The 72,089-nt window shown below is 40.6% G+C and overlaps 5 protein-coding genes across 5 annotated transcripts in view; 2 read left to right on the top strand and 3 right to left on the bottom strand.

The window, feature by feature from the left end:
• rapgefl1 (Rap guanine nucleotide exchange factor (GEF)-like 1) overlaps positions 1-1,695 on the bottom strand; it is a gene marked incomplete at its 5' end in the record, with an annotated part of 30,013 nt that extends 28,318 nt beyond the window's left edge. Inside the window, one exon of the mRNA XM_080043979.1 lies at positions 1,499-1,695. Within this exon, the coding sequence (XP_079900105.1) occupies positions 1,499-1,695 (197 nt within the window). The remainder of the gene's footprint in view (positions 1-1,498) is intronic.
• Positions 1,696-12,350: 10,655 nt separating this feature from the next.
• Positions 12,351-36,749, bottom strand: casc3 (casc3 exon junction complex subunit; the record flags this gene model as incomplete). The annotated part of the gene is made up of 16 exons (XM_080043978.1): positions 12,351-15,011; positions 15,373-15,585; positions 15,921-16,090; positions 17,087-17,185; positions 21,289-21,468; positions 23,860-24,010; positions 24,353-24,590; positions 25,282-25,607; positions 26,156-26,309; positions 28,273-28,449; positions 30,063-30,211; positions 31,812-31,934; positions 31,989-32,195; positions 33,840-33,895; positions 34,708-34,735; positions 36,543-36,749. 15 exons carry the CDS (start codon positions 36,747-36,749, stop codon positions 15,442-15,444), a joined length of 2,409 nt encoding a protein of 802 aa, XP_079900104.1. The 3' UTR covers positions 12,351-15,011; positions 15,373-15,441.
• Positions 36,750-39,251: 2,502 nt separating this feature from the next.
• On the bottom strand, positions 39,252-41,819 carry LOC307262869 (uncharacterized protein). Its single transcript, XM_080043875.1, has 3 exons — positions 41,694-41,819; positions 40,527-41,031; positions 39,252-40,094 (listed from the first exon to the last, which is right to left on the bottom strand). The coding sequence occupies exons 1-3, from the start codon at positions 41,801-41,803 to the stop codon at positions 40,050-40,052; spliced, it is 660 nt and encodes a 219-aa protein (XP_079900001.1). The 5' UTR covers positions 41,804-41,819; the 3' UTR covers positions 39,252-40,049.
• Positions 41,820-56,813: 14,994 nt separating this feature from the next.
• On the top strand, positions 56,814-60,903 carry LOC307263218 (keratin, type I cytoskeletal 19-like). The gene is made up of 7 exons (XM_080044324.1): positions 56,814-57,276; positions 57,972-58,054; positions 58,273-58,429; positions 59,094-59,255; positions 59,587-59,712; positions 59,797-60,017; positions 60,487-60,903. The coding sequence occupies exons 1-7, from the start codon at positions 56,893-56,895 to the stop codon at positions 60,809-60,811; spliced, it is 1,458 nt and encodes a 485-aa protein (XP_079900450.1). The 5' UTR covers positions 56,814-56,892; the 3' UTR covers positions 60,812-60,903.
• A 3,703-nt stretch (positions 60,904-64,606) lies between these two features.
• On the top strand, positions 64,607-68,268 carry LOC307263219 (keratin, type I cytoskeletal 13-like). Its single transcript, XM_080044325.1, has 7 exons — positions 64,607-65,038; positions 65,486-65,568; positions 65,787-65,943; positions 66,603-66,764; positions 67,108-67,233; positions 67,318-67,577; positions 67,982-68,268. The coding sequence occupies exons 1-7, from the start codon at positions 64,688-64,690 to the stop codon at positions 68,172-68,174; spliced, it is 1,332 nt and encodes a 443-aa protein (XP_079900451.1). The 5' UTR covers positions 64,607-64,687; the 3' UTR covers positions 68,175-68,268.
• The last annotated feature ends 3,821 nt before the right edge of the window (positions 68,269-72,089 follow it).

The following is a 72,089-nucleotide window of genomic DNA, read 5'->3' as shown; positions in this document are numbered from 1 at the left end:
TTCCGCACCGATGTTGTGGCCGTGCCATGTAGGTTAAACGCATATTTTACCGACTATCTGGGTGAGTCGAGAAAATGGAAGAAACCGCTGATTCCGAGGAGCAATAGCCACACCCGTGGCCTCAAATACACACTCACACAATCACAGTGACACAGACTCCCACACACTCGCAATTACAGAGAAACTGTTCTTCTTTGACACATGTCCTGTTCTCCCTGTAGCCTACTCACTTCGCATGCCCCAGTCTGGCTGTGTGAGAGTCTGAGAGTGGTCTCTTTGTTCAGCCACTCTGTAGTTTCATACGTTAAGTGAGTGTGCTAGCAGGTTTTGATGTGTAACGAAGTTTAATTTTGTGTTTTATATTTTTGGGGCTAAACACAACCTAGATAATTTTCTCAGGGCCAGTGACATATAGGAATTTGTTTTAAAATGTGTATGTGCAAAACAATTGCAACAGTGTTATAAGGGTTTTAATTAATATAATTTTGGACAAGCCTAATTTATTATCATTTTATTTGAAGGCTGATGTATTTAATTTGGCAGATAATTAATTTATTATTGTTTGAGTTCAAGGGTTATTCATTTGATTTTTAAATACCTTATTTATTGTTTTATTTAAAATTATGTTATTTAACACATCTTTATTTGAACATTGCTGTTTTATATTATGTTCGTGTCTATTCTGTACCATTTGTGTTGCTCTGTATATTTCAAAAATAAATCCGGAGTAATGCAGTAGGCCTACTTGTACTCTTGAGTACTTGAGTAGTCTTTTCACTGCATACTTTTTTACTCTTACTCGAGTAATAATTTTTATGAGTACTTTTACTTCTACTTGAGTAATTATAATCTTAAAGTAACTTACTTTTACTTGAGTAAATTTTTTGGCTACTCTGCCCACCTCTGCCTGAGACACAGTCGCCCCAAATACAGAGGAAATCATTTAAAACAATGATATAGGTCACGAGTCACTCGGAGGAAAGAGGGTTTGTTGGTTGTTTGGTTATAAAGCAGAAATATTAAAGGTCACATTTTATGCAAAAGTCACTTCTTAATGTTTCTTATGTATATTAAAGGTGGAGATAAAATCTGGTGCTTATAAACAGCCTAGGCTCTGTAAAACTGGTATATAAGCAAAGGGGCCACCATAGCTAGCAACATGCGCATTTACAGAGCCTAGGCTGTGTATTAACACTTTTTTTTTTCACACAAAAATGCTCAATTTTGTTTTTCTTTCCCTCCTCAACTGAAAGCCTATGTCTGGCCTGCCTGTATGTGTGTGTGTGTGTGTGTGTGGCTGTGTGTGTGTGTGTGTGTGTGTGTGTGTGTGCGCGTGTGTGTGTCTGTCTGTCTGTCTGTCCGTCCGTCCATCTATCCGTCTGTCTGTCTGTCTGTCTGTCTGTCTGTCTGTCTGTCTGTCCGTCTGTCTGTCTGTCTGTCTGTCTGTCCGTCTGTCTGTCCGTCTGTCTGTCTGTGTACATCATCTTCCCCTCCTCACCTGAACACCTCTCTAGCCTGCCCGCTCTCCGGTGACGTCTCCCTGAAGAAAGGAACGACGCGGGACAGACTGGCTCTGCGTCGGGACCCCCCTCCAGCCTTGTCCCCTCCCCCGCCCACGAACCCCCCCGCCCGGACACTGAGGGCGGTGCTCTGCTTCTTAAGGAACTTCTCCAGCGGCTTCATCCCCGCCGGCATGGTCCCTCACTGGGGTCAACGGGGATGGGTGTGAGAGGTGGTTATTATGGAGCTGGTACGGAGGTGTAGTTATTTGGGCCCCTACATCATACAAGCCCCTCCCCTCCTCCTCCTCTCAAATGGGCAGGTGGGCAGCCTCCAAGGAACGGCAAGGGACCCGCTGTGAAGACAAGAAGTTAAAATACTTTGTTAGTCAATTGTGACGTTGAAATTGGTCTTTTCTCATCTCCACTCTCAAGTTCCCACACTCCAGAGGGGGTCCTCACACAGGGTCAGCCATAGTACAGACAGACAGACAGACAGACAGACAGACAGACAGACACTCCAGAGGGGGTCCTCACACAGGGTCAGCCATAGTACAGCGCCCCTGGAGCAGTTTGGGGGTTAAGTGTCTTGCTCGAGGACACAATGGTAGAGATGGTGGGCACTGTAGATGTAACCACCACTAGTTTTACTACTAACACCCTTTGAGAACAGGGGCGGATTGCATTCTATTAATATTATATTTTGGTAATTGACAGGCATTCAGCCTCCTGGGGATGGATACTGTTAAGATGTTATGAAGTACATATTATCTATTTCATAAACATAACCTTAAAGGTGGAGTCAGTGATTCTGGAGAACGCTTGTTGTCAAAATCAGTGAATATCTCCTCATGATCCACTACCTGTCTGTACTGTGTGAATATCTCCTCATGATCCACTACCTGTCTGTACTGTGTGAATATCTCCTCATGATCCACTACCTGTCTGTACTGTGTGAATATCTCCTCATGATCCACTACCTGTCTGTACTGTGTGAATATCTCCTCATGATCCACTACCTGTCTGTACTGTGTGAATATCTCCTCATGATCCACTACCTGTCTGTACTGTGTGAATATCTCCTCATGATCCGCTACCTGTCTGTACTGTGTGCATGCTCCGGTGTTAATACCCAGCCTAGGCTCTGTAAACTGGTATGTTGCTAGCCACGGTGTGCAGTGCCTTTTGTTTACATGCTGGTTTACAGAGTCTAGGCTGTGTATTTCAGCTCACACACAGTACAGACAGGTAGCGGATCATGAGGAGATATTCACTGATTTTGACAACAAGCGTTCTCCAGAATCACTGACTGCACCTTTGAGCATTACACATTCCAAACAGCTAAAGAATCTTCATACTTAAATATTTTTAAAACCAAATACTTAAGTACGTTAACTCAAATGGTATTGTAATAGGTGACTTGTAACTTGTAGTGGAGTGATTTTTATATAGGCCTAGCTGCACCTACAACACACACACAGGCACGCACTCACACACATACATACTCTCTCTCACACACACACACACACACAGGCACGCACTCACACGCACACACATACTCTCTCTCACACACACACACACACACACACTACACCAGGGAAACAACATCATGCCTTGCACTACCAGTATCTCTACTCTTAACTCTAGTATCGTTGTCACCACTATGCAGATTGGACCAACTGAAAGCTTGGGGCCCAAAACATTTGCCTATTTATTTTTACCTTCTGCTTAATGTTGAGTAGTATTTCCTCCTCAGCCGATATTAACCCATCTGTGTGGGATGGATGGATGGATGTGTAGGTGGCACGGTCCTTCTATCCTTCTATCGACTTCCCTTTAGAAATATCAAGATTTTCTACCGCATAAAATAGCCTAATATATCTCCCTGAAAAAGACGCTGCTCCTGCGGTTCTCCTGGCTTCGTCCGTGGGCGTAAAACACGGCAGTATGCACCCGCAAAAGGCGCTCTCCCAGTCGGCCTATGCACCTCCGCAGTAGTCCGCTGATTCGGATTTCTTCGCGATTCCTTCGAGATTCGTAAAAAAAAAAAAAATAGTCTGACTCGATTCGACGTTGCTTGATAATTCTGTCTTCCTTAAACACACAGAGTCACACACACACACAGAGTCACACACACACACACACACACACACACACCTGGATAGGAAAAGGCTGTCCAAGGCAAAGCGTGGTGCGTTTGCGTGTAGTAGTTTTTCTCTGAGCAGGCTTTTAATGGTGGGATACTGCAGCGCTGGTAACGTCCGCCTGTAACGAGCGTATTCACGGTGCCACCGGCTCACGCTCTCTCTCTCTACCTCCCTCGCTCTCTCTCTCTCCCTCCCTCGCTCTCTCTCTCCCTCTATCTGTCTCTCTCCCTCCCTCTCGATATTTCTCTCTCCCTCCCTCTCTCTCTCTCTCATACACGCTCTCTCTCTTTCCCTCCCTCCCTCTCTCTTTTTCTCTCTCTCCCACACACACTCTCTCTCTTCCGTGATGAATAATTATAAATGAGAAGTGACTCGTAACATTCACACAGTTCACACCCCTCCCTCCTTACTGCTCTCCCTAACACACACACACACACACACACACACACACACACACACACACACACACACACACACACACACACACACACACACGCACGCACACACACCCTCCCTCCGCCGTTGCCTCCATACCGCTCTCATCTGCTGCAGTTGCGCGGTCCCGCCGGCTCGTGCACGGCTCGGTTCATTCTCTCAGCTGTAAAATTAATGGAAATGAAAATATCCCCCCAACGACAGACAGCGGGAATATTCACACACACACACACACACACACACACACACACACACACACACACACACACACACACACACACACACACACACACACTGCGAGAGGAAGACATGCTTTATTATATGATACAATAATAATTATATAAAATGTTCCATTATACAGTATATAGTAGGATTTCATATGCAAATACATATCACTGTGTGTGTGTGTGTGTGTGTGTGTGTGTGTGTGTGTGTGTGTGCGTGTGTGTGTGTGTGTGTGTGTGTGTGTGTGTGCGTCTGGGGCACTTTATCCGTGAGCCACCATCTTTAATAATTATAAGTTGAGTGTGCTCACTCTGTTGCATAATAATACTGTAAATTTCAGGTGCTCCGAGGAACTTTTAAATATTTATGAAACAGTCTCATTTTTCCTCTGATGATCATAAATTACATGTAACAGCAAAACGAGACCATCAGTGCAAAGAATGCTATTTTTATGTAGTTTTTCTTAATGCCTTTGTCATGGGTATACTATACGCTCACCCAGGAACAACAGCTGGCGTAGTAAAAACACTACCGCTTCTGTCCAAAGGGGGCGCTAGAATTAACATACACTGAAAGTTCCTCGGAGCAGCTTTAAGTATCTCAATACTAATGCCTCTCCTTGAATCAGTGAAGGGTCCAGGTTTTTTTCTTAGCAGTAGAATCAACAACTGAAACATTTCTTGGGCTCTTCTTGGGATTTTTCTGAGCTCCTGCACCAGTGTCAGGGAGGGAGGGGTTGGGGGGGGGACACCAGTTTGTAAACGCTGCCATACTGAGAAATACAGAGAGAGTTTTGTGGAGCTGATAATAGGCTTAATCAACTTTGTGTCAACTCTTTTGGAGATGGCTTGAATGTAAGCGACACTCATTCATATCAAAAAGTTACTCACTGTAGCTTTAAAATGTGCCCTGATGTTGATTCATGGTCTGCAAATGAAATCCAGTCTTCTGTTTATTCTTTCCTTTATGTCAACACAATCCCTGCGTTCCAATCCCCATACTTCCCTACTATTTAGTATGCCAGAAAAAGATTTAGGATTTACCAATACATGCAGGTCAATTTTAGTATGCTGAAAATACATAAATGCCCCACTAACTCCAATAGCATTTTGGAGTGTTCTTTTTTATTCTTGACATAATGATAAAAAAAAATCTTCCTTATCTGATTTTATTTTCTCTCCTGTCTGTGGCCCTAAAAGTCTTCTGTACTTTAGTATGTAGTGTAGTAAAAAGACTAAAACACTTCTGTACTTTAGTATGTAGTGTAGTAAAAAGAATAAAACTCTTCTGTACTTTAGTATGTAGTGTAGGAAAAAGACTAAAACTCTTCTGTACTTTAGTATGTAGTGTAGGAAAAAGACTAAAACTCTTCTGTACTTTAGTATGTAGTGTAGTCAAGAGAAAAAGTATTGGAACGCGGGGACTCTCTGTCATCAACATGTTATTTTAAAGGTGTAAGGCAAGGCAATTTTATTTATAAAGCACATTTCAGGCACAGGGCCACTCAAGGTGCTTCACAGGGTTAAAATCAAATAAAGAATACAAATACAAAAAAGGAACAAATTTAAAACATGGATAAAAATACAACATTTAAATAAAAGAATTAAAACATTTTACCAAAAAATAAATAAATAAATAAATTACAGGTTAAAAGGGAAACAAGAACGTTTTGAGACCCGATTTAAAAGAGCTGAGAGTCTCAGCGGACCTCAGACTCTAGTCAGTGATTCTGGAGAACGCTTGTTGTCAAAATCACTTTTTATCAAAATCAGTGAATATCTCCTCATGATCCACTACCTGTCTGTACTGTGTGTGAGCTGAAAATAAAATCCAGTGTTAATACACAGCCTAGGCTCTGTAAACGGGCATGTTGCTAGCTACGGTGGGAAATATAAGCTTTTGAATGATAACAACACACTGTATGTTATGAACAAGTTAAATAACCAGTGAAGGCTTTAATGCAAAACCGTTTTTGGTAGAAAGTCAGTCTACAAATGGAACATTGACACACACACACACACACACACACACACAGACACACACACACGCACACACACACACACACACACTGTCCTGAATTTAAAGAAGGCATGGTGTTTCTAGAAAGTCAGGATGAACATTTTTTCATATTTTAAGGAGTGGAGAATATGAACAAACGTGGGAATATTTTTAGAAAAATTAATAATATTTTTAAAGCAGGTATTACTTGTGTGTGTGTGAGTGAGTGTGTGTATGTGAGTGTGTGTGTGTATGTGTGTGTGTGTTAAAGTGTCGAATTACAGTGTGCTGTCCATCTGATTGTTGTGGTTATGATACTGTGACAAGACATGATCACATTACAACACACACACGCACCCACACCCCTCTCTCTCAGACACACACCCTCTCTCTCTCTCTCTCAGACACACACACACATCCTCTCTCTCTCAGACACACACACACACTCCATGTAAACAGATCAATAAAGCCTTGTGATATTCTATCTAGGATCAATAACAAGTCAATCTTTACATGATGTTGATATCTAAACACACACACAGACACACACACCCTCTCTCTCACACACACACACACACACACACAGACACCCTCTCTCTCTCACACACACACACACACACAGACACACACCCTCTCTCTCACACACACACACACACACAGACACCCTCTCTCTCACACTCTCACACACACACACACACACACACACACACAGAAAATACCCTTACTTCACTAACTAAACCATCCTTGATTTATGCATGGTTGACTTCTCCAGTTTGCAATATGTTCCTGTAACCCGACTCCAGAAGCAGCCGCCATCGGAGACAGGCTTCAAATTCCAACTATTTATTCGTCGACTCATGTCCGTGTGACGTCTCAAATTTAGTATATCGTTAGCCTCTTAGCATAATTACCTAAATCATATTTACTCTACTCTACTTCTACTCTAAATCTACTCTATTCTACATCTACTCTACTCTACATCTACTTCACCCTACTCTATAACCCTTAAAATATGACTTAGGCAATTATGCTGTTAGGCTAACGATAATTAAAGTTGAGACACTTAAAGGTGAAGTAAGCGGTTTATTTATGTTAATATAAGTGTTAAATCGCTCTTTATTCATACAGTGATCACTTTACATAATGTGCGCGTTTCATAAAGCCGATCTCTGTCAGCTGCTTTGCATGTAATCGGCAAATAAACTTATTGGGGATCCCGAAATTAATATCCAAATCACAAGAGAGAACGCTACAAACCGACACCCGTCTCACTCATGGTCTCACTGCCGGTGCACGCCAGAGCGACAGATGGGTGAATGTTTATGCGCCTACAATGGCGGAGCAGGTAAAAATCCTTCCCATTGTCTGTTTTGATGGTTTTTATCATGTTTTATCACACTTATGGATCTGAGATGATGCTAGATAACTTGCTGCTTGAACACCGCAGTGCATTAATGTGGTGACGTAGGGACGAGCGAGGGGACTGCTAACTGCAGTAACTGACAGGAAGTTAGCTAAAAGAACCATTCCGCTTACAGCTCCTTTAAGGTGAATTTGGTAAAATGTTTAACTTATAGATATCATCATGAAACTTTGCCAGTTGATTGCTGATATATTTTATATGCAAATTTGGCAATGTCTAATTATGTGTACAGTTGCATCTCTTTAAAAAACAAAAATCTAAATGTTTGATAAAGCCAGAGTTTAAAATCTTTAATTAATTTTAACATCATATTAGAGTCCGAAGTTGGTGTTGTCGCCACATTGGCAGGAATGTTAGCGATCGAACTGAAAAATGTAACTATTGAAACATTACAAATATTTATCCATCTCTTTCCCCACAAAACTATGTAAAGTTGCAGTGTGTAATATGACATCATCAAGAAAGTTCTACAAAGTTCTAGAATGCAACGCTCCCTGGGTAACCCCAACCCTTTAGAATAATAACAGAAGCTACAGTGGCCTTCAAGGACAAGAACAATTCTAAATTTTAAACAATGCACCTGATGACATTCCAACTATGACACTTTCAAGATGGCGGCACTAGGCCTTGGTCCAAAATATGCAGAAATATGGACATATATGAGACCCTTGTGAAAGCACACACCAAGCTAGAAATCTTGGAGTAGTGATAGATTCCGACTTGAATTTCAAGAAACACATTAAATCAATTACTAAGTCAGCCTACTACCACCTTAAAACATATCGAGAATTAAAGGGCTAATATCTCAGCAGGACTTAGAGAAACTTGTCCATGCATTTATCTTTAGTAGACTTGACTACTGTAACAGTGTCCTTGCTGGCCTTCCAAATAAATCAATCAGACAGCTTCAGCTAATTCAGAACGCTGCTGCTCGAGTCCTCACTAGGACCAAAAAAGCGGATCACATTACCCCAGTTCTGAGGTCTTTACACTGGCTTCCTGTCACTCAAAGAATTGATTTTAAAATATTGATGATGGTCTACAAAGCCCTAAATGGTTTAGGGCCAAAATACATTACTGATCTGCTGATACGTTATGAGCCGCCCTGAGCCCTTAGGTCGTCTGGGACAGGTCTTCTAAAAGTCCCCAGAGCTAGGACTAAACAAGGAGACAGACAGACAGACAGACAGACAGACAGACAGACAGACAGACAGACAGACAGACAGACAGGTCTTTTAAAAGTCCCCAGAGCTAGGACTAAACAGGGAGAGGCGGCATTCAGCGTTTATGCGCCCAATGTCTGGAACGGACTGCCAGAGAGTCTGAGGTCCGCTGAGACTCTCAGCTCTTCTAAATCGGGTCTCAAAACGTTCTCGTTTCCCTTTTAACCTGTATTTTTTATTTTTGGTAAAATGTTTTAATTCTTTTATTTAAATGTTGTATTTTTATCCATGTTTTAAATTAGTTCCTTTTTTGTATGTGTGTTCTTTATTTGATTTTAACCCTGTGAAGCACCTTGAGTGGCCCTGTGCCTGAAATGTGCTTTATAAATAAAATTGCCTTGCCTTGCCTTTCTAAGGGAAAAAATAATAATTCAAAAAATGTTTCAGCTATTATGCACTAAATTAAATGTACTTATGGATATTATAATTACTTTCTACAAAATCTGCTAGGAAATAAAACCCAAAATTCTACAAACTTTTTTTTGGGTCAAAAAGATGACCACATGTTTTTTTTAGTTTTTTTAAGCATAACAAAATCATTAGCAATGAACATCTTTCTCTGCATTTTAAATGGAGATTTTGACTCTTAAGGTTCGCAGCCTTTTCAACGAATCGTATCGAAGGCATAATGTTGGTTTTGAGACACGAGCAGTTGCTTTGTTTCATCAGTGAGCAACCAGACACTGTTATATAATACTGTGTTTACACAGCCAACGCATCACTGAACGCGTGTGTGTGTGTGTTGCTGTGTGTGTGTTTCTGTTTTTATGTGTGTGTGTGTGTGTCAGCTTCTGTATCTATGTGTGTGTTGATGTTTGTATGTGTTTTTCGGTGTGTGTGTGTGTGTTATTGTTTGTGTGTGACTGGGTATGTTACTTAGTGTGTGTGTGTGTGTGTGTGTGTGTAAAATGAGCATGCTGAAAGAATGGGAGCTCAGTACTTCTGCACAAGCTCAGTGGCTCAAATGACAAACACACACACACCCCCACACAGTAACAAAGAGACAGACATACATACACGCACACAAACACAGACAGACAGACAGTAACAAGCACACAAGCACACACACACAGTAACACACACACAGACAGACAAACACACTGACAGTAACAAAGACATACACAAACACACACACTGGATGCATGTCAACAGTCTCAACTCAGTCCTATTGGTTACTTTTTCTCGTAGCCATGGTAATGAATGAGCTCGTAAAGCGTGTTGAAAAGCAGCAAAGCGTATTGACGATGATGTAATAGTTTTATCAGAGCAGGAAGTGAAGCCTTGCGTCCCGGCTTCTGATTGGATCGTTAGCTATGATGTCACAGCTGCTCAAAACCAGGTGAACACATTTCTGCCTTTAAAGAGGACCTATTATACTACTTTTCTGGTCTTAATTTCTTGTTTTACACTGCTATAGAGCAATCTGACACGAATCACATCACAAAAAACTATGTAGATTTTCGGGAAGCTCTTTCTCTTATTTTGGCGATCCAGCACGTCCTGTCAACACTTGAGTGTGTGTGCTTCGGCAATCTCCACTCCCTCCGCCTGTGCTTCGGCCATCTCCGCTCCCCTCCCCCCCCTCCTGCAAACCCCACTCCGTTGTGATTGGTTACCTTCCTTCCGGAACACTTTCAGTGGCGGGAAGCGCGAGCATGGACCTATAAGGGCGCGAGGCAGACGCGAACAGGGAAGTGACAGCATTACCATACATGGAAACATCCGCGTGGTGACTTCACAAAGTTACATGCGACGTCACAAAGTTACAAAGCGTCAAGCCGCTTTGAAGACGTGACTTCTCGACTGGCTAGAATAGTGTCTAGTGCTCTGCACAGACACCCCAGACGGTCAGCAGGGAATACGTCGAAATGCATTTAAGACATTATTTGATAATTTAGTATGGTTAAGCATGACTATGAATCATCATAACAACGTTTATAGGTCATAAAAGTCAAAAAGCATCATAGGTCCTCTTTAAAAGATACTACGAGGAACTTTTAAATATTTCTGAAGTCTCCCCATTTCAACATTTGCTGTTTCATATAATTTATAATCAGAGGAAAATTAGTTATGAATTTAGAAAAATTTAAAAGTTCCTCGTAGCTTCTTTAAAGTAGCTACGAGGAACTTTTAAATATTTCTGAAACAGTCTCATTTTTCCTCTGATGATCATAAATTACATTGTAACAGCAAACGAGACCATCAGTGCAAAGAATGTTATTTTTATATAGTTTTTCTTAATGTCTTTGTCATGGGTATACGCTCACCCAGGAACAACAGCTGGCGTGGTAAAAACACAACCGCTTTTGTCCAAAGGGGGGCGCTAGAACTAACACAAACTCAAAGTTCCTCAGAGCACCTTTAAGTTTATTATGACTTTATAAAATAACACAAGGAGACGTAACTTTTGACTATTATTCTTTTATTTTAATGTAAAATAGACAACTGAGAGAGAAACAGGAATAAACGGAATAAACAAACTTTTTCTCGTTAACGTCAAAAAACTTCTGAAAACGGATTTTTGAATGAATTCTGCTGCAGGAAAGAAAAAAGAAAAGTTAAGTTACTACTAATAAAAGTGGTTTTCCTCCGTGCTTTTGAACATGTGAAAACAAAAGAAATCGTCCTTTTTTAAAACACCTGCTTTTTAAACTAAACAGAAATAAAAATACAGAAAAAATAAACAGTATTGAAAGTATAAACAGTGAAATTTAAAATAAAAATAAAAAGGAAATTAAATTCGAGAGCAAAGCTAAAGCTATACAGCTCCTTTCGTAAGTTATTTTTCTAAATAATTTTAAATTTTCCACCGATAACATTCGAGGTCCCTGACTTAGCTTTTTCCAACCAGAAGCCAAACTAGTATAGTAGTTTTTTATTAATTATTAGAATATGTTTTTTTTTTTTTAACTTGCTCTATTTCATCTGTTCTTAAGGTTCTATATACAAAAACATTTAGATCTTTTCTATGTACAGCAACAGTCCCGTCCCACGCTCAGTACAGTTTGTGACACCTTTTAGGGCCACAGGAAGAGGAAAAACTTTGCACTCTTTAGGAAAAAAAGAAAGAAAAAAAAAAGGCAAAATTTCAAAAATAAATTCGACATGGTGAGAAAAAAAATGCATTGTTTGGGTTTTGATAATGTTTTGAGTTATACGTCTAGTTTTCACAGAGTAGCAGAGTAAGTTTTGGTTACAGTTTGAGTAAGACCGGTATCCCTAGTAACCCTAGCTTGCTTTTTAACACTGTCGGAAGCACCATTACTTAGTAGGCGAGGGTTATGCCTTATAGGAGCTACTTAACTATGGTGACAACATCTTAGCGGTAGGACACAGTGTAGCCCACAAATAAACCTAATATATATATATAAACAATTGTGCCACAATTTTTTTTCTCTTAAACACAAGACTCTTTACGAGATTACACACACACACACAACGGTTTATCTCTCACATTAAATGTATGATTCTTTCGGCCAATCAACGGACTGCAGTGTGTAGCTCCACCCCCTTTTGGGATGACACGAAACACTACAAGAGTGTGAGGAAAAATAGGTATGGAGGTGTTCGCTTATTTTTGGACCATTTTCAACTTTTAGACACGTGGAAATACAAATTAACGCGTACCGTACCGTACCTAACCGAACCGCTCACTGAAAACAAGACTGTATAGATCTTGTGAGTTCACATCTGTCAATGTCTTTCCAACTTAACCACAGTCTGGAAATGTCGACTTTTTTTTTTTTAATATAAATGCATTATGAAAAACTTATTCTCTCTCTCTCTCGTGACCCGAAAAGGCTCCCGTACTTTCCAACTCAACGAAACAAATAAGGAAACAAAAAAAAGCGGCTATTGCAGAGTGAATTATGAACTTCTTCTTGAACAGATTTTTACTTGTTGAAGTCCGTTTGAATGTGGCGCTCTGGTGGGTAGAGCGTGTGCCATGTAAGCACCCTCAAAATATCTTCTCAAAAAAAAAAGGGAATATATATATATATATATATATATATATATATATTTTAACATGACACATCTTTTGCCCGTTAACAAAAACAGTCACTTTGTTTACGTCCAAAAATGTAGATTCCTTTTCGTGTCAAATCAACAAACATAAAATAAGAAAAGTAGAGATTTTCGGACGTTTAATATCCAGTTATTTTGATAAGTTAGATTTATTTTTATTTATTTTTTTGCTGCCTGCCTGTTCGGTCCAAACTGTGACACAGATGTTTCTTTCAATCAAAAAAAAAAATAAATCAAAAAAAAAAAATACTATATTTTTTTTAAACTGAGAAAAAAAACATTTAAATCACAAGAATGACCTCTTTCTCTGAATGTAGTTTGGTGGAAAATGATCTCCAGACTATCAGGACTAATGTCTAACCAAGATTAACTAGAGTGTTGATTTACATTTTTTAATAAAATAAAATAAATGTTCAGCTTAAAAGAAAAAGAAAAAACATGTTGCAGCCTGTGGTCCATGTAGGCAGCAAGTGAAGCTTATAGTTTAAACAAAGTCTCATATTCTTCTCTTCTTCTCTATAGCCCTAATACTTTTCCGTGTGTGTGTGTGTGTGTGTAAAGGAGAAATAATTTGTAACATGACGGTAAAACAGTTTTTTTTTCAGGAAGCACCAAGTGAAAAAAAAAAAAAAACATGGACGCCCAATTCTCCTTCAAAATACTGCAGCTAAATATCTATTCTTCTTCTTCTTCCTCTTTTAAACTCTGTAGAATCTACCACAGACGCTGGAACATGACACACTTTCCTATCGTTATAACGTGTCTGTGTAAGTGTGTGTGTGTGTGTGTGTGTGTGTGTGTGTGTGTGTACGTGTTTCCTATCGCAAACAGCTGATTTACAGTATGAAGTTGACAAATGCCCCGTTTACACTGGGTGATATAGGGCCGGTTTCGCAGACATGGATTAAGCCTAGTTCTGGACTAAATTGTACTTTCAATGGACAATCTCCATTCAAAATTCCATTTAGTCCAGGACTAGGCTTAATCCATGTCTGTGAAACTGGCCCATAGTTCGGTTCGGTAAGCCTAGATTTTCCTTTCCACTGTAGATAGCACCCTTACTTAGTAGGCGGGGTTTATGCCATAATAGCAGCTACTTAAAAAGGTGCTCCGAGGAACTTTCAGTTTGTTTTAATTCTAGCGCCCCCTTTGGACAAAAGCGGAAGTGTTTTTACCACGCCAGCTGTTGTTCCTGGGTGAGCGTATACCCCATGACAAAGGCATTAAGAAAAACTATATAAAAATAGCATTCTTTGCACTGATGGTCTCGTTTTGCTGTTAAAATGAGACTGTTTCAGAAATATTTTAAAAGTTCCTCGGAGCACCTTTAACTGTGGTGACATCATAGCAGTGGGACAGGATGTAGCCCGCTGGTCAACTCAATGGGAAAGGACACCACACAATAAACAAAATATATTTTCCTCTAAACACAAGACTCTTCACGAGATTTTACACACACACACACACACACACACACACACACACAGGTTTATCTCTCACAGAAATTATGATTCTGTCGACCAATCATCGGACTGCAGTGTGTAGCTCCACCCCACAAAAGGGAAAGGGTGACAATAATAATAGGTACGGCACTGTTTCGCTTATTTTGGTACCCCTTCATAACTTACGACAGTGGAAATACATGCGTGCTATACCAAACCAAACTCTACCGCTCAGTGTTAACGAGGATTAATAGACAAACCGTTTTCTACATAGTGTCTGTTTTTTTATAGGATTCAGTCTTCAACAAAAAACCGTCACAAACGAAAAGAAAAAATTTGACAACGACTTCTTTCTGCCGTTTTAAAAGCTTGTTAAAGTGTCTCTAAAGGGTTTCTGAACTCAACTGGATTCTAAAGACACGTTGGTGGGATCTGAACCCGCGACGGTCGGGACGTTACCCCGGGGTTTAAACAAAGAGAGGGGGGGGGGGGGGGGGGGGGGGGAGAAAATAAGAATAATACGAAAAAGTCCTTTTGTGTTGAGCCGTGTGTCTTCACCTCTGTAGCTCCTCACTGACCCTCCCATCCCGCTCCTACGAACACAGAGGAAATACACATTTTAAATGATTTTTCCTTCTTTTTATACATAGATCCTTTTTATTTATTTATTGACGAACTCATTTATATTATTTTAAAAATACACCAGAATGTGTCTGAATGAGAAATTTTTTTTTAAATAAAAAATATATTTTGGAATAAATTTAATCTTTTTTCTCCTTACGCACAAAATGTGTAACGTATTTTCTTATGCTTAAAAAAAAAGAAAGAAAATTAATTAAAGAAAATAGCTAAATATAGTGGTATCTTTTTTTGTATAATAGAATGTTGTACATCAGAAAAAAAATAATAATAATAATATATATTTTTAGGGTTTATGTTGAACTTAGAACTTACCTGTGGTTGTGTGTTGAGACAGTTTGTGTCCCTGTTAGTGGATGGGAGGGGGGAGTGAGAGGGGGGGGGTCACTCCGAGGCGAAGTGCAGCTCTGGCGGGGGCTTCACACTAACGGGCTGAGAGGTGCGTCGGGGGGGAGACGGTTTGGGCTGAGCCTGCTGCTGCATCGTGTCATAATACGTCACTCCGCCATACGTCACCTGCGCCTGGGCCTGAAAACACAGACATTTAAATAACATTCATTTCAAGGATCTGCATGTTCAATTTAAGACTTTTTAAATACCGTTAACCTGGGACTAAAACACACACACACTAAAATAACATTCACCTAATAGCCTAATTTTTTTTGTTTGTTTTTGCTTTTATGGCAGAGAGGGGAGTGATGGCCTAAAACAGAGACACTCAAATAACATTCATTTAAAGACCCACCCCCCCCCCCCCCAAGTATCCATATGTTCAATTTAAGACTTCACCTGGGCCTAAAACACACATTCAAATCATATCTCTGTCTGTCTGTGTGTGTGTGCAGTCTTACCGGAGCGTGTACCTGTGGCGTGGGGTACATGGTCGGGTAGGGGAAGGTCATGACCCCGGGCGGAGGGTAGAACGGCGGCGGCAGCAGCTGCTGTGGCGGTTGCCCCGGTGACAGACTGACAGGCGGGCCGCCGTAGAGGGCGGGGTTAGCGATCGGGCCGCCTGATTGGTGGGGATGGAGACCTGGACAGGAAGGGGAGAGAGAGATAAGGACATTCAAAATAAAATAATTTAAAAGGTGCTGTAAGCGGAATGGTTCTTTTCTCTAACTTCCTGTCAGTTACTGCAGTTAGCAGTCCCCTCGCTCGTCCCTACGTCACCACATTAATGCACTGCGGTGTTCAAGCAGCAAGTTATCTAGCATCATCTCAGATCAATAAGTGTGATAAAACATGATAAAAACCATCAAAACAGACATTGGGAAGGATTTTTACCTGCTCCGCCATTGTAGGCGCATAAACATTCACCCATGTGTCGCTCTGGCGTGCACCGGCAGTGAGACCATGAGTGTATATACTATAGTATGTATGAGTGAGACGAGTGTCGGTTTGTAGCGTTCTCTCTTGTGATTGGATACAATCTCGGGATCCTCCAATAAGTTTATTTGCCGATTACATGCAGAGCAGCTGACTGAGAGATCGGCTTTATGAAACGCACACATTATGTAAGTGATCACTGTATGAATAAAGAGCGATTTAACACTTGTATTAACATAAATAAATCACTTACTTCACCTTTAAACAAGGTAGAGTCAGTGATTCTGGAGTACACTTGTCAATTTTATTTTGGTGAATATTTACGCGATCCACTACCTGTCTGTACTGTGTACCCAGGCTTTGTAAACTGGTACACAAAGGGGCTCACCGTAGCTGGCAACTGTATTAACACTGGATTTTTTTTTCTAGCTCACTCACAGTACAGACATGTAGCGGATAGTGAGGAGATATTCACTGATTTTGACAACAAGCGTTCTCCAGAATCACTGACTACACTTTTAACTCTAACTCTGCATTGCCCCCTAAATCTTCAAATTCCCCTGTGCTCTGCAGACATCACGCCTGGTTTGTGAACAGTCGAACTAGGCACATGAGGGACTTTCAAACAATCATAAAAGTCTTCAAAACATTAGATTTTATTTTATGTTCATGCCGAAACAATTTTTATGAAAATGATGCATACCGGGGTGAGGGATGTGCATCTCAGGCTGGACCATCATGCCCTGTGGGGGGATGGGGGCCGGACCTTCTCCATGGCCGTAGATTGGTCCTGGATACGACACTAAAGAGAGACAGACAGACAGACGGACAGACAGACAAGACAGACAGACAGACAGACAGACAGACACAGAAACACATAGACACACACACAGACAGACAGACAGAAACACATAGACACACACACAGAGAAACACGCACACACACAGACAGAGAGAGAGAAACACATAGACACACACACACACACACACACACACACACACACAGAGAAACACACACACACACACACACACACACACACACACACACACACACACACAGACAGAGAGAGAGAGAGAGACACACACACACACACAGGTTAGTCACTGTCAATATGGACATAAACTGACTTATTCACTAGTTATGAGCTTAAACTAAAACCCTTTTAATGAACCTTTAACAAAACTCAAAAGTCTTTAATCCCAAACATCCTGAACCATCTAGGCTGTCACTGCCCTCTAGTGGTGACAATATATAATATCCTAGAATGCATTTTTAAAAAGCTCTACATAGTATTTCTTGATTCATAAAATAAAATGTATCCAAAATATGTTCTGTAAATGATTCAAATTCTGTCTGTCTGTCTGTAAAGTTCTTGCTCTTACTGGGTTCGTAGTAGTGTGTGAGTGAGTCCGTGTGTGTGTGTGTGTGTGTGTGTGTGTGTGTGTGTGTGTGTGTCCATGTCCGTGTGTGCGTCCATCTGTTATGTGTGTTAATGCCTGTAATGTTCTTGTCCTTACTGGGTTCGTAGTAGTGTGTGAGTGAGTGAGTGAGTGAGTGAGTGAGTGAGTGAGTGAGTGAGTGAGTGAGTGAGTGAGTGAGTGAGTCCACGTCCGTGTGTGTGTGTGTGTCTCTGTCTGTCTGTCATGTTGTTGCTCTTACTGGGTTCGTAGTAGTGTGTGTGTGTGTGTGTGTGTGTGTGTGTGTGTGTCTGTCTGTAATGTTCTTGTCCTTACTGGGTTCGTAGTAGTGTGTGTGTGTGTGTGTGTGTGTGTGTGTGTGTGTGTGTGTGTCTGTCTGTCTGTCTGTCCGTGTGTCTCTCTGTCTGTAATAGGGGTGTGAACGGTTACAAAAAATTGTAAACGGTTACACGACCCCTTTTTTTTCGTGTACACGGTTAACCGTTTTTTTATTATTAATTAATTAATTACTTTTTTAAAGTGGACCGCAGTCGCGCTTCCTCCGCATCATTGCCGCCACTCAAATGCCTGACAGATACGATTATGCTTTATAAAGTAGGCTAGCCTAAATAAGTAACACAGAAAACTTTTTTTTTTAAACAAAGGATTTTTCAATACCAGTTTATTATGCAATGATAATATCAACATGTCTAACGGAAACATTTGTTCGTGTCATAAACTAGGCTACAACAGCAACAACAAAAACGGCAGCCTTGAAAAAAAGCAAGTCCACAGTTTTAAACAAAATTATAATAATCAATAATAATAACTAGGTTCACCTTAACAGAGGATACAAATAAGCCGACTCATAAGCCATGCCTGCGGTATTTTAAACACACGCAGAAGACAACAATAACAGCGGCGCCACAAACTGCAGCCTTGGAAAAATATTATTCCCGAAATTTAAACATTTTTAACATGACAATAATTAACTACAGGGCTGCATTAGACTGAATTGTTGTGTTAAACTAAACAAACACACACACACAGAAACACACTAAAAAGTGTCTGCCAGTAGTTGAATGATGCTGATTCTCTCAGCGTGTCCTCTTTTCTTTTTCGTTGCATGGTCTGGAAAGAAAATAATAAAAGTCTATAAGCTTGTATAAATGGCAATAAACAATGATAATAATTCTCATAATGGGAATAGCTTGAATAATAGTTATATTAATTACCTGGGCAGATTCTTGTTGAGGAAAATCAACATGTTGACGTTGTCGGGAAGAAGCCGAGAGCGTTGCTTTGACACCAGTAGGCCTGCAGCGGAGAAAACTCTCTCTGACGGCACGGAAGTAGCTGGAATGCTGAGAAATCTTTTGGCAAGCCTGGCCATGACAGGATACTGCTGCTGATTGGTTTTCCACCATGCAAGGGGATCTGTGTCCAGGTGACATGCAGGGAGAGAGAGATACCTATCCAACTCGGGATTCTCCTCTTCCTCATATGGCGCACCTAATAGGAAGGCCATGGCACTGCTTTTCTTTTGTCGTTTTGGAGCTGTCACATCGTCCCCGCTCTCCTCATCCAACTGTTCTCCTCGACTTGCCCTTTCCTTGTCCTTTTCAACTTCAAAAATCGCCTCCATGTGTGTCTTTGCCGCAGCTTGCATGTCAGGTGACATGAACCTGAGCTTCTTATGTCGGGGGTCGAGGGCTGCAGCCACAACAGCAGGCTTTGATGCAGTAATAGTGTCCCATGGGAGGAATCTTTTGACCAGTGATTCTCTGACAGTGTTCACAAAAGTCGCAACTCTGTCACTTCCACCTGATGGCTGCAAATGTTCATTCATCAGGCCGCACACCATCGGGTACACCACTGAAAGGGAGACCGCCTCCTCTCCGCAGGCCGCTGTTGTGGCCATCGCCAATGCCTTCAGGACAGGATCCATCTCCTCCATGAGTCTCCAGTACTCATCTTTTAATTCGAGGTTGCGCGCATCCGCGGGCTTGGTGACAGAGCGGTCTGACAGCACAGCGCAGACAGCCCACCGTTGCTCTGTCAGCCGCTCAAACATTCCATATATGGAATTCCATCGTGTCTTGCAGCACTGTATAAGTGCATGTTCTTTGACGGACATTTGTTTTTGTTTCACAGCGAGTGCTTGTGTAGCAGTTGTGCTGTGGTGGAAATGCGCAACCAGTTTGCTGCACGCCCCGATCATGCGCTCCAGGATCTGGACAGCCTTGAACCCGTCATTGATAGCCAGTTGGAGCGTGTGAGCAAAGCAACAGACCGACTCCCAGTCACAGGCTTGGTTGGCCTTTACAATATTTGCAGCGTTATCGTGCACGCACGCGCTCACCCGTCCACTGACGTTCCACTCCGCCACCACCGTTTCCAACTCTATTTGCAGATTTTCTGCTGTGTGCCTCTCCTCCATATTTTGTGTGGCTAATACATGGGCCTGCATTTGCCACTCTTCGTCTATATAGTGACAGGTTACTGTCATATAAGATGTCGTGGTCAGGGATGTCCAGCAGTCCGTTGTTAGTGCGACATACATGGTTTGGTCAAGCAGGTGTTTAATTTTGGCCGAGCAATCTAGGTAAAGCTTTAAAACCCTAGAAGTAACTGTTTTCCTGCTGGGCATTGTGTAATCTGGCTCCAGAAAACTGATGAGCTTTTTAAATCCTTCATCCTCCACCACCGACATCGGTTGCATGTCAAGGGCCACCATTTCACCAATTAAGTTTGTGATTGACTCGCTTCGTCCTTTCTCACACTTCTTGGCTGCAAATTGCCGCATGGTCGTCTGTCGCGCCCCAGAACTGCTAGCACCGACGTAAGCCCCATCACCGGCGGTCCCCGTTTCCGACCACCTTGACGGATGTCTCCAGCGCAGGTGATTGTTCATCGACCCCGTGCTGTTTTTAAAAACCAAATGTACACTACACAGTGTACATTTCACTTGGTCTCCTTTCTCGTTTTTTTCAAAAAACCTCCACACCGCACTTCGCTGTGTATTAGCTGCCATCGCAAGTCAAAAGTGAAATTTACACGACGTTACATGACGTAATGTCCGGTGGTCAGTTGTCCAACATTTATCACGTGCATTTCTTAGCGCATTCACGTTGTCAAAGTGGAACATTTGTAGCTTTATTAATCTCTAAATAAATAGTATGTATTATTTTTAAAACTTAGGAAAAAAAAAAAAAAAAAAAAGGTTTTCGTTTACTGATTTTTTCTAAACGGTTAGGATTTACTAACCGGTTACACGTGTACACGTGTACACGTGCACACCCCTAGTCTGTAATGTTGTTGTCCTTTCTGGGTTCGTAGTGTGTGTGTGTGTGTGTGTGTGTGTGTGTGTGTGTCTGTCTGTAAGTAATGTTCTTGCTCTTACTGGGTTCGTAGTAGTAGTAGGTGTGTGTGTGTGTGTGTGTGTGTGTGTGTGTGTGTGTGTGTGTGTGTGTGTGTGTGTGTGTCTCTGTAATGTTCTTGCTCTTACTGGGTTCGTAGTAGTGTCCGTGGCCCTCCATCACTCCCATGTGTATGGGTGGAGCCGGCTCAGGGACCGGCCTCTGTCTCTGGGAGGAGTAACGTTTGGCCCGGTTTGACCCCACGCCCATCTCATCCATCCCAGAGAAGGGTTGGGGGGCGGAGGGAAGGTGCATAGGGGCGGGCAGGCCTGGGGGGGGGCAGAAATATAGTTTAGACATTAGTTTGAGAGTAATTCATTTCATAGGGAAAAGGTTATATAGACAAAAGTGTTTATTTAGGCCACTCAAATTATTTAGAGGAACCTGGAACCAAACGTAAGACTAGAATATGTTTGTAAACCAAACTGTGGGCCCTGCTGCTGTAAACCAAACTGTGGGCCCTGCTGCTGTAAACCAAACTGTGGGCCCTGCTGCTGTAAACAACAACAGTGAAACAGTAACTTTTCAGGAATACGTTATAGACAAAAGTGGTTAATTAGGCCATTCAAAGTGCTTAACAGGGGCACAACATAAACATTGGTTTGTGTGTCATATTTCATCGGGACAATAAGGAAAAATGCTACATTTAAGATACATACAACTGTGTTTATTTGAATTGCATGTTTCGACAGCTTTAGCAAATTTAACTTGTTATTTCCTGAATCTTTTCATAAATTGTTTGCCATAAAATCCTACGATCTCCTTTCCTAGTCATCATTAAAGGGTCACTGTGTAGTTTCCGAGGAGGGGCCTTTGTTTACATTCGCAGAGCCTGCAGTTGTTTGTTTATTCAGTTATGAGAATAAACCTAAGAAAATGTTTCACTTCTCTGACACACACAAAGTTACATAGTGCGGCTTTTAATCAGTTTCCTGAGACCCACTGTTGTAAATTTGCAACATCTATTGAAAGCTGTTTTGTAGTCATTTTCCAGGACTAAATGTACACAAATACTACATATTCCAGCACTCCAGACTATACAATGTATCAAATCACCAATTTCAGCGGGAAAATATTAATATTGTAAGAACAGCAACATTTCAAATTCAAACAACATGGATGACTCCCACTGAGCTCCCAGCTCTCTCTGTTGGATCAATTTTAACAATTTTCCAAGTAAGTACTTGACCTTTAATATTTTTTTCCTGTATTGTAAAGTAGTTCTGTAACATATTACTTCAATAACCAAACTAAAAAAGTTAAATTTACATGATTTTCAGTGATTTCTTTTAATGTTGCAAAAACGCAACACTGGGCTTCAATGGGAGTAATTTTTCCAAACAAAAGGCCCAATCACTTATCATGAGTAAATTGTGTATTATTTGTGTTTTAAGCTAAAGTTCACTAAAGTTTAAGGTTTAAAGTCATTTAGTTTTATATAAAACTATATAACCTTAAACTTTAGCCTAAAACTATAACACAAATACAAAACTTTTGTTTTGAAAAATTACTCCCATTGAATCCCAGTGTTGCTTTATAGTATAATAATTTACAGTATATACATGTGTGAGATCTGCAAAAGATAAAAAGCCTAACCCTAACCCTAACCCCAACCCTAACCCTAACCCTAACCCTACCCCTAACCCTAACCCTAAACCCAACCCTACCCCTACCCCTACCCCTCTAACCCTAACCCACATTCCAACAAAGGAACCTTTTAACCCAAACCCTAACCCCACCCTAACCCTAACCCTAACCCCTCTAACCCTAACCCTAACCCCAACCCTAACCCCAACCCTAACCCAACCCAACCCTAACCCTAACCCTAACCCATAAGGACCCACGGTGACATCCAGGTCACACACACTTTGAATGTCCCAAAATTACGTATATGTCACATCGGGCCGTGAGCCTCAAAATAGTCAAAAAAAATTGGAGTGACGTATTTGTCACAATAACAAAAATGGTAATAAGCTAATCAATTAATTTTAGTGTTTCATTTATTTTGAATTAATATATGTTCTTTTGCTAAATTCAAAGTACATTTGAACAAATCTAAACAAAAATTAATGACAACTCATTGTAATATTAGGGTTAAAAAAAATTTTTTTTGATAATATTTTGGATAAAAAAAAATTAAAATTTCCAAAAAAAATTAAAATGAATGAGAAAACATCAGAAATGTGTTCTATGTGGTCTACTTAGTCTGTGTTCCATCCCTCATATTTTTCCTATAAGTAGAACTGGGTGCGGGTTCTTATGGGCTAAATTTGTAACCACTAAGACCCGTTGTTGCAATTTTGCAACGTTTTCACAAAATCCTCAGGAATTATAATTTTTTTTTTTTAAATATATTTTCCTGATCAGAGGCTTGCTAAAACAATTTTAAAAAGGAGAAAAAAATCCTACATCAACAAAATCAATGCTTGGGTTTCACAGGGAGGCTTCAGACACACACTCTCTCACACACACACACACACACACACACACACACACACACACACACACACACACACACACACACACACACACACACACACACACACACACACACACACACACACACACACACACACACACACACACACACACACACACACACACACACACACACACACACACACACACACACACACACACACACACACACACACACACACCTCTCATCTCAGAGCGGATGTAGGATGTTGGGCTCTGGCTCCAGTTCTGTCCGGCCAGACTGAGTCGAGCCACGTCTTGGTCCAGATCGTTTAGAGACGAGTTGTTCCCCGGACCGTCTCCTGTCGCCCAAACCTTTCCCCCCACGCTGCCCTGTGGAGGAGGGGGGGGGGGCAGGAGACATGTTAAAATCACATGCTTGCGAGTGTGTGTGTGTGTGTGGTGAAAAACATCATGTTAAAATGGCAATTCCTATTTTCTGAGATTCTAAAATCGATTCAAAATTCGACTTAAAATAAATAAATTCAAATATATGCATTTCACTTCTGCCAGTAATGTAGACTTGCCTAAAAATCACATGCATTTAAAGCTGTGTGTGTGTGTGTGTGTGTGTGGGGTGGGGGTATGTGTGTTTGTGTGTCTGTGTGAAAGAGTGAGTGAGTGAGTGAGTGAGCGTGTGTGTCTATGAATGTGTGTGAATGAGTGAGTGTTTACCTGTGACGATGTTTGGCTGGCGCTAACGTTAGCCACGGATGCTACAGCCACAGTCTCGTCCACAGACGGCTGCTTGCTGCCCAGATCGGAGGGCCGAGAGCGGGTACGTCGAGCTGCGGAGTAGGACTTCCGTTCTGTTGGTCGCTCGGTCGGAGGAGAAGCCTCACGATGGGACGATACGGCCACGGGGGCCGGCTCAGATCTGTCTGTGTTTCTCTCCCGTTGCTCTTGCTGATACCTGGATGGATAGATGGATGGATGGATGGATGGATAAATGGATAGATAGATAGATGGATGGATAGATAGATAGATGGATGGATAGATGGATGGAGGGATAGATAGATAGATAGATGGATGGATGGATAGATGAATGGATGGATGGATAGATGGATGGATGGATGTATAGATAGATGAATGGATGGATGGATAGATGGATGAATGGATGGATGATAGATAGATAGATAGACAGATAGATAGACAGATAGATGGATGGATAGATGGACAAATAGACAGATTAGAATTAAATTATAAATATGCATTACAATGTGCTTAAAAATACTCTTCCGTCGACATAGAAAAGACAGACAGCCAGACAGACAGATAAAGAGACAGACAGCCAGACAGACAGATAAAGAGACAGACAGACAGACAGACAGACAGGCAGGCAGGCAGACAGACAGACAGACAGATAAAGAGACAGACAGCCAGACAGACAGACAGGCAGACAGACAGACAGACAGATAAAGAGACAGACAGCCAGACAGACAGACAGGCAGACAGACAGACAGACAGATAAAGAGACAGACAGACAGATAAAGAGACAGACAGAGAGACAGCCAGACAGACAGATAAAGAGACAGACAGAGAGACAGACAGATAAAGAGACAGACAGAGAGACAGCCAGCCAGACAGACAGACAGACAGATTACCTTCTTGGCGATGCATTATGTGACGAAACATTCATCGATCCAACATTGTGTTCCTGATCCCTGTTGCCTCCGTGGCTGATGGAAATATCCTCAATAACCACACCCTGCCCCCCGCCACTCCGCCTGGGACCCCCCCTCTCTCCCATGGGGTCTGACTGAGCCTTAGGCCTTTCCCTGTGGTGCATGGGGGGTGCAGCGTTGGACTCGTTGTTACTGTTGGTCCTGTATTGGGAGTGGGTGTATGTTTGGTTGTAGTTGGGGTTGGAGGGGCGGCTGTTGTTACTGTTACGGTTAGGAGCCGGTCGGGGAGGGGGGTTGGTGCCGCGCTGAAAAGACACAAATACACAAAGGTTAGTTAGTCGTTTGTTTTTGTGTGGAAAATAAATAAAAACAATTGTAAGATCATTTAAAATAACTTTAATCTTTTTTTTTAAATTGATTAAAAAAAACTCATCTATCGTTTATTGTTGTATTTGTGTGAAAACTGAAAAATTTAAATAAATAAATAAAATAAAATATATAAATAAGGAAATTTAGTTTTTTGTGCATAGAGTAAAATTATCCAAAACATATCATAAATCAAAACTAAATTATTTTTGAGGAACTTGGAACCAAACGTTAAGACTAGAATATGTTTATAAACCAAACTGTGGGCCCTGCTGCTGTAAACAACAACAGTGAAACAGTAACTTTTCAGGAAGCTTTCTGACTGTCTAAGTTTACTTGTCTATGTATGTAAAAAAAGAAAAGAAAAAAGAAAAGAAAACTTAATTTAATTAAATTTTTTGTTAATAGATAAACAAAACTAAGTTAACAAATCCCAAAAATATACTTAAAAACATAATGAGCGCGGTGTTCTAAATGCATGTGCTACCTTGTCCAGCTCAGAATGTGAGTGTGGGGAGACGGGCGCAGGTAAAGGGGGAGCAGCTCTCTCTCTCTCTCTGTTCTGCCACGATCGCACCGGTCTCTCTCTCTCTCCTCCTCCGTCTCTCCATCGCTTATCTCTGACGGGGGACGTGCTCTGTCTGTGAGGGACGAACACAGCAAACCGTTAACACTATTACCGACTTTACATGATATTTCCCCCTCTGTTCCTAATGTCTATTCTCCAAAATATTCAATAAAATAGCCGATTATATTATTATATTAATAACGGCTATATCTATAGAAAATTATTGTAGGTTGAGCTACTTTTGCAATTAGTTTTGTTGCAAAAAATAAATAAATACATCTAATCTAATTAAATCCCCATTTCTACATAATTGGTGCATACATTACTGCTGTACATTATGATAAAATACATTGGCCTGCGTTGCTGTCTATTTAATAACGGCTATATCAAAATAATAATAATAATTTGCTAAAAAAGCATTGAAGGTTAAGCTACTTTTGTGAATAGTTTTGTTGCAAAAAAAAAAAAAAAAAAAAATATATAGGGGAAGGTGGGGTGATTTGTGCAACTTTTTACTCAAAGTGATTTTAAAGTGAGGCCTTGACAGTTATGTCTCCAACTCAAATATGTACATATTGATTTGTGCGTCATTGTGTCACAATGACAAAGTCACCATCATCATCTTTCTGGCCATCTGAACTCTCATCAGTGGTGTCGTTAAGTGGAATTGAGATGTCACTCTCTTCTGAGCTACTGTAGACAATCACTTTCTTTTGGTGACCAGCGTATACAGCCATGCCACTGGCACAACTCTCAGAAATGTGCTTTGCACTAGTTGCTCCGTGCTTGTGGAACCAACTGCCACCTGACAAATGTGATTCCCCCTACATTTCTGCCTTTAAATCAAGGCTCAAAACCCATATGTACACCCTGGTGTTTCCTCCCCATTAACCTCTGCACTACTTACTTACCTCTGCACTACTATCTGTGTTTATGTGGATGTATGGGCTTTACGTCTTTTATTTTGGTTATTGTTATTTTACCTTCATTGTTTACCTACTGAATGCACTATGTACAGCACTTTGGACAGTGCAAACTGTCATAAATGTGCTTTTATAAATACATTTTACTTACTTACTTACTTATAACTCACCCAGGCCCTTGCGCACAAATCACCCCATCCCCAGAATTTTGGATAATAGGCATGATGCAGCAATTTAGGGTTGACATTGTGCTAACTATATAGACTCAAAGTGTAGCATACCAAAGCACTAAAACATGTGTCAAATGTTTTCAAACGTGTCTATAATTGTTCAGACACAATAATCAAAAAACCTTGATCATGGAAATTTTACTTTGAAAGGCAAAACACAGTTTTTTGAGCTTAAATGTGCTTATATCTTATTCCTTGTGTCTCCCTTCTTTACAGGATGAGTCAAATGGATGGCTCTTCTTAAATATGTGGTCACATTTCCAATTTCTTCCACGGTTTTCTAGAAACAAGGGGTTTTGCAACTTCCAAAATGCACAAATCACCCCACCTTCCCCTATATATAAAAAAATAATTCAACATTCTTCCTCCCTACCTTGGCCTGCGTTGCTGCCTGTACCCCCTCTCCCCCTGCCCTCCTCCGTTGCGTATGTCATATTCGATTCCTATTATAATTGGTTAGTACCTTGGCCTACATTGCCGATAGTTGTTGCTACTAAATTAATGAAATCCCCATTTCTATATACCTGCGTTGCTGTCTATATTAATAACTGCTATATAAAAAATATTTAAAAAAAAAATATTAATTTGCTAAAAAGGTGAATTGTAGGTTAAGCTACCTTTGTTGCAAAAAAAAAAAAAAAAAAAAAAATCTAATTCAATCCCCATTTCTACATAATTAGTGCATACATTACTGCTGTACATTATGATAGAATACCTTGGCCTGCGTGTCTGCCTGTAGCCTCTCTCCCCCTGCCCTCCTCCGTTCCTGATGTCATATCCTATTATAATTGGTTAATACCTTGGCCTGCGTTGCTGCCGGTAGCCCCTGTCCCCCTGCCCTCCTCCGTTCCTGATGTCATATCCTATTATAATTGGTTAATACCTTGGCCTGCGTTGCTGCCGGTAGCCCCTGTCCCCCTGCCCTCCTCCGTTCCTGATGTCATATCCGTAGATGGCGACCAGCTCGTCTCGGCTCTTTGGCGCCTGCTCCTCCTCTCTGAACCGGTCGTGCTCCCACCGGCCCTCGTCCTTCCACAGCTTCCTGTTTCTACCTTTAGGTCTGCAGAGAAGAAGAAGGAGAAGGAGAAGAAGAAGAAGAAGAAGAAGAAGGAGTGTTAAGACTTTATATCAGAAATATACATGCAGACATAAAAATACAAAACTTAACATTAATTTTTCTGCCGATACGTACCGATAATATTGTGCATCCCGAGAAGTTACGCACTATAGCTTTAATGAAATAAACCTGTGTGTTTGTTTAACTGTGTGTGTGTGTGTGTGTGTGTCTTTCTGTACCTCTCCTCCTCCTGTGTGTGTGTGTGTGTCTTTCTGTACCTCTCCTCCTCCTGTGTGTGTGTGTGTGTGTGTGTGTGTGTGAGTGTGTGTGTCTTTCTGTACCTCTCCTCCTACTGTGTGTGTGTGTGTGTGTGTGTGTGTGTGTGTGTTTTAAGGTGCGAACACACTAGGCATTTTACACGCGTAAGATTTACGTGCGTAACGCGGCTAAAATGTTGCTTGATCATTTTGTGTCAAAAAAGGTTATACGCGCGTAATGTGACGAGTCTCCCTCCCGATATTGTATTTCCCTTATCAACCATGGCTGATCAGAACCGACCCGACACAACAGCGTGCATGTCCACACAAAAACAACAACAATACGGCCAACAACTGTGCCAAAAGACAAACTGAACAGCACAAATAGCCTAGCATTAAAACAGCATTGCATATTCACGGCAGCTACATAACAAACACAGTTACAGCAGCATCGGTGCACGGCGGCACAACATAAAGGCAAGTAGCCAAAATCACCCTACCTGGCTGTGACAGGGGACCGTGGCTGGCGTAGATCAACACCGGTGCTTCGTGTACTTGTCGTGAAAGTCCCGCGGACAGTCGTCATGTTTGGGTTCATAATATGAGGCGCTAGCCGCCCGCACACAACAGGGTGAGTTAACTAATGCTATACGGCGCTAACTTTGTTTATCGGCTAAAGCACAGCTACACATATTCACTGAATTAACCAGGAAGTCCATTCTCCTGGTTTACTTTCCCCACGTGTTCTAACCCCGAGCGGCTTCATACAGCACCGGCCGCCGCAATACATTTACTCCTCGGTGTCTCTCATCAGCCTCTGTGTACAGTACACTGTTCTCCGACCCTGCCAATGTATGTGACGTAGGGTCAAGCTCAACGCTGATTGGCCAACGCGGCTAATCGTCTCGCGTAGGAGCAACAAAAGTTCAATTTTTTGAACTCCTCGCGTAGCTATACGCGCGTAATATATACGCACGTAAAGCTACGCGCGTAAAAATGTTGCTTTAGTGCGAGTGAAAATGTTGCTTTAGCACGAGTGACGCATTTACGCGCCATGTACGCGCGTAAACCAATGGTTCCCTATGGAAAAGGGGCGGGTTTCATACGCGTCTGTACGCGTGTAAAATGCCTAGTGTGTTCGCACCTTTAGAGTGTGTGTGTGTGTGAGTGTGTGTCTTTCTGTACCTCTCCTCCTCCTGTGTGTGTGTGTGTGTGTGTGTGTCTTTCTGTACCTCTCCTCCTCCTCCTGTGTGTGTGTGTGTGTGTGTGTGTGTGTGTGTGTGTGTGTGTGTTTTAGAGTGTGTGTGTGAGTGTGTGTCTTTCTGTACCTCTCCTCCTCCTGTGTGTGTGTGTGTGTACCTCTCCTCCTCCTGTGTTTGTCCTCTGACGTCGTGCTCAAAGAACAGTCCTTTCCTCGGGATGTACGCCGGGTTCTTCCTGTCCTCATCATCGTCCAGCTTCTGACCCGGCGTCACTGCTGCCTTCGTCTCTGGGTCGTCTGTGGACTCCTGCGTGTGTGTGTGTGTGTGTGTGTGTGTGTGTGTGTGAGAGTGAGAGTGAGTGAGTGAGTGAGTGAGTGAGTGAGTGAGTGAGTGAGTGAGTGAGTGAGTGAGTGAGTGAGTGAGTGAGTGAGTGAGTGAGTGAGTGAGTGAGTGAGTGAGTGAGTGAGTGAGTGAGTGTTTTAGTAAGAGTGTGTGTGAATAAATCGGAACAAAAAAAAATGGTTAGATTTATCAAAAAATTATCGATAGTTTAAAGATTAAATCAATTTTTTTTTAAATTCAGAACGTTATAGAGCACAAAAAACAAACAAGTCAAAATAAAATTCATACTAATCTACTAAAAATAAAACAAAATGTAAGACTAAAACCAGATGAAATATATGATAAATTTACCCTTTAAAAGGTGCAGTGTGTAATATGACATCATCAAGAAAGTTCTACAAAGTTCTAGAATGCAACGCTCCCTGGGTAACCCCAACCCTTTTCGAATAATAACAGAAGCTACAGTGGCCTTCAAGGACAAGAACAATTCTAAATTTTAAACAATGCACCTGATGACATTTCAACTATGACACTTTCAAGATGGCGGCACTAGGCCTTGGTCCAAAATATGCAGAAATATGGACATATACGAGACCCTTTCTAAGGGGAAAAAAATAATTCAAAACATTTTTTTCAGCTATTATGCACTAAATTAAATGTACTTATGGATATTATAATTACTTTCTACAAAATCTGCTAGGAAATAAAACCCAAAATTCTACACACTGTAGGTTTAAAGGTGCAGTGTGTAATATGACATCATCAAGAAAGTTCTAGAAAGTTCTAGAATGCAACGCTCCCTGGGTAACCCCAACCCTTTAGAATAATAACAGAAGCTACAGTGGCCTTCAAGGACAAGAACAATTCTAAATTTTAAACAATGCACCTGATGACATTTCAACTATGACACTTTCAAGATGGCGGCACTAGGTCTTGGTCCAAAATATGCAGAAATATGGACATATATGAGACCCTTTCTAAGGGAAAAAATAATAATTAAAAAAAAATGTTCAGCTATTATGCACTAAATTAAATGTACTTATGGATATTATAATTACTTTCTACAAAATCTGCTAGGAAATAAAACCCAAAATTCTACACACTGTAGGTTTAAAGGTGCAGTGTGTAATATGACATCATCAAGAAAGTTCTAGAAAGTTCTAGAATGCAACGCTCCCTGGGTAACCCCACCCCTTTGGAATAATAACAGAAGCTACAGTGGCCTTAAAGGACAAGAACAATTCTAAATTTTAAACAATGCACCTGATGACATTTCAACTATGACACTTTCAAGATGGCGGCACTAGGCCTTGGTCCAAAATATGCAGAAATATGGACATATATGAGACCCTTTCTAAGGGAAAAAATAATAATTAAAAAAAAATGTTCAGCTATTATGCACTAAATTAAATGTACTTATGGATATTATAATTACTTTCTACAAAATCTGCTAGGAAATAAAACCCAAAATTCTACACACTGCAGGTTTAAAGTATATTTTATTATAATTGTTCTGTTGTAAAAAAACACAATAAATATATTGTGAAATAAAAAAGAGTCTAACCTGTCCATCTCCGCTCTGTCTCTCTCCGGCGATGTTTTCCTTCTCGTCCGTTTTGTTTTCGTCTTTCCTCCGCTGTTCTTCTTCTTCTCCTTCTGCTGCCTCGTCTTCATCCCCCTCTCCTTCTCCCCCCTCTCCTTCTCCCTCCTCTTCCCCTCCGTCATCCCCTGTTTCCCCTGCCTCCTGCACTAACTCCTCCGTCTCCACCAATGCCTCAGTCTGTCCATCCACAGCCTCACTAGCGTCGGTAGCTACAGCATTAGCTTCAGTATCATCTGTAGTTTCGGTGCTCGGGGCTTTTGATGCTTTGGTTTCGCCGGAAGCTGCTGCTGCTGTTTTAGATTCTTCGTCACTGAAATGCTCGGCCTCCTCTTCCTCCTCCACTCCCTGAGAGAAACACAGAAGATTTAAAACCAAACTCTCTCTCTCTCACACACACACAGTAGGACAACAAAATCAATTCCCAAAAAAAAAAAAAAAGGGATTGGGTTTGGAACAGAGATAGCCCCCTGTTTTTCAAAAATCCGTTATGAAATTTCAGGGAAAGCAGAGAAGTTTAAACAGATACGTCAGCCTTTCCTGGACTATATAACAGCACTGAAGGGACCTACATGACACCTCAGAGAAGTTTAAACAGATATGTCAGCCTTTCCTGGACTATATAACAGAACTGAAGGGACCTACATGACACCTCAGAGAAGTTTAAACAGACATGTCAGCCTTTCCTGGACTATATAACAGAACTGAAGGGACCTACATGACACCTCAGAGAAGTTTAAACAGACATGTCAGCCTTTCCTGGACTATATAACAGAACTGAAGGGACCTACATGACACCTCAGAGAAGTTTAAACAGACATGTCAGCCTTTCCTGGACTATATAACAGAACTGAAGGGACCTACATGACACCTCAGAGAAGTTTAAACAGATATGTCAGCCTTTCCTGGACTATATAACAGTACTGAAGGGACCTACATGACACCTCTGAGAAGTTTATACAGATATGTCAGCCTTTCCTGGACTATATAACAGTACTGAAGGGACCTACATGACACCTCAGAGAAGTTTAAACAGACATGTCAGCCTTTCCTGGACTATATAACAGAACTGAAGGGACCTACATGACACCTCAGAGAAGTTTAAACAGACATGTCAGCCTTTCCTGGACTATATAACAGAACTGAAGGGACCTACATGACACCTCAGAGAAGTTTAAACAGACATGTCAGCCTTTCCTGGACTATATAACAGAACTGAAGGGACCTACATGACACCTCAGAGAAGTTTAAACAGACATGTCAGCCTTTCCTGGACTATATAACAGAACTGAAGGGACCTACATGACACCTCAGAGAAGTTTAAACAGATATGTCAGCCTTTCCTGGACTATATAACAGAACTGAAGGGACCTACATGACACCTCAGAGAAGTTTAAACAGACATGTCAGCCTTTCCTGGACTATATAACAGTACTGAAGGGACCTACATGACACCTCGTTGACTTTTTATTTTCTGCTTAACATTTGCCTTTAGTTTAAACAATGTAATTGGAAGTCCTTAGAAAGCGGTTAAGTACAGTACGCCATGTTAGTTGTTTATTTTGTCTTTTGTTTGTGTGTTATTTTTTTGTGGGTTCACTTTTTCAGTTGTGTGTTCTTTAAAGAAAATCTAAAAAATAAAGGCTTAAGACAGCAGGAGCTCGGGGAAAAATACTCCTGAAATATCTAAAATCGCCCTTGAGATTCTTTTTGCGGGGGCTTGTAATGCTCCTGCACACATAGGAACTCATTTTGGGGATCTTCTAACGGTTTACTGTTTATGCATAACAAAAAAAATTGTTCATTTCCTACAACTGTTCCCTTGTTCATATATTTTGGTGGTGAGACCAATATTACACTTCAGCGTAAACCATTGTTTCAGTTCCCGTCGAGATTGGTAATTAATTGTCTAAATTATTATTAATAGGACTAAAGGGCTGAAACAAATGTTAGTTTAAATCACAAAACAAAAACAGTTTTCTGTGTTTCTACCTCTGAGTGGGAACCGTTTTCTTCTGGGTCTGCGCTGTCGTAGTCCGAGAGCACAGCTGGAAGGAATACAGAGAGATGTCAATCAATCAATCAATCAATCAATCAATCAATCAATCAATCAATCAATCAATCAATCAATCAACTTTATTTTCACTGGAAAGACACTGAGATTTCCCTTATTTACCATGATGATATATCATATAGAGGTACGCCATGTTTCACAGGCGTCGCTTTGCTATAGTCACACTTAAATTAAAGAAAACTTGTAATAAGTGTCTTAATTGTAGCAAGGAGCGCCATTGCACTTTGTTGGGAAAATGTGGATCCTCCTCCAACACTGTTGATGTGGATTAAAAAGCTGTCGAACTCTATTGGGGCGGCAGTGGCGAAGTGGGCAAGGAGGTCGCCTCTGGAGTGCAGGGTCGGAGGTTCGATCCCCCGTCTACCCGCCACATGTCGAAGTGTCCCTGGGAAAGACATTGAACCCCGAATTGCTCCCGAGAGTTAGCTTGCACCCTGCGTGGTAGCTGCTGCTGCTATCGGTGTATGAATGTGTGTATGAATGGGTGAATGTGTACAAAACAATGTAAAGCGCTTTGAGTCTGTGAAAAACCAGGGAAAAGCGCTATATAAGTGGAGTCCATTTACCATTGGACTGGAAAGATTCACATATTGTTAAGGGCAAGAGGAGGGACTGTGTTGAGCTCTGGGAGACATACATGGCAGTCCTAACAGATGAAAATATAAAGATACATTTGCCTTATTTTAATTGTTTGGGTAAGTTTTATTTATTTTTCTGTTAGATTTTTTCATGTTGTGATGGTGCAGGTGTTTGTTTATGTGTGTTGTGACTTAATGAATATCTTACCTTCTCCTACGCCTCCATCTTCACTCTCCTGCAAAGACAGAAAAGAAATCATGAGCAGGATTGCCACGACAAAATCATCAGAGAAAAAATTAGACTGTTTGAGAAATATTTAAAAGTTCCTCATAGCACCTTTAACATATAAATAATTTTCATTGTAATACACAGAGAGAGAGAGAGAGAGAGAGAGAGAGAGAGAGAGAGAGAGAGAGAGAGAGAGAGAGAGAGAGAGAGAGAGAGAGAGAGAGAGAGAGAGAGAGAGAGAGAGAGAGAGAGAGAGAGAGAGAGAGAGAGAGAGAGAGAGAGAGAGAGAGAGAGAGAGAGAGAGAGAGAGAGAGAGAGAGAGAGAGAGAGAGAGAGAGAGAGAGAGAGAGAGAGAGAGAGAGAGAATAATTGCCAGGACACACACCCTGCGTTCCAAATCTCCTCCTCTTTCTTTCTTCTATTATTCTATATTACATCTGACCATAAACATAACCTAGTTAGGATGCAGTAGGCATACTGTATACACTTGCGAAATACTTATACTTATTTATTTCATCATAACACTGTCCCTTGATCTTGCCTCTTGCTTTTATATCCGTCTCATCCCCGGTTGTTTTCATATGGACGCTCAGTCGATGTGACGTCGCTTCCGGTGCACAACTGGATTGTGGGTCAGAATCGCCCATATATCATGCTGATTTCAACACTAAAAATCTCGGGCGGATGAAGTAGGACATCCGGGTACTTCTAACCATCCTAAATCTGGCCACAAGAATCAGGACATCCTAAATCTTTTTTCTACCAAACTAAATAATAGAAAGTATGCGATTCGGAACGCAGGGACAGTTCCAACAAGGTTCTTCCACATGTTCCTTTTCAAAATCCAATACTTTTGCAGACTCAAATTTCGAGGATTCTCTGTAGATTTCTCACTTCATACAGTGACATTAACCTTATTTTCGCAATGAATTTATCTTTCATTTAATTTATTGAGTAATGCCATCAACTTGCCTGTATGTTTGAGCATATTTTCATTTTAATTATGGGAGGGTGTTGCAGACCTTAAAGCACACACCCTCTCAAGTAACACTGCTTAACTATACGAGTTATATAAGACAGTCACTGTAGGCAATAACATAATGTTTAAGCAGTGGTCAGTTTAGATATTTTTGTCTGTTTATCTTCCATAACATGTCTTCTTTCATACTAGTATAAATCAAAAGGTCCAACATGTACATTCAGGTGTTTATTTGACTAAACCTTGTCTGTTTGCGTCTGTATATTCATCCTATACAACCATCTTTAACGGACATTAGAAGTAAGAACAATTCAAGTATCAATTAGGTCTTAACACACACATAAAGCCCCAAATACAGACAGACATGCAATCAGGACCTATTCATATGCATTAGCGGAGGATGGCGCGCAGACTAGTTTAGAGGGTGGGTGCCTTGCTCATGGGTCACCTCGGAAGTGTCCAGGATGCCACAACGCTTACCGAAAAATCTCAACTTCTAAAAGCACTTACATCAACTTAACTTTCCATAATCATTCTCAGCACTATTCTGAAGGTTATTACAGAAGGATTTGTTCACATGTTGTTCAATTGTCTGATTTATGAGACTTTTGCCTTCTTAAAATGTTACATGTTCATTTTTTGATTTAAAAAATGACAAAAAAGGCTGTATCCGAAAATGTGTTCTGTAAACACTTTGAACACTAATATTCTTTCTGAAGGTTTTGACAGAAGGATTTGTTCACATGTTGTTCAAATGTCCTAATTTACGACACATTTTTATAGCATTTCAACTCATTTTAACAGCTATTAGCAGCTAACGTTAGCAGCCACTCACACACTCGCTCTCCGCCTGCTCCTTCTTGGGCTCTGGCCGGGCGGCAGTGACCTCAGACGGGGTTGGTTCTCGGGGTTGTCTCGGTGGGCCCTCCCGGGTCTTGGTGGAAGGGGAACCCGACCTAGGGCTATCGGAACCCGAACAAGAGTCGTCGTCTTCCTCGCTGTCCTGGGAAGCGCGCCTCCTCCTTCGCCGCCGGTCCGCCATCTTAGTTCTGACTGGAATGGAAACCGGAAAGACACGCAAGGGATTGTGGGTAGCAGAGTTTTCTTTTACTTTTTTTTAAAAACTTCCAGTAGGCTGTTTGCTGTAATACTGCCCTCTGCCGTTCTGTAGGCCAAAATTCAGGCATATTTTATAGTAAAGTACTATGCAATACTGTTAACAGTGATTTATTGCACTCAATGTAAGGCAAGCAAAGGCAAATGTATTTCTATAGCACAATTCAGACACAAGGCCATTCATTCAAAGTGCTTTACAAGGGCATGAAATACATCAAGATTAAAATACATCAAGTATAGATTAGACGTTAGAAAAAAGTGAAAAATATGAATAGAAATGAAACATTTTAATTAAATAAAAATTACAGGTTAAAAGGGAAAAACAGAAAAGTCTTCAGATGTGATTTCAAAGAGCTGAGAGCTGCAGCAGACCTCAAGTTTTAGATAAGGTAACCAAACTAAATAGTAGATAGTGTGAGGATTGATACGCAGAGCAAGTCTCTGACTCCATCTTTAACAGGACTGAGGTTCAGGGAAAGCCCTTTTTTGTTAAGCTCTGTGACTCAGCTGCATGGAATCCAGTAAACAGTGTGTGTGTGTGTGTGTGCGTGCGTGCGTGCGTGTGTGTGTGTGTGTGTATGGCTGGGTGGGCAGATAACTAATCTAAACTTCTGGATTTTAACATCAGCCCGTTTTACTTATTTTTACTCCTAAGCAGCGAAAGAAAACGGCCTCATAATGTATCATCATAAACTGTTATAACTGTCACCGTTAATCGTGTGTTTTTTAGGACATGCAGTGGTGTAATTTTTCTTTCTGTTTCTCTGTTATGGCTGTTCCACTCAGACTGCTCAGCTGGGTCCCGCCTCCCCTGCCCTGCCTCCCCCCCTCCCCTGCTGTTGCCCGTCCCCATGGCGTCTCAAACAGCCATGACTAACAGATAACCGATCACAGCTCAGACAAATCTGAAATGTAACTTTTATCAACAATTTAAATTTAAGTGTGCAATATTAACCTTAAACATTTCAATAATATAATGTCAACATTTCAAGTGCAATAATAACTTCATGTGTGTATACAATCAGTGTAGTCTACTGTTTTACAGTGCAGTAAAAGTGTGCAATATTAATATTAACCTTAAATGCAATCAGGGAAAAATGTGTCTCATCTTATTGTACAGTGCTCCCCTTTGTTATTTATTTGTTATTTATTTTTATTCTATTGTATTATATCTTGTTTTAAGATAGAATAGCCTCTGTACAGGGTACTTAGCTGTTACTTATTCTTATTTTCTACTTTTCTACGATTCTTCTTATTTTCATTTTTTGAATTTTCCTGTTATAATGCTATTTATACATTGTTTGTATTGAAGCTGACTCAGGGAGATTCGCACAAGAATCCCAATGCACTTGTACTTGTACCTATGCAAATGGCAATAAATATATTCTTCTTCTTCTTCTTCTAAATCTATCATAGTTTTATTTAGTAATTCAACAAAACAAACCCCCACAAAAAAAAAATTAATAAATCGGTTTTGTTTTTAAGTTAAACAAAGAAGTTCTTTAAAAGGTTTTCTGCACATACACTTCCAAACGAACAGATCACATTTCTTCCCTTTAAAGTTACAGAATATCTCCGTAATAAACGTGTTTGTTGGAAGCGGTCGTCAGATCTAGATTCATGCGCCTTCCTGATAATGCAGCACGTATTACTCCTCTCACTCTTTGGCCATTTTTCCCGTACACATTAATCCTCCTGCACCGTTGCGCGCAAAAAAACAAAGAAATTCATCAGGAATGGTGCCCATCAATGGACATTTCCGACACTTTGGTTGCGTTCCGAATCGCATACTTTCTACTATATAGTTTGGTAGAAAAAAGATTTAGGATGTCCCGATTCTTGTGCCCAGATTTAGGATGGTTAGAAGTACCCGGATGTCCTACTTCATGCGGCCAAGATTGTTAGTGTTGAAAAGTGCATCCTATTTGGGCGATTCTGACCCACAATCCAGTGCGCACGTGAAGTGACGTAACATCGACAAAGCCTCCATATGAAAACAAACGGGGATGCGACAGATATAAAACCAAGAGGCAAGATCAAGGCGCAATGTTATGATGAAATAAGAGAGTAAAGTATGTCCCAATAGTATGCCTACTGCATCCTAACTAGATTATTTTTATCGTCGGATGTAGTATGTAGAATAGAAAAAAGAAAGAGGAGGAGATTCAGAACGCAACCAAAGAAATTCATCAGGAATTGTGCCCATCAATGGACATTTCCAACACTTTGTAATGTATTTCTGTCTTTCAACTCAATTGTAATTAATTCGTTCACAATTTCAGCTTAGAACTCCATTCAAACTTCACAATATACAGTATAGGACGGTAAAATATATAGTTATTTAGTAAAAAAAAAACAATTTCCCTTGTTTCAGCATGAAGAATAGTTTTATTTAAACACTACATCGGCAGTTCACTGACATGTCAGGTTGACATGTTGAACTTAAATAATATAACGAAGAAATCCTTTTATTTCCACATGGTTACATTGCCAACAAACACATGAAAGAGAGCTGATACTAAGCTGGTACCTGCTACTGATATTCATGCAAAATAAATCATCATAACATAGAAGCATTTTCAAATTTGTCGACTAATGCTGATTAAGCTGTAATTACTTTTGATGTCGTTTAACTTTTATTCATACATGTAAATTCCATTGAGACTCTTTTACAAGGGAGACCTGTTCCCATTCCCACAATACCATTCATAAATCGATAGCAGCAGCTACCACGCAGGGTGCAAGCTAACTATTGGGAGCAATTTAGGGGTTCAATGTCTTGGGGTTAAAACGAACCACGGACGCGGTAGTTGAGGGTCGGTGGATGCTCAGATGTTGAGATGTCCCTGCTGACGGACCAGCTGCGGCAAATCATTTGTGACTTTCTCGAAGTACTCCTTAATCTCCAACGTCTGGCCACGGTAACTTTTCTTATAATAAGCTTCAAAATATTGCTCTTCACGGATGCTCTGGTCCGTTGAAAGGTCATGCGTTTCTCCTGTGTCGGACTTAAAGTCGCCAAATACATATTGAGATTCGCCAGATTCGCCGTAGGTTGGGTAAAATATCTTGGAGCATTTTCTCTCCACCATGGACTTGTGCTTTTGGAACAGCAGGTTTAGGTCGCTCAGGTACGTAGAGAGGAGTCCTTCTACCTGGTGGTTGGATTGGTTCCCTCCGAGTCTCACCAGGTGAATCAGCAGCTGGATGTGGAAGGCTGCCCCGTTCACCAGGCCTTCAGAGCCTCTGAAGACATGTGTCCGTCCCTCACCTAGGAGAGAGTGAGTAAATTAGATGGATGGATGGATGGATGGATGGATGGATGGATGGATGGATGGATGGATGGATGGATGGATGGATGGATGGATGGATGGATGGATGGATGGATGGATGGATGGATGGATGGATGGATGGATGGATGGATGGATGGATGGATGGATGGATGGATGGATGGATGGATGGATGGATGGATGGATGGATGGATGGATGGATGGATGGATGGATGGATGGATGGATGGATGGATGGATGGATGGATGGATGGATGGATGGATAGATAGATAGATAGATAGATAGATAGATAGATAGATAGATAGATAGATAGATAGATAGATAGATAGATAGATAGATAGATAGATAGATAGATAGATAGATAGATAGATAGATAGATAGATAGATAGATAGATAGATAGAGTGTACGCTCACCATGGAGTTTTTCAGCTTGGTGAGTGCTGCGCTAAGGTTGACCTCGATCCGCTTGAGGTCTTTCACCAGCTCGTAGTGGTCTGCAATGTTCATGATGCATCTCTTCAGACACTCGTCGATCTGATCCCAGACCTCGGAGGCCTTCTCCTCTGCAAACACACTCCGCAGAGCGTCTTTCGTGGTGTCAGAAGAAGAAGGTTTGGCCGAAATAATGTCGATGAAGACGGCGATGGCCAGCGCTCCGAGCCCCGCCAGTTTAGGGTCGGATGTGAATGGTGCGAGTTTCTCTGCGAGTTTCTTCAGCCAGTCTGCGGTCGGGTAGCTTTTCTGTTTCCTCTTGTCGAGGTGCTGCTGGAGGCAGTGTGAGGAAGAAGTGCTGCAGAACATCACGATGGATCGATCCACCTGCAAATCTGCACGATTCTTAAATTTATCTATAACATTGTTCACATGCGCTTTAATTTCCTCTCTCCGCTCCTCTTCACTCTGCATAAGACCCATTTTTCTGTGGAAAACACAAAACATTGACACATTTAATTAATAACAAGGCTATTAAGCAGTAGCGTGCTCAGACTCTCTAAAGGGTAGGGATGAAAAATTGGGGTGTTGCGCTCTAACCACGACACCACAGGCACTCCCCCCTCTTAATACCCCCTTTTTACAATAAGTATTGTTTGTGAAAAATAAAACAATATTATAAAAACTCTCAAATTGAAAAGGAAATAATAATAATTATAATATTAAATCCTTGGATTTCGCTTCGCGTCAGGACGAGCAACGCCCTCTAACTGTGGAATAATGAGCACATTCCACAGCCTGTCGTGAGCTATTGCTTAAATAGATAATAATAATGATAATATTAAATCCTTGTTTTAGCTATCACACTTTTAAATCTAGTTAGAAGTATGATAGTACTTTCAAGTCTATGAACATAACCTTATCAGCAGTGAGTTTCAGGGAAACCTGTTTTTAGCTCTGTGACTCAGCTGCAAGGGGGAGTGGGGATCGTCCTTCACAGCGTGGACAGAAAACTAACCAAAACTTTACGGATTTTAACCTCAGTTAGACGTTTTATCTTTAAACTACGCAGTATATCAGAGAACAGCCTCAGCGGTTACATACAGCAGCTCTGGACTGGATGATTTATTAACAGAGAGAAACCGTTACCTCAGCCGTGTGTTTGCAGGATCCTCAGTGAAGTAACTGTTCTTTCTGTTTATCTCTCCGAGGCGTCTGGCCAGCTGAGTCGCCCCTCCCCATCTGCTGGGTTTCCTCATGTGGTTTCAAACAGCCATGACCAACAGATTACCGATCACAGCTCAGCCAAACACAAAAACCTAAACATTTTTTATTTAGTAATTCTCCAACACCCCCTAAATCAAAACAAAAACCCATAAAAAAAAACAATAAACAAATTAATAATCAATTAATTAATTAATTAATTAATTAATTAATCAAAAATTGGCCAAAATCTTGATTTCTCGTTTTCTTTAAAGTAAAACAAAGAAGTTCTTTAAAAGGTTTTCTACATACACATTCCTAACTAACCTGTCACATGTCTTCCCTTTAAAGTTACAGAACAGATGGTTTCAAGTTTAATTTCCCTCATGCTAAATGTCCAAAGCAAATCCACGGCCAAGACAAATACCACATTCTTCAGTTCCTACTGAATTTGGGGTTAAACAGCTGCTTTTTAATCCAGTTAATCTTTTAAATCCTGCACAGTGCTGCCCCTTCCCACAGTGCTGCCCCTTCCCACAGTACTGCCCCTTCCCACAGTGCTGCCCCTTCCCACAGTGCTGCCCCTTCCCACAGTGCTGCCCCTTCCCACAGTACTGCCCCTTAGTGCTGCCCCTTAGTGCTGCCCCTTCCCACAGTGCTGCCCCTTAGTGCTGCCCCTTAGTGCTGCCCCTTAAGGCTGTTACATACTCCGCGAGAAGAAAGAACAAAGTTCTCGGTGACAGAGCTGCGAGAAGTTCTTTCTGGTCTGACATTACATACTTCACGAGAACTCAACTGCCGAACTCCTCACCGCGGCGCATTGTTACCATGGAAATTTGACTCAGTAGCGCCAGCTGATTTCACTTCGCTTTCCTCATTGACTTCAAACTGACCAATCACACAGTAGTTCTCGGACAAGCTGCGAGAAGAAAGTTCGGCCCGGGTGATGTGTCGAGAACAAGCTGCGAGAACAGCTAAACAAGAGCTGAGAGAAGAGAAGAAAATGACGTAATTTTCTTCTCGCAGCTCTGTCACCGAGAACTTTGTTCTTTCTTCTCGCGGAGTATGTTACAGCCTTTAGTGCTGCCCCTTCTCCCCTAAGGAACTGGGTAATGATTTTCAAACTTTCTCCTTCTGACAAAACATTGGTTAGCAAACCGGCACACCCACTGACATGAAAGAGGGGTATTTTTGAACTAATATTTTATTATTCAACTTACCTGCTGTTACGTATGGGCTTGTTTTGGGTGTTTTCTTAGTGTGTTCCGTGTTTCTTTAAGTTGCCACTGACTGAGTGAGCAGGTGTGCTGCCTGACTCAATCATGCTCACCTGGGTTAATTAGTGGACAGCATAAAAGCAGCAAGTGAAGCCTCAGTCTGGGCCCCTGCTCTGCTCGCTGCTGAACTGTTTCTGACCCGTTTAAGTTAAGTTTATGCTTTTGATCAAGATATGACCTGTTTTTCTGCCAAGCTGCTGATCTGTTGTATGTACCGGTGAAGTTGATACTTTTGTATTTGAGAATTAAATACGCATTATTTTACTGCCCGACTCCTACTTTTCTTTAATCTGGTTTAAATGACAGTCCCTATCCCTCGACATCGGACAGGGACGTAACACCTGCCCAGGGACTACAAGTGGAAAATAGCAATTTGCTAAAACCTGGAACATTACATGTCCCCTCGTCTTAAACAAGGTTAATGTTTTTGTTTGTATATTGTCCATTGTTCAAATAAAGTTACATTACATTGCAAACATTCTCTGCATTTTACCATCCCTCCCATATGACATGAACGCAGTATCAACTGTGAGAGAATTTACAATGAGCCTTGAGAGATTAAAAAAAAAACTTAATCTGTCCTTATGTAAAATGTCCTCTAGAGTCATGTTCAAAGCAATAAAGAAATCCCAGTAATAAAAGGACAAATTAAACTTCCTTCTGAGGCCATTGCACGGCCAGTTGAAAAAGTATTTGAATAACTGAAAGCAGCCTACTGTTTGCAGAGCAGCACCGCAGATAAGTGAGCTTAGGTTAGATAGATATACAAAGCGACACTGATACTAATGTTCAGAGGCCGCCTTGATGTTTACACAGACGGCTGTAATGTTGTATCTGCTAGAGATGAACAATGAGTTATGAATTATCGTAGTAATGTCTAATGTTTGACTTAAAGAGATTCCAGTTGATTTACATTCAATGAAGCAGACAAAGATTTTTATCACTACAACTACTGCGTAATTTACCACAACAATTACCACATCTACTATATTTACTGCCCCATTTACTATAACACTTACATCAACTACAGCCATCTCCATCCTGTGCACACACCAAGCTGCAGGGATAGGAAAGGGGCCTATTTGGACTAGTACCATTGTGTTCTCAATGCCAATGTTTGTTTGGTATTTAAGTTGTATTCTATTTCATTTTAAATTGTATTTTATGTCCTAGCACTCCTCCCCGTCCCCCTTAGTGGCTTTGTTGCTTGTCAGGCTGCTATTGTAAATAAAAATGTGTTCTTAATGACTTGCCTGTATAAATAAGATGTGTTCTCCTGGATAAGGGTTGGACTTAATTCTTCAATGGAGTTGCCCAGGGTGGGATGCATGTGTGTGTGTGTGTGTGGGGGGGGGGCTCTGAATTTCTATGCACTGAGCAGCAACTCAGAGTATTTAGCCTTCTTGGAGACCCTAAATGGATTCCTGCATGGGGCTCCGCTAGGGGACTTCATAGACCCAAGTGGGCAGCGATGGAGACAACTGGAGAGGCGTGATTGGGATGAACAGCCTCCCTGATCTGAACCCGAGTGGTCGTTTTTTGTTAGACTTCTGTGCTAGTCAGGGTTTGTCTATGGCCTGTCCAAACTCAGAACAAAAGGATTCACGTTAGTACTATAGCTTCAAATAAACTAAACTGCAAAGTGCCACATGTAAGTCCTACGTGGAGATGTTACAAGGGCTTTTTTTTTTTCAACGGCCTGTTGAAAAAGTATTTGAATAGCAGACAGTGTCTGCTGCAGCTCAGTGATCTTCTGCTTGATAAATACACAAAGCGACACCGATACTAAAGTTCAGAGGCCGCCTTAATGTTTAAATAGACGGCTGTAATATTGTATCTACAAAAGATGAACAATGAATTATTATTCATCATAGTGACTCTACAGCGGCAGCAAAGGTAAACTATCCCTACATGGATGGTAGGATACCCCACAGGAAAGAGGTTCCTCCCAGTAACCATGAGGACCGGACAGGAGGGTGTTATATCCAGTGCCAAATTGAACACAATTAACTTTAACAATATAAACACAAGTAACTATTTTAAAATTGTAATAAAATTCACACAATTTAAATAATATCCAATACAACAATACTGTTTCAAACAATATATTAGAGGAGATTAATGTGGAGACTACCAGGTAATCTAATCTCCATTTTAAAACATTAGCTAAAAGTTATCATTTTGATAAGAGTCCTAATGACCTGGGGCCGTATTCACAAAACATTTTAAGGCTAAGAGTAGGTCCTAACGTGCTGATTTAGGAGTAACTCTCAAAAATAAGGGGCGTTTCACTCCTAATTTTAGGACTCCTAACTTTTTAAGATAAGTGTAATTCACAAAGCATTTTAGCGCTAAAACTAGCTCCTAAATCTATGAAAAGCTAAGAGTCCTCGAGAGGACTCCTAAGTCACTAAGAGTAATTCACAGACAACCATTTGATGGCATTTTGGAGAGATTTAATGATAGTGAGCTTAACAAAAGGTACCTTTAATAACTGTGAGGGTTTAATGATCTTAGTGAAGTTATATTTAGAAAGTATAGACACATTTATATGTAATATATTCATATAATTCATATATATATTTATTAAGTTCCTTTTCCTGCAGTTGCTTTGGGTTTACGATGCGCTGAAAGTTACTGTTGGTGTCACGTTTGGGTTTAATTTCGTACTAGAGTAGGCCTATAGCCTATGTGGCGCTTCGCAGCATCTCCTCCGTTCCACAGGTCCGCTGTCTGTATAGGTGCGCGTCTCGCCTTTTTCCTTCCGCATGCACTTTACGATTTCGCCGGCTGTTGTTTCCAAATTGTGAATTTCCTGGTTTGTCGCTGTCTGACTATTGCTGCATAGTCGCCGTTGAGAGAAATACAGTGAGAGTGCATGGCGTGCAGCTGTTCAATGAGGATATTTGTCCCGATTCAAATAATTGTAAAATGTAAAATGAATAGACCTATGTGGCGCTATTGTAGCCTATAGGTTAATAGTGAACGAATGTGTGGGAAACCCTGCAGTATCTTGGTTTCATGTTAAATCAGTGTCACTTGTCATTAATTGTATTAAAAACTCTTAACTTTAATACGGCGACACGATATGGATATCTCCCACAGTGGTTCCATCATAAATTCACTCTTAGCTCTCATTCCCTTTCAGCCAATCACTGTGGGCATAGAAGGTATGAACATGACGTCATCCATAGCAACAGGGTCAACCCCGCCCCCTTATCTTAGCTTAGTAGTCCCTCCCATTCCTTAGTAAAAGTTGGTCTTATCAGCTTTGTGAATAGGTTTTAAGAAATTACTCCTTACTAAGAACTTTTAGTGCTCCTTATGAGTACTCTTAGCGCTAAGATAAAATGTTTTGTGAATACGGCCCCTGAAGAATACATCATCTTAAATACTAAAATAGATACACATATAAAACAAGCATATACAATGAAATGCAGCATTGGACTTACAGTAGTATAAAGGAATAAGTAGGGCGTGCTGTTGTGGTTAAAACACGTACCATAGAGGCTCAGTCCTCTTCACAGCAGACCCAGGTTCAAATCCAGCCGGGTCGTTCTCTGCATGTAATCCCCTTCTCTGCCCCATTTCATCTACGTCTCTGTATCTATCAAATAAAGAATGGAAAAGTGCCAAAAAACAATAAAAAAAAAACTTACATTAACTGCAAAAATTACAACAACTCAGACACCTACTGCCTCTTTTACTTCAATTACCATAACTAGGAATATCAATCATTTCACCATAAAAGGCGAATCTCTTTCACGCTGCACCTCTGCCCGCCCCAAGAAAGTATCGATAACCATCCAGCCAATGAGGAGGTGTGGCCAAAACAACTTCCTACAAAAGATGAGCTTTTCGAGCTCAGAGATCAAACGCTTCGACATAGACCCAGCGACATCCAGCATCCAACTTTCAACAACCGCCATCCAACTAGACTGCAGACCAACAAACCGGACCAACCAGATATCAGGTAAACCCTCTCTTCAGTCCCCGGCTTCAGGTCTGTGTGTGTGTGTGTGTTAAGTCTAGGGGTGTACGATATTTAATTGTAGAATGCACTTCTCACTTTGCCACTGTTGGTTTATATAAATGTTTTTTTAATTTTTATCTTTTTTTATTATTATTGTTAACTTTCATTTATTTGTATAACAGATTCCGTGGACTTTGTGATTTAGGAGAAGTGGAGAATGAATCTCTTCTTCTATGATGATCTGAGAATATCTTTTTTAAATGGGATGTCTGCTCTAAAGCATGAAATAGTTTGGAGCGCAGATGATGAGAAGATGAAATGGTTATTTACTTTCAATGTCTATAAATTTGTATTAGTATTCTACAGCATCTATTTTTGGTTTCTGGTCTGTTTGTGTGTTTATAATTGTGTCTTGTAAGACCTTGTGGGCTGGGCATATTGTTTATAACCCATGACGCAATAATACAATTGAATCAATCAATCGATCATGTATAACATAATTGTATTAATTTATCCAGATATCCAACATCCAGCATCCAAATAGACCGACCAACCGGACCAACCCGATACCAGGTATACTCTCTCTTCAGTCTCCTGCTTCAACTATTTTTGTGTTGTTGAGTCTTTTGAGATTTTACTATTTTAAATTACTTTATTGATCTGGTAGACATCGTTGTCCAGTAGATGTAGACAAGGTAAATGTCAGTCCCAGTAAATGAAGGAGAGCACTTTGAATTTAAGTGCCACAAGGTTTATTTTAAACCCCGGAGAAAAAAACAAATGTTGAGATAATGTCTGTTAAAGGTGGTTGTAAAGGAGAAATATACAGTCACAAACATCTAGGTTTAGTCAAATAAACACCTAAATGTACATTTTAGACTTGTTATTTATAATAGTATGAAAGAAGACATGTTATGGGTGGAAGTTTTACATTATGGAGATGGCCATACGTCACTATAAGGAGTTTGGGGGAGACGTGGCTGCAGAGGGGGCCAGAAGAAATATCTTTTTCCACCATATATATAAATGTTTACGAAAAAAAAAAATCTGTTCAGTTGTATACAAAATGTAGGATTGCTAATTTTCAAACTGATGTGCTGCACTGCACCAACGCGAGAAATACATGGCTGAGATATGCTAGAAAGGAGTGCAAAAATAAACGGCTGTTTGCTAGTGCTGTTTACTGTATCAGTCTTCAAAAAAAAAAAAATCTTCTGTGAAAAAATCTTAAATTTAGTGTACAATTGCACAGATATTTATTTTTTAGGTAAGCATTTATACGGTACGAAAAAGCATTTTTCTGCTGACCCTCTCTGCAACAGTATAATGCTGAGTCCCTGGATCTCCTTAAAATGAATACACTGAAACCCATCTCCATAAGGTAACAGACCAAATATGCATAAGTAGCTAATACAACCCCACTTCAAAAATACTGAACTATCCCTTTACTTTTTCCCATGTGTGTTTGCAGTCATGGCGCGTCCAGGCCGGCTGTTCCTTCTGTTCATGTTCTCCTCCCTCCTCTTCTCCATTCTGATCGACGCTGCTGCCCCAAAGAAAAAACCCAATGAGGTCGCTCCCAAGAAAACAAGTCAGAAAGTCAAGCAAGGGTTCAAAGAGAGTGGCAAGTTTGTCCTTGACTCAATTGACAAGATCACAAGGGCAGTTACCCCTTTCCTGGGGCTGATACCAGTTTGTGGGCCCCTGATCAGTGCAGTTGCCGGGTTTGCAATGATAAGTGTGTCTGTAATGAACCAATACAATAATCCAGTGTCCAAGCCTGAATTTGAAAGTCTTAATTCTAAGATCGACAAATACCACGTGCAGCAGAAATGGGACACCTGGGCAGCCGGTGCTTACCACAAGCCCGAGCTGAAAATCAATTTAGGCTGGACTAGTTATCAAACACTAGTGAAAAGTCTTATTGAATCAAAAACCGATGATCAGACAAAGAGGCACATACAAGATTTCATTGAGGCCTACTCAAAGTACGAGCCTGCCGCTAGGACATTGCATGAGTTGTTGAAAAAAAAAGGAACATCCTTCATAAATGAGCTGGGACAAATGTTGGCAGAACAGGTAAAATGTCATGAAAAGGATATCAGAGATTACACCGTGTTTATTAACAAACTAATCTACAAAGCCAACACCATGAATCAAATCTACTATAACTTCAAGAAAATAACTTCTCCAGCCAGGGTTGACGAGCAAGCAGACAACGCGTACAATGCTGCATTAGCCATGTTCCAAACCCACAAGGAGTGCATCGCTAACAGTCTTGAATACGTTAAAAAGGACGTGGAGGGGATGATTGATAACAAAATCAAGCGTGAGGAACTAGCAAAGAAAGTCAGGGAGTTCTTAGAGGAGACTTACGACAGATATGACTGGATGGTTGTTGCATTCCTAACAAAAAATTCCAAACATGATTTAATTGTAACAATGAACAAACACCACTTGGCAGGATTTACTGAGGTGAAAAAAGGGGAGATAACTGTGGCCGTAACCAGACAGGTGAAGGGGACGCACACAAAGGCAGGGAAGATTAAACAATCCATCGATAGCTGCTTTGCTAAATCCACTCCCGGGTGTACTGACGTTGTAAAGGAACTTGATAAATGTCCGGTGTCTTACACAGCAGTGCATGTCTATATTGATAAAGCTCACGACAGCCACGGTGCAGAGGAAGCTCCATTCGAAGTGATTTCTAATCCTGACGACAAAAAAACACCGTACATCTACACCGGGAAGTGTAAAAGAGCTAAACTTATGAACGGACATTTTGTCGTCCTGATTGAAACTGACGAGGAGCTGTTGTCAAAAGATCCCTGCTCCAAGATGAATTGTGGCGGTGCAGAAAAAGGCAAATGTGTTCAGGTGGAAAACATGTATGTGGGGCTGTGTGAGTGCAAGTATCCGTACTACGGCTCAGAATGTGAGGAGACTTTAGACGATTACAAGAAAGAATTGGATGCAGAGGTGCCCCAATTGGATGAAGAGGTGCCCGAAGAGGGAAATGGGATAAAAGAAGTGCCAGCATTTAAGAGTAACTAATATTGTTGGGTAAGACTAATTCTTCTGTCTTACCCTCTTAAACATTTATTTGAAACGCAAAATATCAAGATTAACTTCATATCAATGTACATACAGGTGCATCTGAAAGAATTTGAATATCATGGGAAAGTTTTTTTAACGTAATCTCAAGCCTTTCTTTATTTAATTTTAATTATTTTGACTTTACAGCTCATGAAATCCTGTTTAAATTTTTTTTTAATATTACTGTAGGCCAATCAAAAATTAGCTGTAATTAAAATGAAAACAAAGCAAAGTTTAGATAGTTCACTTTATGCTAAATCCAAAATATATGAAAGTTTTACTGTTTATTTAATTTATTTATTCCAAACGCACAAGCCATTTTAAATTAAATTACATAAAAAAATATGACCAAACAAAAAAATCAAAGGCCAATTTCAACGATAACACAAACTAGACCTGGAAAATTGGGAAAAAATAATGTGAAATAATTTGAATTAAATTATGGGACACATTTTTTTGTTTTTTTTCATGATATTTTAATGTACTGAGGTGTGGCTGTATTATTGAAATTGAAGTTGTTCTGAAACCATGTAGTAACAAACATTTGATTTAACTCGCATTATACTTGAGTGAACTGGAGATGACCAACACCAGAACACAATGTGCAGAAAAGAGTGGATAAAATGTTTGAAATTGCAAAAAATAAAGTTACATTTGATCTGAAATTATTCAAAAGTCTCCTGTGTGATCTGTCGTGTGAGTTTAAACTTGTGAGATTCTGGTTGCTAAAATTAAGGGGTTTACTTCTTACATAGGGTATTTCTTTAATACCAACACATTTACTCACAAAACCTTCAGGTTATGTCCCCCTGGAATAAAATGGATAACATTTTATTCCAGGGGGACATAACCTGAAAGTTCAAATACACCTTCAATAGATCTGTCTGTCTGTCTGTCTGTCTTACTTATTGTAAGACAGACAGACAGACAGACAGACAGACAGACAGACAGATAGACAGATAGACAGATAGACAGATAGATAGATAGATAGATAGATAGATAGATAGATAGATAGATAGATAGATAGATAGATAGATAGATAGATAGATAGATAGATAGCTTAATGCTTGTCAGGGGGAAGAGTCGACAGCCATGTGAAATATTTCATCTTCCGTCACTGATTCGATAGAGATGAGTCATTTATTATTCTCCTGTAACCACCAGAGGGCAGCATCTTATCACAGTTTTTCTCAATAGTACGAAGGCATTTGTCGACACAGTATCGAGATTTTAAATTGGACAGGTGACACAAGGGGACAAAAGTGAATCTGTATTCTGTACACTGATATTTGTCATACCAAAATTTTAATCCTCCTTTTTCTGTACATATTTCATTTCATTTTTGTATTGCTCAATTTGCTTCAATTATCTGCAATATATACTTGTTTTCCATGCCAATTAACCCCACTTGCATGAATTTAATTGGTCTATAGCTGGATAGACGGACGTACGGAAAGAATGATGGATAGGTAGACAATTTTGTTTGTTTTATGATTCTTCTTGTTTGTGTTGCCTTACATAATCTTCTGATGATTAAGATATACATCCATATACATCCAGCTGACTTTGCTTTGCATATCGCACATTTTGCACATATTGTAATTATTTTCATCACATTGCACACTACTACTCATTTTTACTTTCTAATGCATTTTATATACTTTATAGGCTACTGTTTGTTTATTTTTATCTTTTTAACATTAGTAAATGTACTTAAAGGCCTACTTCACCGGTTTGAATATGAAGGTGTATTGAATTCTGAGATCCTATGTAGTATAAATGTGCGTAATGTATAGGGTTAAAAAAAACACTCTTTCTGCCTTTTCTCAGGCTAGGATGAACCGATTTCAATTTTTTTCGCACATTTATACTACATAGGATCTCAGAATTCAATACACCTTCATATTCAAACCGGTGAAGTAGGGCTTTAACTGTTGTAACTGTTGTCTGTGTGAAATGTTATTTCAAAGTCTGAAGTTGTTAAGCATATATGATGTGAATACTCTTCAGATCGGCACTTTTGTTTTCCAGTTTTTCAATAATTTACTTCCTTCTTCTTTTAACAGTTTTTTTATAACCAGGTCACAGATCCATAGTCATCAGACCAGATCTGTAGATCTCCTTCACCGTCAATTTTACAGAACAAATCTTGGACAGTTTTCAATTAGGGATAGAGGTCCAGTCATTTGGAACAGCTCTCCTGTTACGCTACGTAAACACTCATCTTTAGTTACTTTCAAAAAACATCTTAAAATGTACCTCATTTTAAAAGCTTACGATACTTTGTGAAACTGAATGTATGTTATATTGTCTTTTTGCTTGTTAGTTACATCTTTACATTGCTTTTTTACTATATGTACTTCAATGTATTTTCATTTTTGTAACATGACTTTGTAGTTGTTTTAGCTCTTTAATTTTATTTTTCTGTTTGTCTTTTTTTCTTTTACTTTTTTTCTTTACCTTATTGTATTTTAATATCAGGTGGACATCCCTTATAAGCCCTTCGGGGTTTCTTTTGTCCCACCCGTGCATTTATGTATGTTTATGCGCATCTTCTTGCCATTTTAATCTTGTTTATCTGCACAAATAAAACTAAAAAAAAACTAAAAATGTCTCGTCTTATCTGTTGAATCTTGAATTTGGAATGAAGCTCTTGTGGACGAGATTGATTTGTCGTCTGTTAAGTCCAAATTAATTTATAAAATAATAATAATAATAATAAACTTTGTTTATATAGTACTTTTCAAAACACAGTTTATAAAGTGCTGAACAAATAAAAACACAATAAAAACAAAGAGCATAAAACACTTAATAAAAACAAAAGGCTCAAAGAAAATGTGGAGGAAAAATCTTATGAAGGGATTTTCTTTAATCGCCAGTACAAATTTCTCGTCACACCTTTTTCGGGTTTATTATAGCGATTACCTGAAAGGCACAATGTGGCAGGAGCATCAATAGATTTCGCTCTATGTGTACCTAAGTCCCAGGAGCAATCTCAGTAATTAACTTTTAATGATTTGATTGGAACGTTTTTGTGGTTTGGCATTGGTGCTGCTCAGTGCTGCAGGGAAAACTGACAGGGACAACACCCACTGCTGCTATCTCCATCCAGATAATGATTAAGGTATTTATAGGAGGTGTGTGAACTTTTTTCTATTCCATTGTGAAGTAAATAATTATCCTGCTTCAAAAGAACATATATGAAACCGAGACGGCCTCCAGCTAAAGTCAAAGAAGTGATAATGTACAGAACGGATTGAACTAAATGAACAGTCTGAACAAACAAAAGCATTTAGATATATAATCAATCAATCAACGTTTATTTTATATAGCCGTTTGCTGCGAACCAGAAAGTTTTCCAAGTGCCTTAAATCAACAATAAAACCCAACATACAGTAAAACCAGATAAGTTCACGTAAAAGCAGTAGGAAGAAAGGGAAAATCCACAAAACTACTTTGTATTAGCCTTTCTAAATAGATAGGTTTTGAGTTTAGATTTAAAATGAGATGCGTCTGTGTGTGCGAATGTTAGGGGGTGACATATTCCATAATCTTTGGCACACATAATCATGGTCAGCAGAGGGCGGCCATTCCCGTAAATAGTTTGTGGTGGCATTATCTAGCGATCGTGAGAAAACAAGCATTATCTACAGATAGTTAAGTTACTTTATTAGTCAATGGTTACGTTAATATTTGTCTTTCCGCATATCCCCTCTCAAGTTACCACACTTCTGAGGGGGTCAGAGCGCAGGGTCAGCCATAGTAAAGTGCCCCTGGAGCAGTTTGGGGTTAAGTGTCTTGCTCAAAGACACAATGGTAGAGATGGTGGGCACTACAGATGTAATACCAGCCACTACTAGTTTTACCTTTCCTTTAGGCTATCCTACCACCCCTATAATAATAGATAATACAGGTACAAGTTTGCTAATTATTTTTATTATCACATGATATTGAGAAAACAAAGTTAGTTTTCACATGAATGTAATCAACTTGTGATCTAGAGATAACTGCACTAAATATTATATAAGTTATGAGTGAAAAGCTTTGTTATGCTGTGAAGACAAGATAAAATAACCTATACTGTCAGAAACAGATTTATTCTGTCCTATCTCCTGTTGTCAAGAGTAATTTTGATGTGCAACTACATACGGTCACATTTTACAGTGTGGCTGTTCTACCCACAATCCTCTGCAGCAGAAGTTATGTCACAGAGAGAAAGAAGAACAACCAGCGATGAGATAGACAGATATCCAAACAATAAGTATGTCCCAAATTATATCATGCTGCTTACAAACAACATACTTTCTGTGGCCAGCCGCAGTTTGTAGTTAGTGTAGTAAAAGAATAAAAAATAATTATGATTTGAAACAAAGGACCTGTCTAATACTGAACTCATATGCTCTGTTCTTGGGCGGATCCTACATGGTTGTTGCGTAACCTGACTACCAGTGTGTGTACCTGCTCATGTCTGTCAAGCTGCCAAAAAAGCAATCTCTCCCGCCAATCAATCACTGAAAGTCAAAAAATAATTACCACGCTCCCATGAAACATAATCGTTAAACTATGACTCACTATCAAAACACTATCAGCTGAGACTAGCCACATTTCCATCTACATTTTAAAACAAATCGTTTGAAAGTTTGCAAAAAAGAAAAAGAAAAGAAATGCGAATTAGGTGCATTTCCATCAAGCAGTTGGAGCGAATAAACTACATCGGGTAAATAATAGACAACGCTCTCTCCAGCACCAAACAGCAGGCAGGAGGAGGGGCATTACGCTCTGCCTGTGGCCGCCTCCCAGACACTTTTTTCGGACACTTTTACCTGGCACTCGGCTGGAGAACCAGGCTGAGCAGACAAGTGTGCAGTCTTAGCTCTTTACCTTCATATATCTCGTTAGGCGTTAGAGTTATTAGAGGACGAGATCAGTAAATAAGGTTAAATACTAGCTCTTCCCAATACACAACTCCGGAAAACCCCCGCTCGGCTCTAGGCTACAGCACAAATCATGTGTGTGCAATGTTCACTACGACATAACTTTTTCTAAAAATGTGTTTCTCACATTTTGCGCATTATCTCTATTTCTAAGCCAAAAACCACCTCAAGCGAGCAGAAAAACGTTTGTGCGAAAATGAGGTTTTTCTTCCCTGAGTCTTTCCTCAGTCTTCCCTTGGTCCATCTGCCCTGTTAATCCTAACCCTACATTTTTACTAGTGTGATGTCACACTAGTAAAATGTAGTTAGACAGTGAGATCATAAAACACTCTTTCTGCCTTTTCTCAGGCTAGGATGAACCGATTTCAAAAATGTTTGCACATTTATACTACATAGGATCTCAGAGTTCAATGCACCTTCATATTCCCACCGGTGAAGTAGGTCTTTTAAGGACAGACATAGATCTGTTTCTTTATAGTAAGTTAATTGACCTATTATGTGTTTTAAAGGGTTTCAGGCTGCAGTGAGCAGAAATTGATTGATGATAATAGACGCTGATGCGCTTCATCGGGTTAACACTCTACATTTAATGATTTCTTAATGTACGATGTGTACACACCTGAGGGCTCTCACGACTGCCAGGACATCTTGCTCTATTCATCTGATGCCAAGTTTCTGCTCTTCAAATCTGTGTTCATGTTTTACTCTCTGCAAAGAAATACAAACATTATTCAATCACACAGTTTAAAGTGTAATACCTGGATTGATAGTAGAAAATGTGTAGATTATTAGAAAGTTGCCTCTGGAACTGCTTAGAAAATCAGTCAACCATCATGTGTTAGTGAGAAAAAAACTAAAATGCTGTTTATGACCTCACAGTGCCAACAATATCATGGCTTTAACGGGAGCTCCAAGGGTGGCCTAGACCTTTTGAGGCCCTAAGCAGGATATGATGTGCCAGTTGTTGCCACCAATATTTGGTTAATGTGAGTTGTAGTTAATTCGCCTATTATTATTACATAATAATAATAATAATAATAGGCGAATGAATTGAGAAGTAGAAAGATTGTGTAGGGATGAAAAAAAGCTTTTCAAAGTGGTTGAATAAATAAATACACAGAGTTTGCCATCCTTTATCTTATATGGCCGATTGTATTGATTTATGCGCACACACTCACGAATTGTCACTGCAGTTTAGCGTGTCAATAATGTGCTTTTGGCTATTGCTGTTTTCTGTTGAATGGTGGTGTTCTGACCAACACACCTTAAGTGAAGGTAGATATTATAGCAGATCAGCGCCGAAACCACACCCTTAACTGTTTCCTCCACTATCATCATATTTTTCACCGTTATGTTCCAGCGCACCACTGAGGTGTGTGTGGGAAGAGTCAAGAAGGTTGGCTGACTATCTTGTTTTGCTAATTTTACTATTCATTTGAACTGAAACAAAAGTTTTCTTTGTCCTTAATTCTCCTCACCAGAATACACCAAATTGTAGGTGAATACACCTTTAACATCAAATCACAATATAGGGCCTGCTATGTGTCTGCCAGAAAGTAGGTAGTTGCACCACTGCCTGTATGTGTTGAGATGCAGCCCCAGGTAATTCAGTGCTTGTGAGTGCACATTTCTCAGACACACCCACAGACCACTTACTAACCTTGGAGCCAAGTTAAACAAGGACAGGTGTCTCCTCCCAAGCTTGGCACCAGGTCATCATCCCCCCGCACCCCCCTCCTCACAAAGCCATCAAACAGTATAAAACATCTGCTGCTCTCTGGGCTCTTCACTTTCTCCTCTCCTGCTGAAGAAGAAAGACCCCTCTACCACACAACCCTCTGTGGCCCTTGGCACCACTTGCAAGCATGGCTACCAGAAGTATGAGTATGAGTAGCAGATCGATGTACGGTGGAAGTGGTAATGTCCAAGTCTCCATTGGTGGTGGATCAGGCGGCCGTGTCATCAACTGGTCACAATATGCCGAACTCCAAGCCTCCGGCGGGGGCGATGGCGGCGGTGGCGGTGATGGTGAGATGGACATCACCTCCAACGAGAAAGGCACCATGAAGAACCTGAACGACCGTCTGGCCGCCTACCTGGAGAAAGTCCGCAAGCTGGAGGAGGCCAACGCCGAGCTGGAGAGGAAGATCAAGGAGTTTGTGCTTCTGAAGGCCGGTGGAGGCGCCGGAGGGGCTGGAGGCAAGGACTACAGCGAGTTCTACTCCATCTACGCAGAGCTGCAGGAGCAGGTAAACTCACCTCAGGCTCACGTGACACAACACAGGGAAAGAAGAATGCCTAAATACCTGTCTGCCACTTGTCAATTTTAAAGTTATGTAATCTTCCATCTCAGTTGGGTTTAATACTTTTTATTAAACATAAATAAAAAATATGGCAATTTATCAGACTTAGCAGACTGTAGGTGTCCCAAAATATCTAAAACAATTTAGAATATTATTTTAATGGTGACATAAGGCAAAATTTGAGTTGTTTATTAAAGCTGGGCTATATGATTTCTGATTGGTCAAAGTTAACATGAGCTGTACACTTTCACCAATCAGAGCGAGGCTCCGATTCTCTGTTCTATTGGCTGTTGGGACTGTCCATTCACTTTAGCACAACTTTGTTGGTGTAGAGCGTGTCAGGGAGGGACCATAGGGGAGGGACCAAAGAGAACAAGTGGAGCGGTTGAGGTATTTGAATTTGAACCTCTATCCCAACTGCCATTTTCTCCCCAAATCCTCCACCCCAGCTTTAAGTAACATAATCAAAGTAAACAACTTTATACCTGTGTGAGTATTTTAATGCAGTAGGCTCATGGATGTATGTGTAATAGAGCAAAAACAATAGAAATTTAAAATGGTGGTTTTGACAAAATATCTCTAAATTGCAAAAACAAAGACAAAAAAGAACATAAAACTGTATTTCCTCTTTTGTCCCTCAGATTGTGGAAGCTGTCAAAGTCAACAGTGGCATCTACCTGGCTATCGACAATGCCACTCTCGCTGCGGAAGACTTCAGAATCAAGTAAATCAATCATTGTATTAATTTACAGTTGGAGAGCAGAGTGGTAGTGCTAGAGACCAGTCTTGGATTTTATTTCCACGGTTAAAAAATACAAGGAAAAGATTCTATCTTTTGATTGAACCCTTGGTTTTCCTAACCCTTGTGAAATACATAAAACACTTTATTTTCATTTGGTTAAAACAGATGTAAGTAAATTTATGCTTTCTCCTCATGTGCAGATGGGAGAACGAGATGGCTATGCGTATGTCAGTGGAAGCCGACATCGCCGGCCTGAGGAAGGTCCTGGACGAACTCACAATGGGCAGAAGCGACCTGGAGATGACTATCGAGGCCCTGCGGGAGGAGCTAATAACCCTCAAGAAGGACCAAGAAGAGGTAAGTAGATGAAGTTAATCTTTTTTTTCTTGCGTTTTCAGAACAGACAAAAATAATTTAACACATTTCTTACTGTTCAAGGACTGGGGTATTCCAGATAAATAAGATATAACTTTTTTTATTGCCAAGAAACTGCAACTAAAATGAATCAATAGTTGAGGCTGTTGGCTGGGTTTCAGGAAAATCGGGACTGTTAATGAAATGTCTAGCCTGAAGAAAGCCATAAAAATGTTGAGAGGGCACGTCATGTTCGGCTCCAAACTGATAAATCTAAATAAAGCAGGTTGGGTAATGGGGTAAACTAAAACTAAACTATCCATCCATCCAACTTTATCCTATTATCCAGGGTTGGGTCGCAGGGCCAATTAACGGACCCTCCCTCTGGCCTCCAGGCAGGGCTTCTCCTCCTCCTCTACCGTAGGGTCTTTTTGAACCATTCTTAGTCAGGCCTCCCGCCAGAGACCACTGTGCTTACCAGGGGCACTAGGCTCCACAAAACACAGCTCTCAAGTTAATAGGGATAGACAAACCTCTCCACCATGATAAAGTGATAAATAGGTTAATAAATCAAGTCTCCAGACAGTAAAAATTCCCAGAGTGGAACTTTCCTGGGTGAGTCCTGAATCCTCAACTTCCATGTGTGTCCTTGTTTTATCGTCTGCAGCAAATGGCGGCACTGACAGCTGATTTGGGCGATTCGCTGGATGTGCAGTTGGACGCAGCTCCAGGAATAGACCTCGCTTCACTCCTTAATGCGGTCAGGGAGCAATGTGAAGCTGACGCTGAGAGGGATCGCAAAAAGGCGGCGGAATATTTCGATGCAAAGGTAAGGACAGAGTCTTTAGCCAAAAGACTGTGGCAAGTTTTTTAAATAATGATACATAAGAGTAAAGTATCTGTGTGTAGATAAGAGATCAGAGACTGACTGCGGATCAGATTCTGACTGCAGTGATGAGCTTAAATGTTGTATTGTGTTATTCTCATTAAGGGAACAACTGGGAAGAAGAGAAATCATGGGAAAATGAAGTGTAGTAAATAGTTCAAGTGTTAATGTAAAGAATCAGAGAACATATAATGAGTTACCTGACAACCCTGAACAATAAATTAGTTTGTCTGTAAACATGTTCTGACCATGCGACTGTGTTATGACTGTACAGACAGCAGGATTGGCTGAAACAGTGGCTGTGGCAGTAGAAGAAACCAGCACAACAAAATCAGAGATCACAGACCTTAAACGGATGCTGCAGGCCTTGGAAATCGAGCTACAGTCACAACTAAGCATGGTAAGGATGGTTTTCTCTCTTTTCTGTCCACTGTCTTTGTTTCTGAGGTTTAACTAAGCTAAACCTGGCTCATCTCTCTTGCAGAAAGGGTCGCTGGAGAACACATTGGCAGAGACACAGGGCCGCTACTCCATGCAGCTCAATGGTTACCAGAACCAAGTCATGTCTATGGAGGAGCAGCTCGTGCAGATGGGGGCCAGCATCGAGCAACAGGGACAGGATTACCAGGTCCTGCTGGACATTAAGACCAGACTGGAGATGGAGATCGCTGAGTACAGAAGACTGCTGGATGGAGGCGGCGGCGGGTAAGAATACCAAAGGGTTGTTGTTAAACCTGGAGATGGAAAATTCAATCTGACGTGACAAAATGTTTGTGACATAAAGACAAGGCTATGATGGAAATGTATATTCATGCAAGAAATATCGTTTGGGGTGTTTGGGGTCACTTGGTACAAGTTATACTTCTGGAATCAAACTAAATAAAAAATACGAGAGCAAATATTATATGTAATAATTATGGGATAAAATAAGGGTCAAAAACAGTTTAAGTTTGTGAATAATTGCATTATTTCAAATCCTATGTTTGTATATCAGCCTCTGTAAACCTGTGAAAAAAACTCCAGGGTGTATGAGTGTCTAGAAAAGATTTAAGCAGAAAATAAGAAAGTTATACTCAACCTGGACCGAAAATCTTTCCTGCAAATTTAGCAACTCAAAATTCCGCAAAGGGTGGATATATTCCTGAATCTGACCTGTGCTGTTTGTCTCCTGCAGTCCAAGCGAAGCAGATGCTGCAGCTGCTGCCAGAGCCAAAGCAGCCGCAGATGCAGCCGCTGCCAAAGCAGCCGCAGATGCAGCCGCTGCCAAAGCAGCCGCAGATGCCAGAGCAGCCGCAGATGCAGCCGCTGCCAAAGCAGCAGCAGATGCCAAAGCAGCTGCAGATGCAGCCGCTGCCCAAGCAGCCGCAGATGCAGCAGCAGCAGCAGCAGCCGCAGCAGCCTCCCCAAAGAAGAGACACAAGACCATCACCGTCATAGAGGAGATTATCGATGGGCAGGTGGTGAGCTCAACCCAATCAGAGGTCATCGACGACGAATAATAAGATGGAAAAGCCGTCAACCAGCAGGGGGCACATTCACAGCTTTCAAAGAAAAAAACATGCAAATAAAAGTCTGATGATTTGCTTCAAAATTAAGTCTTTTTTTATGTCCATCAGCCTTTAAATCTATTCTTACTAATGTATTCACAAAGGAAAGGTTCAAGGTGAACTGTATTGTCCGCAAAGTGGGAACCACAACATGAGCATACAAAAACCAAGCAAGGAATACTACCCGCTGTCATATTACTAGGGATGCAACAATACAGTAAGCCGCTATATATAGAACAGTGGTTCAATATGTACCCCGGTTCTTGGGTTACGTTTGATATTAAAATTATTTATTCAATTAGCTTATATCACACTATGAGGTATTCACTATTAGTTTCAAGTAAAATTAATCTGTCGCAAGCTTGTCTGTGATGCTTTGCTGAAGCAACATTGTGACACAAAGTTAAAGATATTTTAAGTTGAGGTTTAATAACAAAATGTATTTCATTTAGAGAATTGCAAGACAAACTGTGGCAGCTAGCGTAATAGAGGGAAACACTGAAGGCCTACCTCACATGTTTTGTAATCCACTTTTGGTGTCCGGACGAATGTAACCATAGATCAAATGTTTTATTTCTGACCCAGGTTATTTATTGTGAGACATGCATTGCAGGGCTGTACAGTGCGACAGTTTTGATCGCATTTGCTATTAAAATTGATCACGTGCGATGATGAATAGTCGTACGAGTTTGACAGGTTGCTAAGAGGAGTGATGCTCAACACTGCTTAGGGGGCTCTACATACACTCTCCAAAAGCAGGTAAATGTAGTCTTAGGCGAGTAAGTTATTGAGACCACCCGCCACTTTGGCTGGTGAAAGATGTGGGCTTGTGCTGCTATTCTAGCGCCTAATAAACTTCACCAACGGTGAGAAACAGAAAGGACACAGTTTTTTACATTTACGCAGTTAAGTTTCCCCTGTGGTCACAGAATATTTCCTGTGCGCCTTCACATTAAAAGCCTGTTACTAGACAAATGTCAGTTGACTTTTATTCTGAAGCAAGTAAGAACAGGAATTTAGCGCTTTATAGCACTGCAGTGCTCTAGCTAGAAAGGCAACTGATCCTTCAGCTGCAGAGAGCTGAGAGCAGTCCACAGTGGCCTATAAACAAATAGGCCACTGTTTGGTTTTAATTAGAAGAAGGACATTTTCTAAAACTGTTTGTAATTATTAATGTAATAATTATGTTTATACAAAAAATATATAGATATAGATATTATTTTTATAGTTCTATGCAGGGAAATAATTCTGAATCAGCAATAAATTGCTATTGGCAGGTTAGATTATTTTGTCTAAATTGCAATTAGATCACCCCTATTAATTTTTCTACAATTATTACTGCACACACTAGGATATAATATTGATTGAGAATCTCTCATGAGACCAAGATGACATGCTCAAGGTAATAAGAGCGAAATGCAAGGGTTAAGTTTATACAAGTTTTCGATTATACTTTGTGTGCTACCAAATACATTTTTGTGCTACTTATTTTTTTTGCTTGGTAGCACCAGTGCTAAAAAAATAAGCGTACAGCCCTGCATTGCATGTGTGCTGTTTCAAATTGCATTAACCTCCATAAGAGATTGAAAATGTTTTGTGAATCATTGCCATCCACTGGCTTCACTTACAGTATGAGTTAATACAGTACTTTCCCAGACTTTGTTGTTTCTGCATCTCCTGTTCTAAGTCATAGTTTATATCATATTCCCAGTAGTTTGCTTTTGTGTGCGCACAAAAATGCTGTTTAAGAACACACAGTGCCAACAATATCATGGCTTTTGGGGAGCTCCAAGGGTGGCCTAGACCTTTTGAGGCCCTAAGCAGGATATGATGTGCCAGTTGTTGCCACCAATATTTGGTTAATGTGAGTTGTAGTTCACATAATATCAAAAACAGCATGTGCAAGAATAGCTTGTACGTCTTGTTCTTTCATTTAGGTCAACTTTGTTTGTACCACATAATCCTAGTTGTTTGTTAGGGGACAGTTGAATTCAAATGTCAATTTCTCTCACAGGACGGAACCCAGAGAAAATTAAGCATTTCAAGGGTCACCTCAGCAGAGCCCACTCCAACACTGGTCCGTGCTGGACTTGAACCAACCACCCCAAGTCCCTACAGACTGAGCTACTGCTGCCTAAAGAGACACTAACTATTTTTGACTCTTCATAAATAACAATCTTAGCTGCTAGGCCTATCCCTGCTTTATAATAATACAAATAATAATGGATTGGATTTATATAGCGCTTGTCTTGCACTCAAAGCGCTTTTACAGGGTTCCAGGTATTATTCATTCACACACAGTCATACAGGTGAGGGGTTAATGCCCAACAAGGTGACTGTTCTCACCTCCACGGCGTCCATAAATTCCTGATAACTGGACACCTCGAAGGGCATTAACCCGCAAATACCATAGTCACTTACTAATCAAATCAAAATAATAATTAGGCCACTCATTTATATTTTCATGCCTTTTTACAATCAAATTAGATTTTTTACGAATAACAACTTGTTTCCACAGCAACGCCCGAGACCTCGTATAATAACTGGAATACCTATCGCAAACCCATAAGGTTCTTATGTAATAAGCTGTTAGCCACAGAGCTACTGTTATGCTAGCAAGATACAAAATCAAAAACATTGCACACGCTGTACAAACAGTAAATGTAATCGGTCAATATATTTAACAACAGCTCCACCTAGCTAACAAAGCATTTTCCCCAAAATCAATAACACATTTCACGGAGAATATGACTGGCGAACATGTGTATTACGGGCTACAGCCTGAAGTTACGTGAGGCAGTGACTGACAGCAGTAGCCTGTGTCCAGATAGACAGTGAAGCCGGGCTTTGGTGGCTAAACACATGTAAACTCAGTTGCAAACCGTTTTCAAATTAAACACGCGTCTTACTCACATTTTTAATAAGGTAACCATTGACGTCTAGCCAGAGGACATTAAGTTTAGTCACTTCATTTTACTACTATCGTTATTACAGCTCTTGTGTTACAAGCGCCATCCTGTGGTGTTCAGAGGCTATTGCACGGCAGGATATTTAAGGCTTTATAAATCACTTATCGGTCCATCTAGGTGTCCATACATCAGGGGTTAACCCACACCTATGGAATGTTCTCCAGCCAATCAGAATAGAGTATCTTCGCACAGACTATAGTATAAGTTGTAGTAAGCTACGATAGTAGCCACAGCTGCCCTGGGGCAGACTGACAGAAGCGTTTCTGCCATTTCGGCCTAAGGCCCCTCTGACCACCACCTCAAACATACAGCAATCATACACATGCACACTAGGCAAGGTGGGTGAAGTGTCTTGCCCAAGGACACAACAAACGAACAAACAAAATGACACAAGTGGCAGGGTGGGAATCGAACCTCAAACCCTCTGATCATTGGTCGACCCGCTCTACCACCTGAGCCCAAATAGGGCAACCATGGCGATGTTCTTTATGTGAGAACATCTGATTTATAATAATGATCATATCAGATATCAAACTATTCCAGAGAGGAAAGTTTTCTGGGAGGGATGATTCACCTGTATGTGGTGAGATGCAGCTCCAGGTAATTAAGAGTTTGTAAGTGCACATTTCTCAGACACACCCACAGACCACTAATTAACATTGAAGCCAAGTTAAACAAGGACAGGTGTGTCCTCTCAAGCTTGGCACCAGCTTGTCATCCTCCACCCACTCCTCACAAAGCCATCAAACAGTATAAAACATCTGCTGCTCTCTGGGCTCTTCACTTTCTCCTCTCCTGCTGAAGAAGAAAGACCCCTCTACCACACAACCCTCTGTGGCCCTTGGCACTACTTGCAATCATGTCTTCCAGAAGTATGAGGGGGGGGAGTGTTCCTCCGCAAGTCTGCATTGGTATTGGTGGCGGCAACGTCATTAACTGGTCAGATTTTGCTCAGCGCGGTGGCGGTGATGGCGGCGGTGGCGGTGATGGTGAGATGGACATCACCTCCAACGAGAAAGGCACCATGAAGAACCTGAACGACCGTCTGGCCGCCTACCTGGAGAAAGTCGGCAAGCTGGAGGAGGCCAACGCCGAGCTGGAGAGGAAGATCAAGGAGTTTGTGCTTCTGAAGGCCGGTGGAGGCGCCGGAGGGGCTGGAGGCAAGGACTACAGCGAGTTCTACTCCATCTACGCAGAGCTGCAGGAGCAGGTAAACTCACCTCAGGCTCACGTGACACAACACAGGGAAAGAAGAATGCACCTGCTCTACCTGTCTGCATCACTGCCACTTGTCAATTTTAAAGTCATGTAATCTTCCATCTCAGTTGGGTTTAATACTTTTTATTAAACATAAATATAACATATGGCAATTTATCAGATTTAGCAGACTGTAGGTGTCCCAAAATATCTAAAACAATTTGGAGTATTATTTTAATGGTGACATTTGGCAGAATTAGTTTTTGTTTATTATGTAACAGAATCAAAGTTAACGCCCTTTACACCTGTGTGAGTGTATCTTAATGCAGCAGGCTCATGGATGTACGTGTAATAGCGCAAAAACAAGAGAAATGGAAAATAATTGTTTTAATATAAACAAATTTCTAAATTAAAAAAAAAAAAAAAAAAAAAAAGTGTATTTCCTTTTTTTGTCCCTCAGATTGTGGAAGCTGTCAAAGTCAACAGTGGCATCTACCTGGCTATCGACAATGCCACTCTCGCTGCGGAAGACTTCAGAATCAAGTAAATCAATCATTGTATTAATTTACAGTTGGAGAGCAGAGTGGTAGTGCTAGAGACCAGTCTTGGATTTTATTTCCACGGTTAAAAAATACAAGGAAAAGATTCTATCTTTTGATTGAACCCTTGGTTTTCCTAACCCTTGTGAAATACATAAAACACTTTATTTTCATTTGGTTAAAACAGATGTAAGTAAATTTATGCTTTCTCCTCATGTGCAGATGGGAGAACGAGATGGCTATGCGTATGTCAGTGGAAGCCGACATCGCCGGCCTGAGGAAGGTCCTGGACGAACTCACAATGGGCAGAAGCGACCTGGAGATGACCATCGAGGCCCTGCGGGAGGAGCTAATAACCCTCAAGAAGGACCAAGAAGAGGTAAGTAGATGAAGTTAATCTTTTTTTTCTTGCGTTTTCAGAACAGACAAAAATAATTTAACACATTTCTTACTGTTCAAGGACTGGGGTATTCCAGATAAATAAGATATAACTTTTTTTATTGCCAAGAAACTGTAACTAAAATGAATCAATAGTTGAGGCTGTTGGCTGGGTTTCAGGAAAATCGGGACTGTTAATGAAATGTCTAGCCTGAAGAAAGCCATAAAAATGTTGAGAGGGCACGTCATGTTCGGCTCCAATCTGATAAATCTAAATAAAGGTTGGGCAATGGGGTAAACTAAAACTAAACGATCCATCGTTCCAACTTTATCCTATTATCCAGGTCGTGGGGCTAATAGCTCCAGAAGTAGACCCCAAACTTCCCTTTCCCAGGCCCCATTAACGGACCCTCCCTCTGGCCTCCAGGCAGGGCTTCTCCTCCTCCTCTACCATGTTGTACCGTAGGGTCTTTTTGAACCATTCTTAGTCAGGCCTCCCGGCAAGAGACAACTTTGCCTACCAGGGACACTAGGCTCCACATAACACAGCTCTCAAGTTAATAGGGATAGACAAGCCTCTCCACCATGATAAAGTGATAAATAGGTAAATAAATCAAGTCTCCAGACAGTAAGAATGTGTCTCCTTGTTGTCGTCTGCAGCAAATGGCGGCGGTGACAGCTGGTTTGGGCGATTCGCTGGATGTGCAGTTGGACGCAGCTCAAGGACCGGACCTCGCCGCACTCCTTAATGCGGTCAGGGAGCAATGTGAAGCTGACGCTGAGAGGGATCGCAAAAAGGCGGCGGAATATTTCGATGCAAAGGTAAGGACATCGTCTTTAGCCAAAAGACTGACAAGTTTTGTAAATAATGATACATAAGAGTAAAGTATCTGTGTGTAGATAAGAGATCAAAGACAGACTGCAGATCAGATTCTGACTGCAGTGTTCACAGCTTAAATGGTGTATTGTGGTGTTTTCATTAAGGGAACAACTGGGAACAACTGGGAAGAAGAGAAATCATGGGAAAAGAAAAATTAGTAAATAGTTCAAGTGTTAATGTAAAGAATCAGAGAACATATAATGAGTTACCTGACAACCCTGAACAATAAATTAGTTTGTCTGTAAACATGTTCTGACCATGCCACTGCGTTGTGACTCTGTACAGACAGCAGGATTGGCTGAAACAGTGGCTGAGGCAGTAGAAGAAACCAGCTCAACAAAATCTGAGATCACAGACCTTAAACGGATGCTGCAGGCCTTGGAGATCGAGCTACAGTCACAACTAAGCATGGTAAGGATGGTGTTCTCTCTTCTCTGTCCACTGTCTTTGTTTTTGAGGTTTAAATAAGCTAAACCTGGCTCATCTCTCTTGCAGAAAGGGTCGCTGGAGAACACATTGGCAGAGACACAGGGCCGCTACTCCATGCAGCTCAATGGTTACCAGAACCAAGTCATGTCTATGGAGGAGCAGCTCATGCAGATGGGGGCCAGCATCGAGCAACAGGGACAGGAGTATCAGGTCCTGCTGGACATTAAGACCAGACTGGAGATGGAGATCGCTGAGTACAGAAGACTGCTGGATGGAGGCGGCAGCGGTGGTGGCGGCAGCGGCGGCGGCAGCGGCGGCGGCGGCGGGTAAGAATACTAAAGGGTTGTTGTTAAACCTGACATAAAGACAAGGCTATGATGGAAATGTATATTAATGCCAGAAAAGTCCAAATTTTGGTGTGTTTTGGGTAACTTGGTACAAGTTATACTTTTGTCAAACTAAATTAAAAAGACCATTGCGAATAAGGTGTTGCTCAGAGTTTTAATGCACAATGATCATGGGATAAAATAAGGGTCAAAAACAGTTTAAGTTTGTGAAAAATGGCATTATTTCTAACCCTATGTTTGTAAGTGTCTAGAAAAGATTTATGCAGAAAATAAGAAAGTTATCCTCAACCTGGACCGAAAATCTTTGCTGCAAATTTAGCAACTGAAACTTTCGCAAAGGATGGATATTTCTGAATCTGACCTGTGCTGTTTTTTGCCTGCAGTGGTGGAAAAGGTAAAAGCGATGCAGATGCTGCAGCCAGAGCAGCTGCGGCTGCAGCTGCAGCAGCAGCAGCAGCAGCAGCAGCCGCAGCAGCCACCCCAAAGAAGAGACACAAGACTATCACCGTCATAGAGGAGATTGTCGATGGGCAGGTGGTGAGCACAACCCAATCAGAGGTCATCGACGATGAATAAGATGGAAAAAGCCGTCAACCAGCAGGGGGCACATTCACAGCTTTCAAAGAAAAAAACATGCAAATAAAAGTCTGATGATTTGCTTAAAAATTAAGTCTGTGTATTTCTTATTTTCCCTAATAAGAACTATGTTTTTTTGTTTATTTACATCGTCTTCCTTTAAATCTATACTTACTAATGTATACACAAAGGAAAGGTTCAAGGTAAACTTTATTGTCCACAAAGTGGGCACCACAACATGAGCATACAAAAACAGACCGTAAAAAAATAATTATATTAAAATAAAACACCCACAGCACATGGAGATACATTAAAAAACGGATGCAACAATACAGTAAGCCCACGGTTCCATATGTACCCCGGTTCTTGGGTTACGCTTTCGGTATGCATTTTGTGTGTAAGTAGAAATACATTTATATTAAAATTATTTATTCAATTTGCTTATATGACACTATGAGGTGTTCACTATTAGTTTGAAGTAACAAGGAATTTACTTTTAAAGGCCTACTTCACCGCTTTGAATATGAAGGTGTATTGAATTCTGAGATCCTATGTAGTATAAATGTGCAAAAAAAATTAAAATCGGTTCATCCTAGCCTGAGAAAAGGCAGAAAGAGTGTTTTTTTTAACCCTATATTTCTCCTTCTCGTGACATCACAGAAAGAGAAATATAGGGTTAAAAAAAAACGTACTTTGTAAATATTACTGTGATGTCACAGTAAAAGACATCACAGTAATATTTACAAAGTAGTACAATACACCTTCATATTCAAACCGGTGAAGTAGGCCTTTAATAACCATGAAACTAAAGTGATTGTTCATATTACATTTAAGGGGCTTTTATTTTTAAACTATACATCAGAATGTAAGATTCCCTATGTGCTACTCAGAAGTTTTCTACCATCCACCATCATTTTATAAGGGTTAGAAATCAGGTCTGACATGGTTGTACTGTAGTGGTTAATAGGCCTATACACATACAGCAAAATAGCTTGTCTGTGATGCTTTGCTGAAGCAACATTGTGACACAAAGTTAAAGGTATTTTTATTCCCAGTAGTGTGTGCGCACCACCACACATAAAATAATAATCTCATCAGATCTACGCCAGTCATGTAGGTGGCCTATTTGGGTTGCAAAAACTAGGGATGCACCGATCCACTATTTTTAGTTCCGATCCGATTCCGATATCTGGATACCGGCCGATACCGATACTGTCCGATACCATATCATAATTGTTGTACATTTTTTTGTTGGTGGTGATGTTATGTATAAGGCTAGGAAGGCTTAAGCAATTCTAATTTAAAAGAGCAAGAAATATACACAAATCCATATAGGTTTATCTTAAAGGCAGAATTATAGAGTCAAACAAAATAAATCCTTCTCAATGATCACTTCAGCCCCACTAGAATATGTGGTGGTCTGTTTGTCTGAACAGTCTTCCTCTCTCTGGCTGTATTTTACATAGTATAATTTGTCACAGTGCAGAAGCCTCTCCACTTCCTTGACTTGGATTAGCTTTGGTTAGCTCACTGGCTAACAAACTGATATGTACTGTATGTCAAATTAGAAAGTGGTGTCCTCTCTCCCTCCACCGAACGTCGGCGCATGCTCGCACGGCTCGTTCACTCTTTTCATAGTAAATGAAATTTTTTTTTTTTTTTTTTTTTTTTAATATCGGAGCTGTCAGTCCGATATCCGATACGTATATTTCGGCCATATCGGACCCGATACCGATACTGGATCGGATCGGCCCCATCCCTAGCAAAAACTCTGCCTCTGCTGACAGCCAAAAGGAACAGAGGTTAAAGGGTCACTGATAGATAGATCATAATCTGCATATAGTGAAAGTATTTTGGGATTCACCCTTGTCTGGTCCCCCTTTAATTTTTTTTTGTTGAAAAATAGCCTTACATTTTTTAAATAATTTAACTATCAAAAACAAAGCCATAAAAAATAAGCAGTTTCACAATCTAACTGCTTTTTAGAGGAATCCTTTTTTATAGATGTTTTTGGTTGCTCGTGGCAATCTAAAGCGCCTTCCTCGGGGGAGCAAATAAATCTGTGGGTAAAAAGGGACTGATCAGTTGTTATGTCGTGGGCATTCTTTTTGATAATTAGATTGTGCCTGCAGTTAAGTTGTGTGTGGGATTTCAGCTTTAAAGGGACACTGTGTAATGTGACATCATCAAGAAAGTTCTACAAAGTTCTAGAATGCAACGCTCCCTGGGTAACCCCACCCCTTTTGAATAATAACAGAAGCTACAGTGGCCTTCAAGGACAAGAACAATTCTAAATTCTAAACAATGCCCCTGATGGCATTCCAAAAACATGGATTCCTCCATACGACTTGCCCGCTCAATGGACAAAATGTAACATTAATATTTGTAATTCTCCACTCAGGAGGATAATTCAGATTATTGGCAGAGGTGATTTTACACCAATGAGGACATATTTATGAATGAGGATATTGATTTTAGCTAATAAATTACTTAATGTTACACAGTGTCCCTTTAACCTCTCTGTAAAGGTTCTCTTTACTTCTTACATCAAGGTGTCCGAACCAAGTGGCCGTTAAAAGACAAGATTCATTTTTTCCCCGAAGTCATGAAGCTTCCTGAGTAGGTATAACCTCTGCAAAACAAACATGCAGTGCTTCAGATGGTGGACGCATGATTAAAGTTGTCATTAAACTAGATAAATAAGATTTGATCGGAGGCCTGCTCTTCAAAATGACAGTGCACCTTTAATGTGTGTTGAGTATTGCTCAGTAGGTGCTGTCAAGCAGACACAGACAGGGACACGCCCCTCCAGTCAGCTGACACCTGAAGGGTTATCTCTGATATTTTTCATCTTCATAATAAAAAATATGAAGTTTACATTTAAAAAACATGTCAAGTGTTCTTTTTTTTTAAGAAAAGGAAAGATCAACGTTGACCTACAGTCAGGTCCATAACTATTTGGACATTTTGGCTCAGTAGAACATCACAATGGATGTGAAATGAAACTATCAAGATGTGCTTATGCTTATGTTAGAGAACTAATGCCTCATTCCCACGAGCAGCACAGTTCGGTTCAGCACGGCACGGTTTGGTACGGAACTGTACCCTAGATGTGCCCACAGCAGGCAGGGTATATTAAATGCCAGACAGCAATAGCCCCGTTCCGAGTATATAAGTAAGTCCACGGGTCAGAATCATTATCAACGCACAACGTCAATGGCAATACTTGAGACACACAAAGTTAAGGACTGATGGCTCCGTCTGCACTATTGGAGGAATTTGGAAAGGTTGAAGGTGGAAAAGGCCCAACTGATTTGCTTTGATTAAATCTCCTTATTTGCAAACGGCTCCACTGTTTTGGGCGGGGTGTTGCAAACTGCAGCTTTGGTATTTGTTGGTTTGGCAGGATGTTTGTGCTGTTATGTTACGTTGGTGTATTACAAAGCGAGTTGCACTGCATGGCCCGCCTTTCTTCGTGTTAGCTGCTTGACAACACCTAAAACCACAATCTGAGCTGATGGGTGACAGCGGTGCTTATCAACTTGATGATTTTTTTTCGTTGTTTGGTTGTTAGCTTCAGGCTCTGTGCATGTTCCCATAAACAGGGCGTTTCACGTGTTGTGTAACTCTGCTACCGAGCAGTTCGCTGCTGCTTATATTAGTGGAACACTTTGTCAGCTCTGAAGAATTAAAAAATAAATCACAGCTTAAAAGTAAAAATGTTGCTGTTAATAAGGCAGGATTGGGATGCCGTCATAAAATTGCTAAATTCATATATTTATTTTTCCACTAGTGCTCTCAGTGCCTCTTTACCGAGGCACATTGTGAAGCAACTTAGTTTTAAACTGTACACAACACACTATACTGAAGTATTGCATTTCGGTCTGACACTGTGCCCCATGAATAAGTTGGGAT

The sequence above is a fragment of the Ammodytes marinus genome (assembly GCF_949987685.1).
Source record: "Ammodytes marinus genome assembly, chromosome: 16".
Classification (NCBI taxonomy): domain Eukaryota; kingdom Metazoa; phylum Chordata; class Actinopteri; order Uranoscopiformes; family Ammodytidae; genus Ammodytes; species Ammodytes marinus.
The sequence above is the reverse complement of the archived record's forward strand: the minus strand, read 5'-3'. Positions and strand labels throughout refer to the sequence as shown.

Coding starts and splice junctions, on each gene's coding strand:
- LOC307262869 (XM_080043875.1), bottom strand. CDS start 41,803: ATGAGGAAACCCAGCAGATGGGGAGGGGCGACTCAGCTGGCCAGACGC. Junction 41,032..41,693: donor CCTGCAAACACACGGCTGAG/GTAACGGTTTCT, acceptor TGTTTTCCACAG/AAAAATGGGTCTTATGCAGA. Junction 40,095..40,526: donor CCAAGCTGAAAAACTCCATG/GTGAGCGTACAC, acceptor ACTCTCTCCTAG/GTGAGGGACGGACACATGTC.
- LOC307263218 (XM_080044324.1), top strand. CDS start 56,893: ATGGCTACCAGAAGTATGAGTATGAGTAGCAGATCGATGTACGGTGGA. Junction 57,277..57,971: donor ACGCAGAGCTGCAGGAGCAG/GTAAACTCACCT, acceptor TTTGTCCCTCAG/ATTGTGGAAGCTGTCAAAGT. Junction 58,430..59,093: donor TCAAGAAGGACCAAGAAGAG/GTAAGTAGATGA, acceptor TATCGTCTGCAG/CAAATGGCGGCACTGACAGC.
- LOC307263219 (XM_080044325.1), top strand. CDS start 64,688: ATGTCTTCCAGAAGTATGAGGGGGGGGAGTGTTCCTCCGCAAGTCTGC. Junction 65,569..65,786: donor GCGGAAGACTTCAGAATCAA/GTAAATCAATCA, acceptor CCTCATGTGCAG/ATGGGAGAACGAGATGGCTA. Junction 67,234..67,317: donor TACAGTCACAACTAAGCATG/GTAAGGATGGTG, acceptor TCTCTCTTGCAG/AAAGGGTCGCTGGAGAACAC.